The 71,341-nt window shown below is 37.3% G+C and overlaps 2 protein-coding genes across 2 annotated transcripts; both read left to right on the top strand.

Annotated features, from left to right (window-relative positions):
* Positions 1-55,070: 55,070 nt before the first annotated feature.
* LOC139722146 (NLR family CARD domain-containing protein 4-like) lies at positions 55,071-58,914 on the top strand. The gene is made up of 4 exons (XM_071633460.1): positions 55,071-55,386; positions 55,785-56,132; positions 56,675-58,293; positions 58,909-58,914. The coding sequence occupies exons 1-4, from the start codon at positions 55,071-55,073 to the stop codon at positions 58,912-58,914; spliced, it is 2,289 nt and encodes a 762-aa protein (XP_071489561.1).
* A 518-nt stretch (positions 58,915-59,432) lies between these two features.
* LOC139723022 (uncharacterized) lies at positions 59,433-62,467 on the top strand. Its single transcript, XM_071634302.1, has 4 exons — positions 59,433-59,598; positions 59,765-59,867; positions 61,616-61,645; positions 62,373-62,467. Exons 1-4 carry the CDS (start codon positions 59,441-59,443, stop codon positions 62,415-62,417), a joined length of 336 nt encoding a protein of 111 aa, XP_071490403.1. The 5' UTR covers positions 59,433-59,440; the 3' UTR covers positions 62,418-62,467.
* Positions 62,468-71,341: the final 8,874 nt, after the last annotated feature.

Raw genomic sequence — 71,341 nt, 5'->3', positions numbered from 1 at the left:
TCAGAGTAAAACTGGCATTGAATCCAGACGACGTGATGAACTTTGATAACATTGGCCTCGAAAATTCAGCTCATTATAATGCGGCTCACCTGACCTGTATGAGATGATTATCTAATCCAATGGCTTAATGCTTATACACAGGCGGTGTTGCCGAAAGCAGACTGTGATGTCACCATGATGGGGGGGGGGGGGAGGGGGAGTTGAATCCTCAATGTACCTAAACAATGGGGTTTTATCTTTCTAACAAAAAAAAGATTAGAGCTGAGTGGGGGCTGTGAAGACATTGATGACTGAAGTCTCATGTTTGATTATGGAGGATACCGGGGTGCCCTGTTCTTTGTGAGGTGGGGGTTAGGGGCAAAACGTTCGTACTTTCAGCTGCTTTTTGAAAACCGTATTACAGATTTTCACCGAAAGCGGCATGTATTGCATCCCTTTGGTAGTTGAATCCCGTTTTGTTCGAAGGGGCAACAAGTCCATGAAGAGGGAGGTGGGAAGAGAGGGGAGGGGGTGTGGCTGAGGCAAAGGCCGAAATCTAAGAAATTTCTGCCCCTATAGAGAAGCAGAAGTAAACAATGTCTTGTTGGAAAGTGTATTAACGACTGCAGTATCAAGTTGGCAGTAGAATGGTTAATGAGAGGCCGAATTATCACATCTTCACCATCTTTCCTAAGATCTATGACAGCGTTTCAATACAACTTTCCAGATATCCTAAGGGTAATAGGATCTCAGTTTACACGAGCATCCCCTCCCGGAGCCTTAAAGTTCCTTTGTCTCCTTCAGAATACCCGTCCCCCGAAAAGAGAGAGAGAAAAGAAACATAGAGCTATTAAACAACATTAATGACTGAAGTGTTATTGTTGATAAAATTAAGGCGAATCAATGGATACACTGTTCGTTCCTGGGGAGACTTTCATCTTTGCTGAGAATTTTTTCTTCTTCTATAATTCTTAAAATTGATTGATTGGTGAGTTTGAATTTATTTCCACTTTAAGTTCAAATTAAAATACATGTCTTTCGGTGAGAGTAAGTCAAATGTAACGTATATTCCATATTGCAGCATATGAATGCACGAATCCCGGGCGTCCACTTGGTATGCAGGGAGGCACGATTGCCGCAAGCCAACTAACTTCTTCAACGGCGCAATACTCGGCTTCATATGCCAGACTCCATGGCGGGAGCGTAGGGTGGTCACCGACTACTTATGACCGTAGCCAGTGGATCCAAATTGACCTTCTACTCCCGCACCTTGTTACTGGGATAACGGTTCAAGGTCGCAGCAACGCCGCCAACTACTACGTATCATCGTTCAAGCTGACTTACACGTTATCTGAGTCCATGTGGATAACATACAAGGATGAACTAGGTGACGTTAAGGTGCATTTTCCTGTTCGATTTCAGAAAACTTGTCGTAATTCATATCTTTTTATTCACGACAGACACATTCCGCAGCAGAGGAATGTTCATCTGCTATTTTTTGTGATAATCTCAAGTTAATACAATGTCCAGGAATTTGAAATATAGACTCAATAACCACGACAGAAAATAACAAAATTTATTTCTTTCCATATATTTTCCATCCTTTAAAGCGTGACACAAAATGATGCATTCCACCATCATAATCATTTCATCAATTTGAAAAAAAAACCAAAACAAAACAAAAACAAGAAGAAACACATCAGAATGACTGTTTTGGTTGCCAAGGTTACTAATGGGATATATCAACCGTGAGTAAACTAGAACAACCACTCCTACACACGCGCTGAGCCAGAAGCCATTAGCTGATTATGAAACGCTCTGAATCACTTACACATACAATATCAATTCCCCTTCTCCCTTCGCAGAACCCACCCCGCCAAGCCGCCACAATGTCCGGTGTTTTTATTACCATCTAACTCTCCTCTCTCCCTCTCTCTCTCTCTCTCTCTGCATGTATATGTATAATATGAAGAGTTTGTTTGCAAAAACCGATAAGTCCATATTTGCCATATGGAGATATTTGCGATTAAAGGTCAAGAAAAATAAAGAGGATAATAAGAAAATTTTTGCTTCTTCTGACCATTACTTCAAAAATATCCCTTTTTATGGAGTGACCAATATATCATCTAAAAGGTATTATTTTGTACTCTATGACAGAGACCGTACTTCAAAATCTTCGAAAATGGACTTATCGGTTTTTGCGAACAAACTCTTCATTATGTGACCCTGCACCACAAAACAAACAAAAAGTCGCCAGACATGAAATTCTAGTTAGGAGCATATTCTGAAAGAGCAGACTTTAAGATTTGAAATGATGTATAACTCAAATCAAATGGACTCTCCTAACCTATCTAAATATTGGAAAGAAAACACACACTCAGGAAAAGTGTGAACTGAGAAAAGAGGCTTTGAAGTACAGTGTCTATTCAAGCGCTTAATCTTAACCAAGCCGTGCTGGCTGTGCGATGAATGGGACAAAAAATACGACGTATACCACCGGAGTAACAACAATGAAGAGATCATCAGATTAAACTGAAATTGAATTTGCCTTATAAACACATTCTGTCCTTAATTAATGCCAACTTTCAAAGTAGTAGCGTCATCCTTTTAAAAGTTATAGGAGGTGAAACTGAAGAGCGTTTACAAGGTTTTTAGGAAATGGAAAGGGGACTCCAAAGACACAATTAGTCACACTTTGTCACTACAAAATGTTCAAAATAAACTGCTAGAAAACACACTTTCCTGCCTGTTTCATGATCCCAAATTTTAGCATAATCTACAGGAAGACTTGCTCTTTCAGAAAATATGAAAAAGTCAAAATCGGGTGGGTTGACCAATTTCACCTATTTTCAGTCCTCATACAAAATCAGTGTGTGCGACTTTTTGTTTGTTTGTGGTGCATGGTCACATGATACATGTATATATAATCATAGTTCGTTCTTTGCCTCTAACACAGGGGAAAAAAAATCAACCTTTACAAAAGGCCGGTCAGGTCTTTCCGTCTCCTACATAACTGTAATCATTTCCTTGAAGGCAAATAATTTATCTATAAAAAAGTTAGGCAAATGATCTCAGCAAATTCAAAATGAGTCAAAGTGATTATCTGCATTATTTTCAACAAGATATAGCACAGAAAAACATGTACTTAACCGACGATGTGATCGTAGTTTCATAACAAGTACAAACGATCTGTAGTCAACAACTTACACAATCCTTTAATTACATTTATTTCTGTTTCATTTTGGGAGCATATTGTTTAATGTTTTTTGTTTCCGGTCGCATTTTCATTTCTGAGAGGAAATCTTCATCAACTTGGATACGATGGGCTGTTTTTAGCATTCCAATGAATTTGATAGAAATGGTTATTTCCTACTGTTCTCAAAGAGGAGAAGATGAATGCAGATAATGACATTCAGATCGTGTGTTTTAGGGTGTTTTTTTTTTTTTTTGAATACGCTATATTTTCTTTCATGGATGGTTGCAAACCAACTTGTCGCGTCATCCAAGGATATTTTCAACAGTAGTCATTCTGACAGCTGAAATTTGTATCTTTTATTTATTCTTTGCTGTGCAAAGTATTTCCCAGGATCCCATGATCACAGCACAGCGACCACGCAAACCTTCAACCCTTCACCGGTGGCGCGATTCATCCGAGTCCACCCCAACACTTGGATGAATGGCATCTTTCTTCGCTTAGAACTACTTGGCCAGGGTCCGCTGTCTATCTGGGATGGTTCGTATTAAGGGGTCTTCTTGAAAACTTGTTCGACATTATGTGTAGTAATGATACTAGTGTGATTCTATGTTTGTTGCTTGTCCCTTGTGTAACCACCAGTGTAGGACCGTGGTACGGTTACCATTAGGAGCAGTGATTAAAAAAAAATAAATAGATATTCGAGTTTTCATATTTGATGCATTTATGCAGGTCAGCTGTATCACAAAATATCCTAACATGTACAATTTTGAAATATTACCTGAAATATAAGGATATGTCTTTCTCACTAAAACATAACTGAAGGCGGTTTAGGCTGGAAACAATTCTGTTGTAACTACTGTTCACATTTTGTATATTTGAGAACAATCTAACATTGGTTATACTGATCAACATGGCTGAAAATAGAGAAAACATGTAAATAGTTAAAACAAAAAGTGGTGATTGAAAAGATCTGCTAAACTATATGAATATGATTAGATATAATTTCCAATTATATAGTCTTACCAGCTTATTGTTTACCGTGGGGATATAAACTTGTGCAAGCAATGTAGCGTAGGGTGGTGTCAATTAAAGTATTATAAACTAAAAATCTTCAGGTTAAAAATGTCATAATGAGCATGAGAAAAGTCGCACAACTGCCAAAGCCGGTATAACAAGGAAAGCATGCAGGGATCAATGTTCATGTATCAGCCTGCCAACAGTAATGTGTATGTGTGTGTGGGAGGGGGAGTGTTTGTGTTTGTTTGCGTGTGTTTTCGTATTAAGTTTGTTTTGTTTGGTTGGTTGGTTTATTTCTGCATTTTCTTTCTCCGAATACAATTGCAAATGAAAACAAAATGATACAGATACATACAAATCAATACAAAGAAAAATCATTTGCGTAACAACATTCAGTCTGAAGTGGCATAATTATGAATCAAAATAACATATTAAGGCACACTGTATCTATTAACAACTGAGAAATCAATACAGGGGACCGTCATCATAAGCAGAGCTTGACGTGGATGAGACCCTATCTGAATATGTGATACCAATGTAATACAACACCAATTATATATGTACTCATAAAACTCTTAATCTTAATACACGAAACACATTTTGCTACAGAAAAAAAAAAAACAGAAAAGAAAAATAGTGACTGGGCGCTTTAAAACAAACAAACAGAAAAAAACCAGCACGCAGCACCATTGACCATATACTGCATGGTATAGTACACAATAAAAGTGTAGGTGTGTGCGAGTGACAGTGCGTCGTGTGTGCAGGTGACAGTGCAAGAGAGAATAAAGGCTGTAGCATGCCTATTTTGGGGGTAAGGTATACGCTTTACTGAATGCATGCAATATCATTATCGAAGAAAGGAACGGGAGGGAATGAAAAAAAAAAATCAAAAAAAAAAACCCCCACTTTGCATGGATCAGGGCTTACTGGGACTTCAGGAAAAAAATACATTGATCAAAGACTACTAACTGGAAACATATTTCAATAATAAATTCTTTTTTAAATGAGCTTTAAAGGTAAAAGGTGAAGTACAGTGCTTTAATTGATTGGGTAGGTTATTCCAGACATCGGGACTGTAATGTCTAATTGATTTCTGAGCTAAAACAGTTTTGGGGTTTACAAGGTTAAAATCTGTTGAACGGCGAGTTGGATATGTGTGTATATTCGAATTTAAGTGAAAAATATTATGAAATAAAGAGGGAAGTTGATTTGTTGCATACTTGTACATAAATATACCTGTTTGTAAAATGTGGATGTCCTGAAGCTTGTAGTATACAAACGATGAAATAAAGGATCTGTATGAGATAAATATGTGGAATAAATAATAATTCGAATAGCACGCTTTTGGAGTAAATACAATGAATTCAGTTTAGTAATACTACAATTTCCCCATACAATGTTTGAATACAATATATGAGGAAAAATTAGAGAATTATATTAAATAATCAGGGATCGTTCTGATAAAAAGATCTTTCAACTTCAAGAGTACGCCAATATTTCTTGATAGGGTCCTTTTAGTACAGTCTGCTATGTCGAAATATTGGGTCCCGTGAGATTTTCGTGCCAAAATTGATTTCTTTAGCTAACTTTGTCAATTTGGGGGTGCTGAATCCAAAAAACTTTGGTTCCATTTTTTCCGACCACGTCTTCAGCCGCCATTTTGAATTTCAAAATGGCCGCCATAGCAAACTGTATTTTGACCCAATTCTCATAATGTGAGCTTCATAGAAGGTTCAAATTTGATGCAAAAAGCATGTTTATGATGTCAGACATTCTGATGCACCATTTTCTGATACCGTAGATAGTTTTGATACAGTTTTTAGGCAGCCATCTTGAAATTCAAAATGGCCGCCATTGCTATTATATTTTACCCATATCTAAGGTTGAAAGCATTATGGAAAGTATAAATTTGGGGCAAAAAGCATGCTTGTGATGTGAGACATGCTAATATATACATTTTTTTAAAATGATGGATCATTTTCATTGGCGGCCATCTTAAAATTCAAAATGGCCACAATAACAAATGTAATTGGGCCTGTATCTCATCTCGTTTACATTGTGTAAGGTTCTAATTTGGGGCAAAGAGCATGCGTATGCTATCAGACATTCTGAAACATCTTTTTCTGAAACGATGGTTCATTTTGATATTGAAGGTGGCTATCTTGAAATTCAAAATGGCCCCATACCAGAACGTATATTTTGACCCATATCTCATGTTGTAAGCAATAAAGAAAGTTCACATTTCGGGCATAAACCGGGCTCATGATGTTGAACATTCAGATGCATTTTTTCCCTCCCTTAAATTGCAGATCACTTTCGAGGCGGCCATCTTAACATTCAAAATGGCTGCTTTTCAGCTAATATCTCTGGTTACAAGCAACTTTTAGACATATGAATGTTTATGGTGGTGTACAGTATACATTCTTTTAAAAATCACACATAGGGCCTATACATTCTGTAATAATGGATTATTCGCATTGGCCGCCACTCTTGAAATTCAAGATGGATTTCGACCATATTTGGTGCTGTAAGATCTTTAAACTGCAAACCCAAGCATGCTGGAACACTCATGTGTAAGTCAATCACTTCAGTGAATTGCGTAGGCGGGACTGTTTCCTCTCCTGTAGGTACACTGCGATGTTGACATGCAAAATGGCTGCCATGGGAAACATTCATTTAAAAGCATTAATTGGGTAAAAATTGTAAATGGGAAATCATGTGATTCTGACGTCAAAACAAATGAATTTCAAAAGAACCTCTTCATAACTGTCTGAGTGACTAAATGCCCTATTTAAACGATTTGGTTGTAAAGTTTACAACATTAGCCCTACATTCTAAAAATTCATGGGATAGTCTCTTTAATAGATAATGTCTTCTAGGCTCATTCCCTGCATATGTTTTTGAAGTCACAGCACTTTAAGGCTGTACACAAGGAAGATTGGTTCTTATAAAATTCTTCCAGAAACAGTGACTTTTGCATTTCTTGCTATGAGCATGATAATGAATTCTGTGGCCACCGTTGGTGTAGGAAGCTCAAAGTATTTAATTGAACATTTTATGCATACCCTCTGGAAATAACTACAATGTAATATATCATATTTCCCTGTAGTAGAGGCACAAATTAGGTTGTGAGAGCTCAGTTTACGAGCTTTGCTCTCTGGATTTGTTGTATCAAGACTCTACGAGGGTAAAGCGGGAGATTGTCCTGGTTGAAGTCATCCACGCCAAACTTCTGGGAGGCATGGACTGTGTCATTGCACATTCTGCATGATTCCAGGTTTACAATGGATACTTCTTGGTCCATCTGCTCTTTGAGACATCCTCAAATTTTCAACTTCAGCCAGCACCATAAAAGGCATGAAAAGGTAGACCTTTGTTTCTTCGCAACGAACTGCAGAAGCTAATCTCTCAATAATGTCAATTGTATTTTTATCATTTCCTTTTCCAGTGATGGTGCAGATATCATGCAATGCAGTAAGTAAAGTAAACTTACAAGATCCATGAGGAGAATTGAAATGTCAGTGTAATAATCATCAATATCTCAGATTTTCCCGTTGCTCTTGAAGTAGCATCTCCATACAATGGAATGAGGCTATCTGTTTCCTCGTTGTGAGTAACGGGTGACAGCTCCCATGGCATCTTTGATGAACCCTTTGTTTCTTTTCTTTCCGTGATGTGGTCTCTGTGTCAGATGGAAATGACTGCTCAGTATTTCAACTTTCAGGCTGATTATATGGCTCAGTTTTGTGGGTTTATAAGACATGGGTATGAAAAATGAACCTTTGTTAGTGAGAATTAAGGGAAGGCCATGACATTATGAGATGAAGAGTGATTGTGGAATTATACCTTCCGATAATTGTATCGTTCAGCAATGACTGGATAATGACAGGTCTATCAGACTGTGGAGCCAGTAGAAATGTTATGAGAAGTTGGTGATCCTCTTAAGCTTAATGACTTTGGATCCAATCTTACATGGTGTATTTTAATTGCACGAGTTGAATGTCTGCCCTTATTCATACTATCCCAGAGATTAATATATTTTAATTCTCCTAGATACAAATTCTTAGTACATAACATGAAAACTTCCCTTTTCATCTCTTTCTAGAAATATCCCCCTTGAATGTTTCCGATAGCTGATTGCCAAACACCACATTCATCAGCTTAAAGACAGTGACAATTTTTTAGATTGCCCTCATAATTTGTGATGGTCTTCTAAATTGTGGAGGAATTCTGATGCATGCAAAGCGCCACAGAACTGAGCTGTTATTGCTCCTTTGTTGTTTTAGAATCATTGGCTGTACAGCAGTAAGCATTTTGGAAGTCTTAATAACTGAAGATGACCCAAAAAGGGCAATCAGGAAAAAGCCTACTCATTCCTTATTAATTTTGTATCATTCCTGAAAAATATCTAGTGTCTAGCCAATCTTGTTTCTGTTTGTGGCCAACAAACAAGCTTGTGAATGGGATGCCTTGTAGGGTGACCATGGCCTTTCTTGCCATTGGCCATTGCGAGACTTTTCCTTGTTTGTCTTCATTCTCTCGAAGCAGCATCAAGTTTTGAAGATCACATTCAGTTGTATCAATGCTTGCTTTTGTACAAATATTTTACTGCTATGACTGGGCTTAAATATAATCGTTAACGAGGTTCCACGATGCAAAATAATGTGTTCCCTGAGAGGCAAAAACAAACCGCTTTTATAGCGTGCAGTTCGCGAACCCCATATACCCGCCTGGCTATATGGGACGTAACGCTTACACGCTTGCCCACATGTATGGGACAGTGGTATGCCCCCTCCCCCTCCTCCATACGCAGTTTTTGCCCCTCAGCATGGCTTGATGACGTCATTGGAACCTCGTCCTTATATTTTGAATTTACGGCGACCATTTTGAATTGAGAGATGGCTGTCATTCTGCTTGACCTAGAAATGAATTTGGTCTATCTAGAACAATTTTGGCAAATTCATCTCAGGCGCTTTCAACAGTATAATATGTTTTCTATGGCAGCCATCTTGAATTTCAACATGGTGGCCTGTCTATGGAGATCCACAATTAGGAAACAGCTGTACTGGAATGTTGGACACCACAACCATGTGCATTCTTGAAAATTTGATACTTCTACAATAATTGCAACCTGAGATATGGGTAAAAACTTTATGGCGGCCATTTTGAATTTCAAGATGGCAACCTACAAACTGTACAAAACAATCCACAATATCAGAAAAAAGATATGATTATCAGTGTCTGATATGACAACGATGCATTTTGCACCAAATTTGAAGCTTCTACAATGCTCACTTTATGAGATATGGGTCAAATTACAGTTTGCTATTGCGGCCATTTTGAAATTCAAGATGACAGCCTAAAATTGTATCAAAACAATCCACAATATTAGAAAAAAAGATATATCAGAGTGTCTGACATCACACTCATGCATTTTGCACCAAATTTGAAGCTTCTACAATGCTCACTTTATGAAATATGGGTCAAACTACAGTTTGCTGTGGCGGCCATTTTGAAATTCAAAATGGCGGCTGAAGACGTAGTTGGAAAAAATGGAACCAAAGTTTTTTGGATTCAGCACCCCCAAATTGACAAAGTTAGCTAATAAAATCAATTTTGGCACAAAAATCTCACGGGATTACATAGTAGCCTCTACTATTTGTAGACAGGATATATGTTCGTTCCATGTCAAATGAGAATCGATTGTAATGCCTAAAAATCTAATAACCTGTTTCTCGCAAAGAGAAAACCCATCAATTGATATGTTGACATTAAGATCCTGTGAGTAGGGTTTTCTAAAATGAACAAAATTTGTCTTATTAACATTCAAAGATAACTTATTTGATTTAAACCAATTCAATATATTCAATAATTCAGTGTTCAAACGATTAACAATGGTCCCTATATCATAATCTGATGTAATAATGGATGTATCATCAGCAAAAAGTATAAAATTCAAAAATGATGAAGAACCTATAATATCAATGCTTAACAACAGAGGCCCTAAAATGGATCCTTGAGGTACCCCACATTTAATATCAAGTTTCTGTGATTCATAAGACCTGAAACTAACATACTGTTGACGGTTTTGCAAATAATTTATAAACCAGAGCAGAGCGTGACCTCGTACTCCATACGTATTAACCTTATGTATCAATACTTCATGGTCGATGGTGTCGAATGCTTTTGACAAATCCATGTATATACCTATAACATGCTTCTTATCAGCAAAAGCTTCAATTATTTTATCATATATTATATTTTAAGTGACCACTGCCTCCATGCGTGTAGTACTGTGAGTCTCAATTACACTGGATCTTTGTTTCCATGCACTTTGGAGATAAGAAAAGTTCGTTGCCCATTCCTTACCTTAACTATGAAATAAATTGGAAAGGGCAAAAAGGAGCATGTGGTGTTTTTTTTTTTTTTTTTTTTTTTTTTTTTTTTGTAAGGGGGGTTCTCAGAGCTAAGTATAATGACATAATGCTTATGAAGAGAATACAAACAGCTCATGTATAACTTCCAGCTCTTACAGATACTAATTGCACATTTGACGTGGACTTCTGCGGGTGGGTCCAAAGCACCATCGATGATTTTGATTGGTCGATTCGAGCTGGAAATCCTTCAACGTCAGGAGCATGTCCCTCAGTTGACCACACTTCTGAATGTGAGTAGTCATCATCAATTAATTAAAATGACCTGGAACACTTTAAAAAACATCCGGGTCAGAACTGACCCGGAAAGGGGTCCGTTAGGGTCACACTCCGTTCCTGGTCAAAAATGACTTGGAATTTGGACATGAAGACCCGGAATGGGGTCACCCTGACCCTATTCCTTGTCATTACTGACTCGGAACGGAGTGTGGCCCCAATAGACCCTTTTCCGTGTCAGAGTGACCCGGATGATTTTAGAGTGAAGATTATAGTAAATTGGATACTGTATTATGATTACAACAATAGTGAAATCATACTAAACAAGACAATCTGTTGTCAGCAAGATACATGTCAGTCGTCGCCATAGTGCAACAAAATATTGAAATTCGCTTCTATTGACTGGATTTTTTTTTCAGTTTCTCTACACTCCGAGCATACCAATGGATATGATACATATTATCACATCATATCATATCATAATGTAAGCGAAAGGAGTGAGATAAAGATGATAAGTATGACTGCTCTACATAACTGAAATCCATTGAATGTTGCATGTGTAAATCAAAACAAGGAAAGTGAGAAAATTCAAAAACAGCAAACTGAAAAATATATTCGACTATTCAAATTCCCAACGACATTGAAATACCACGTGAGTCTATGTTATCATGTATAACGATATTTTTTTAGTGAAAAATGATATATCTCTCGAAGACAAAGAAAAAAATGCGTGCACTCATTTCTAAAGTTTCTCTAATGACTAACCTACTGGTTTGATAGCCAATTAGATATGGTATATGACACAAATATTTCTACAAAAATCTTCTAAGAAAATATTTAATAAGAGAAGTGCATACCCTCTTTTCTTTTTCGTTTTTTTTTTTTGCATACGTTTGTCTGTAAGTATGTGTGTGTGTGTGTGTAATACGAACACATGGAAAATGAAAGCAAAAGCGAACCGCAGAGAGGTTAGAATTTGTTTTATGCGTTTCATATTCATACTGCATATAGATGATGATGTACTATAGTAGCGATGTATTGTGGTAACAATCTAATAAACAATAGACAATGAAGTACATAGCAACAGCTGTTGTGCTCCGATAATATAACGTTTATAGGTCATCATATAAATTGAAGCTCTGGTTTAAAAGCATCCCTCTATGATTGGCAGTGAGAAAAATATCTCCACCCCCGCCAAAAAGGAAAAAAAAATGAAAGTGACGTTACTGCAATACCATTACCGGCTCATTGTCGGTGTGTTGTACAGGACCTATTTACTTTCAAGCTAATTGATGATACTTCGCTTTTACACCAGATAATTTTTATTCTATAATTGCAAGCTTGTCAGGCTTAGAATATGATTGATGGCCTTCTATCTATCTCTCTCTCTCTCTCTCTCTCTCCCTCTCTATCTCCATTTTGTTCTTTTTACGCTCCATTCGCTAAATTGCATTATTAATATACATTACGCCTCGTACATGTGGCATGAACGATATAAGATCCGAGTGCGAAAATGAATTAATGCTGGTTCGATGTTTGTCTCTCTCTACAGCAGTGATAAACGACCAGAACTTGGTAGCTACTACAAAAGAGAGATCATGTTTCATCTCTGTGAGAGAGAAGCGATTAGTATGGAGGGGATACGCGTTAGGGGGCATTCCAGTTTGCCTTGATACCAATAACTGCAATGAAAAAATACAATGGAAGTACCGTTATGATAATGTTAATTTGGCAGATCATCATCATATCAGAATCGCTTCCTAATGCCGAAGGGTCTGTAAGTTACCGAACCATCTCCCAAATTTCATTTGAAGCCAAAAAAAAAAAAAAAAATGCCTCTGTGCCGGTAGTGTTTCAAATGATGTATGAAGGTCAAATACTTAATACCTCCCTCCACTTGTATTCACGACAAGTGTCCTTGATCTATTATGTATGACTTGTAAATAACGCCATCACAGATTCCTTCCACTTTTTTTCAATATTAAGCGTTGCTCACGGACGATTTGAAGCTGTTGTCCGTAGTCATTCAGTGGAGATGAGAAAGGAAAACGGGTGTTATGGAGCAAGTCACGCTTAAAATGAGTGAAATAAACAGAAATTCAGCTTCAGTTGATAGTTCAATGTAGTGGAACGGGAGTTTGCAAATATCTGCGCTTAATTCTGATTTGTAACCTTTATAACGCATATATATATATATATATATATATATATATGTGTGTGTGTCTGTGTGTGTCACCCGCAACAACAAAAGGATCCTAAAGTCACTGACGGGTGAGCCGAGAAAATTGAGTTTGAAGTGAGATCACCAAAATTTTGTCAAAACGTTCGGATTTCTGTTTTTACATAATTTCGTAGGCTAATGTATCTTCTATCATTTGCCGAAATTTCGAAGCTAAATGATCAAAGGAAAGGCCTGAAAATAACATTTTTCTTGGCCATGCTTGGCTCGCCCGTCAGCGAGTTCAAGAACCTTTAGTTGTAGCGGGTCACATATTATATATGATATATATATATACTATATAACATATATAAGTATATATGTATAACATATATGTATAAGTATATATACATATTAAAGTATAAATAATTATGTGAAGAGTCTCATAGCAAAATGAGCTAATTGCCCTTTCTAACATTTCAAAGTAAGACCATCATCAGATAGAGCAAAAATGATCCCTTGCAGTAATACCTCTTGTGAAATGACAAAGAATATTCTAGAAATAATGATAAAAAATCTTGTATTTTTCCTATTATTTTCTTTGATTTTAGCACTTTTAATCACAAATATTTCAACTTAACAAGAATAGAGCTATCTCGTTTATCGACGAAACTCTTCATATATATATTAATGTCTATACATTACATGATGTCTGTGTATGTTTGTTTGTATGTGAGTCTGAGTGTATGTGCGTATTTGAACATACGTTTATGTTTTCATCAGAATGGGTCATGCCTGTTTATTCGCTTTTTCACATTATCGTCCGTCAGACGGTGGCTACGTCTTCGTCGAGTCACAAGGCACATCTGGCCAGACAGCCAGGATCACCGGACCCACATTACTCGTACCGAGCGGTCACAACACCACTTGCCTCAGATTTTGGTCACACATGACCGGCGGTGACGTTGGGACGTTACGTGTTATAACTGTAGAGGAAAATACAACCTATACTTCGCCTCCAGAGGTCGCTTTTGAACAGAGAGGCAATCAAGGGGATGCCTGGCTTGTTTCTATGGTAATCTACGTCAGGGGTCTAATTCGATTTGAATGCCACGTCAAATTTAATTATCTTTGCTGTATACAGCATAGCTGGTTCTTTGTTATCAGTGGATTCACATTGTTAGCTTTTCATTGGAGTTCTGTCTGATACACAGTCAAAAGCTGGAAGTATCCGTTTCACGGGAATCACTGGTGAATAATGTAAAGACCTATACTGCCATACTTTGGCAAAAGGAAGCAAGTGACAAAAGTGACATTTCTCGTAAAAGAGCAAAATGTGTCTGTCATTTACACTGACGTCAACGGACTATCATGATGTCTTATCTAACATATCTCTTAGTAGGATGAGTGCACATGTTTCTGCATGAAATTTGGCCTGAAAGAAGATATTATTATGTGAATTATGAAAACATCAATAACTCAAATTCGGATGGTATGTCACTTGCTTCCTTTTGCCAAAGTAGGACAGTATATACCGTGAAAGGTGTAGCGAAAAATCTGCTGAAAACTGCATATCTAGTAGTGGCGAGCCAATGGAGTAAAATGGAGTCAAAAGGGGCCTGAGCATTTGATCTATAGTAGAAATTTCGTTATAGGCAATAGATATGATAAGAAATACAAACAAAAGAACGATTCATTGGCACGGAAAAGAAATGCAGACTAGATTCGAGAATTTGTCAAGCCTGACAAATTAGGTGACCCGATATGATTCTGAAGTGAATGATTTCTGAGATTGTTATTGAAGAAAAGAGAATCAAACCTGTCAGGCCTACAGATTTAAAATGGAAAGTGCATATTATGCTAACAAAGAGAGAAAAAGAAATTTTTATATCTTTGAACCTCTTTTTGACATGCAATGTGGCGTATGAGAAAAAACCATCTATCTTATGAAAAAAATTGTTTGATCCCTTAACCTACTTTCGACAGCCAAGATGGTGTCTCATTAGAAAGTTGTTATTTCATGAACGATCCATATACCATGGGCTAAATGTGTGCAAAATATAGGAGTGATAGGGCATGCATTTGCCAAGATACAGGACAAAGTAGTCTTGACCCTTGACCCTATATACCTCTCACAGCCAAGATTGCATCTGAGTCAAAAGTCGTTGTTTTATGAAATGAGACATGTACTCAGTAACACGGTCCGTATATGCACAAAATCTGGCCCCGATTGAGCATTTAGTAAGCAAGATACAAAATAAAGAATATTAATTGACCTTTGAACCTCATTTGCACAGCCAAAATGGCGTCCGACCAAAGCGTCGTTATCTTACAAAATGATCCATCTATCAAGGTTCATGTGTGTGCAAAATATGGCGATGATACCATAATACACTTATTAGATTACAGAATGAAGTATATTAATTGACCTTTGAACCGCTTTACACAGCAAAGATGGCATCTGAGCATGAGTTGTTATTTTGTGAAATGATTTTTGCAACATGGTCCTTACGTGTACAAAATGTGGGAAAGATAGGACATGCATTCACCAAGATACAGGATTAAACACTTGACCTTTGACCTTACTTTACCTACCCAAGCTGGTGTCGGAGGAAGTAGTTGTTATCGCATGAAATGATGTTCGTGACATGAACTTAACATGAGCAAAATATGGGGTTGATAGGACGATGAATATTCTTTGCTTGTGTTTCCCCGAGTGCTATGTTTGCACAAAATAGGTAAAGGAAAAAAGAAAAAGCCATAAAGTAAGAGTGGTAGAAACGTCTTGGTTCCCCTACACAGACACAGACCTTAAGTACATACATACAGACAGTCATACACACACACACGCGCGCGCGCGCGCGCACACACACATACGCATTCACACGCTCACACGCCCACACACACACAGTCACACACAGGGCAGTGAGTTAGCTCAGCTGTAGCGCGTCTGCCTCACCGTCCAAAGAACCCCGGTTAGATTCCCGTCCCACGAAGCAATGTTGTGTATGATAAAACTGTCCTCTTTAAGTAAGATGCACAACACTTTGTTTCTTGGATATGACATAAAATTGAGGTCCCGTTTGTGAGAGAGTGACAGCCCATGCGCTGGAAAGATCACCCTTCATTATTTTATTCATCGCAAAGAGCAGGGTGTTTAACCCGGTGAAGTAGTTCTTCCGTACATCCTACTGGACTACATGGAAGACCAGCTTTTGCAGCTGAATACGGACTATCCAGCCATCTTCTCAGATGGAAATGGAACAAAGAAACAATTTTAAGCAAACACCTAAACACATCCATCGTTTGACAACAGGTGTGTGTAAGCTAAACCATGTGTACGTGTGCACATTCCTTACGGAGGCATGTTCACTTCTGTTCATGTCAAGTTTGTCAAACAATGTGGAATATAAAGCATGTAATCATACCCTATTTCTCGAGGAATGGATACAATCTAACATCACCTCGGTGATCACTGAGGTGAACTGTGATTCATCTCGGCGATGCTAGATTTTACCACTTTTATCATTATGATTATTTGCTTACTATCCGGCACCAGGTCGATATCGACGTGCCAGCATCACAACTCTTCCGTGTGATCTTCGAAGTCGTCATCGGTTCTGGTAATGTCGGCTGTATTGCCATTGATGACGTCGAGCTGCTCAACGGAGCCTGTCTTAGAGGTTATTTCTTACTCTGTTTTCTGTCTTTATCTTTAAGAAAACATCAACGATGATTTTACGGTTTACTTCATGAATTCATAAATACATGGCATGAATGTGTTTGTATTATGATTTCATATTCCCTTTCGGATAAGACGCGAGCCTCTTTGATTCAATATAACAATGTACTTTGAAATGTCATGCTGTAATTATACTTTTTTCCTAGGAAATGAAACAAGAGAAATAAGCAAAAACACAAAATTGAAGTCAATTGGATAACATATGTATTTCGTATGCAGTTCTTGTTTAAATACTTTTTGAAAGGATTGTCCTTCTTCCTGTATAGATTAACCTTGGTCAAAACAGTTTTTGTAAGAAGTTAGTTCAAAAATGTGTACTGTTCAATTTCTGCATATTTTATTTACATAAAAGCATTCAGGTCGACCATGTCAATTCATTCTTAGAATTATGTCAACAGCAGGAAGGAGTAATACTCATGAGTCTGGAGTGTAAATTCCGTATAATCTAGATATGCTCATAATGCACTGTTTCTGTAAAGTATAACAACTTATTGGTGTTTCTTTTCCTACAGCCCAGTAACAAAGCATTTCATTCACCTGCGCCTTCCCATTAAGTTCCTTAGGATAGAATTCACTTCGTTGTTGCCAGGGAGGGTAAGTCTCCGGCGAGCTTTGAGGTTGTTACGGGCAACTTTGGTGAACGAAATCACGTACAAAATCTGAATACATCACATGGCAGTTTTATGGACTTTACATGCTGTCTTTTTGTAATTAACATGATGTTATACAGACTTTCACAATCAAAAACGTAACTCTTGCCTAACAAAAAAAAAAAGATATATATATATATAAACATAATATGTGATCCAATTGATTTCCCCTTTTCCAGCAGACAGTGAATCGAGAGTGGACTGTGATTTTGACAGGAACGTCTGTGGCTGGCGTCAAGAAAGAAACGACGATTTCGATTGGTTCCTGGTGTCCCAAAATGTCACAACGTCAGACTTAGGTCCCTCACGCGACAGATCCATAGATGGAAGTATGTTAGCATCACTGATATGCTTCTTTATTCATCCAAAGACAGAATACGTTAAGTTTACCAGTTTATGTGCTTTGTCAAATAAATTCGACTTCAAAGACAATGACAGAAGGAATCAGTTTCTGGTTTAAAATTGTGAGATCAAAGATGCGGGGACGCATTGAAGACAATTTGTGTTTTTAAACGTACCTTAAACTTTATAATAAAACATATTTGTAACGAGCATCCCAACAGACAATAATGTCACAATGACAATGCGTTCTGTGCTTTTGGGATTACATACAGGAAGTTTGTGAGATAAGATATATACAATATGTATATCCCCACCTGACGACCCCCTTCCCCCTTAGAGGATGTTTTAAGAAAACATTTTGAAAAAACATGATATTTTACGAGGAACATTCTTCTCTGTCGAAAGGGGGGGGGGGGCAAGGATGGATAGGGCTTCAAAAATATAAAATCAGTCTCTATAAAAGCAATAAAGTTATGTAAGTGATATACATGTTATACTACATCGAAATTTTGGTAGTTGCAATATGAAAAAAAGTGCTTCAAATAGGCCTATCATATCCTGTCCAAGTCTGGCAGTTTTGGTGAGTGCAGCTACTTCAAATGCATCTGCTGCTCGATTACTTTTCTTTGTTCCCCATGAGAAGAAGAGATGTATGTATATTAGAAAGAGATCACAGTTCTTCCGATCTTATTCTTTTTAACCTATATGTGATTTTTTTCTCCCCCAACTATTTTCCAAAACTTAGCTTTTTCTGTCTCTATTTCGGTGTTTACAGTTTTTCTGATAATGAAATTACATTCTTGATTTTGAATTCAAGAAATCTCATTGCGCGACAGATTCTGGCATCTCGAGAATTTCAAATGTTCAGGAGTGCGGGGAAAAACACACAGAAAAAAACATGACAGCATCAAAACGAAATATGGGATCTCTTTCCATTGGACATGGTGTAGTTACTTTGGGGAAAGACAGCTTAGATTTTTGATAACTGATTCTCTGACAATTTATTTCAAAAAAAAAAGGGGGGGGGGGTCTTACCAAAAATTTAGATACAAGGTTTTATCACCCCAACAACAATAAGTTGGGGTTATTTGCTTGGCGATGTCGGTTGCAAAGATGTCCGTTCGTGTATTGACTTCTTCAACCGATCAAAATGATCAATTTCCCTTTAAATGTTTTCGAATGCTTAATATAGCCGGTGAACAGGAAAATTTGGGCAATAACAGTTATCTATAAATACAGTTCCTGTTTAAAAAGGGAAAAAAAACACTAAACAAAAAACAAGATTCACATAAGAAACAAAGGTAATTTTTAAATGTATTACCATGTTCACAGCCGGAAGATATTTCTACATGGAGCCGAACAAGCATCCAGTAAATCACGAATCACGATTGGTCAGCCCGGCGAATCACGTGGGCGATACCGAGAGTGACCTGTGCTTCACCTTCTCGTATTTCGCACCGCCAGGAGGCGCCAATCTTCTTAGCGTTTATGTTTCTAATAGTCAACAAATTTCCCTGACTGGAGATGGGTCATTCTACTCACTGAACACAACATGGAACGGCTGGAAAGAAGGACAGGTAACAATATTTCCCTCCTAAATGTTAATCCTTCGTTAGTAGCTCTGCATCGCAACACTAACCAAACGTCGCCAGACAATGAAGGAATTATCACATTAAGCTGAAATTGATTAAGATATAGTAACCATTACACCCATGACTCATACCAACTCTCAAAGCAATAGCATCATCTTTACAAAAGTTATTGGGGTTGAAAGTAAAGACTGTTCACATAGTTCTTTTTAAAAGAAACCTGTACTGACATTTTCTACTTGTCTGATAATTCTAATCTACATTTTTTGATGCCTACAACTGGAAAGAGAGGATTCTAAAACCCAGGATAAGCCTGTAATGATTTTTTGAAAAAGATGAAAACGAGCAAGCCAAGGAACGATCCACACAATTTGGCATACGTCACAGGTGCCAACCTCCGAATTTAGCAAAACGAACTAGAAAGGTTCTACACATATCAATTTACTGATGAAATCTCACACGAAGTACTGCAAAAACTGATATTTAGTAAAATTGCAATATGGAGCTGAAATAAACATGTTAAACAATATTTATTAATTTTTTAAAGGAATTTCTTCAAAAGCTTTTTATTTAGACCAAATTTGTGGGGAATATTCCAGATATGCAAAATGAAATTGGCATTATTGTCCGAACGTGCTGCCCATAGAAAACTATGTGTAAAAAAAGTAACGTTGCACTATGCATTGATGATGAGCGATAATGGTTCGACATCACAGTTCAAACTATCTAACGAAGATGAGGACTGAGTGATTCTTAAAATCTAAATCCAAAAAATAGTCAACGGCAATCACGGTTTACGCCTAGTTAGAAGAAAACGGCACTCAGTACATATAGACTCTAGACTAGAACTAGGACTAGGACTAGTGAGCAGTCAAGGACCGAGAAGATTCTACTCGCCGCTCCGTCGACAGCTGTACGTGCACAGCGCTAATAATAGGCACATCGTAAACGTCTCGTATGCAATACATACCCCGAATGGCCCTGCTGCCAGAACTTGAAGAAAGTCCAGACGAAAGTCCAGACTCCAAGGTCTAGCGTTGCCGCTAGAGGCCCTTGTGCTACAGGCCCTGTTGTTTCTGTGCTGAATTTTGCAGGTAAGGTATCTGCTTTATGGATTTTCAGTGTTTTTGTGGTCGAGATAAATCTCATGGTGGTCGTATTAACACCAAGGACTAACTTAGATCTAGTTTTAGTAGGACCCATACCTCGGAAGAGTGGCCCGACCACGTAGATACAAACAGTGCCCCTGCTTCGCGATCCAAGCGCTGGTGTAGACATAGTGCTAGAGTACTTCCGTATCCATGTAGATATCTCAAAATTCACCCAACCAAATTGCACCAAAATCACAAGAAGTATTTCATGACTCATGTCCACTTGCTCACGCTAATTGGAACCAAATCGCAAGTTGAGAAGCGTAAGTGAAGTTGTCGACTTTCCTGTCGTCGCTAAAAACAATCTGCTCTGTACGACTAAACAAGAGTGATCGCGGCGTAGTAGCCCTACTTGCCTGCGCACGCACAGACTGAAGTTAGCCATCTAATATCATGAGACAAATCTTTCAAGTAATCGGGAGCAAGAAATCAATTTATAAATTATTTGAGCTAAGTTGAATGAAAAATAAAGTTCGTAAATCACACAAATCGCTAAAATCATGACATTTTTAAATTTAGTTCCCGCGTAAATTCCCCGTTCGCACAGCACTAGTCGGCTAACTTCAGTTCTAGATTGTGCATATCGCGTTTACCAAGATCTCTCGCGAGGTGTGACGTTTTTTTTAGTGACAACTTAAAATTCGGCGTCAATATTGATACTTCTCGATTACCGATTTCGTTCAAATATAATACGGTATTTTGAAATATGCTTAGAAGTATATCCTGTAATTTTGGTGCGATTTGGTTCAGCGAAATTTGAGACAGCTGCATGGATAGGACAGTACACAAGTGCCGCCTGCTAGCTAAATTGGGCCTAAGCGTCGTCTGCTACTCGGCACGATTTAACGCACGCGTATGCGAGGGCTTGTAATCAGTGAAACATTTGGCACCTGTGACATCACGACATCCGGGCTCGTCAGCTCATTAGCATAATTCTCGCCAAAAAATTTCCATTTTCAACATGAAATTACGGACTAAATCGTTATGAAATTTTGATTCTGTTTGCACCGCTGGGTCTTTTAGAATTAAAAGAATAACATATAAAAAAATAAAAAACCGGTACAATGCCCTTTTAAGAAATGACAAGGGGACACTGAGACACACTTATATAACTGTAATTACACAATTCTTCAAGAGATGGCTTAAAAACGGCTAAAAGCTCCATTTTCCATTCGCTTTATAATCCCAAACTTTAGAGTAATGTAAGAAGAATTTAAGAAAATATGAAGTCTTTAAGAAAATATGAAGAACTTACGATTTCATGTATTTGGAGTTTAAAACTAACACAAACTAAATAAGTGTCTACGAAATTTTGTTGGTTTTGTGATGCAGGGTCACATTATATATGCCGTATATAATATGCATCTCGCAGTTTTTGCCTTTGGCAATTTTAGCCAAACTAGTGCATTATAGATGATAATAAGAAGAAAGAGAAATTCGTCTTTTAATAGATGAACATTACATGGGATCTTCCGGATCCGTTTGTGATTGTTTTCAACGGGGTTGGAGCTGGCAGTACTTTCCAAGGTGTTATTGCCATAGACAACACGAGATTACAGAGAGGCCATTGTAATTCAGGTGAGATATTTCTTCGTTCAGTTGAGAAAGTGTTTTTGTTTGTTTGTTTGTTTGTTTGTTGTTAGTGTCAAATTATGATTGACAAATTATAATCGAATATTGTTGAGTTACAGTTGCGGAAAATATTTTAGAAAGTTTGGACACAATGAACGGTTCAGTACACCATTTACATTTTTATTGTTTGTTTTTTTCTACATATCTGTTTTATTCCTAATTCCATAATTCTTCCTCCAATTCGTTTGTTTTTTTAGACTTTGTTTACACATGATGTTCGAGAAATTGTGTGGTTTTAGAGCGCTTAAAATCGTACAATGATAATAAAGTTTGACGGAATCTAGAAGGATCTTAACTGCAATAATATCGAAATCATGCTGGACAAAAAAAAAAAAACAATGTATGTGCATAATTCAACAACGGTGTGCTTTGTACATTGTACTCCAATTGTACATATTCACAGTGAGCTACAGCGTTGATTGCGATTATGAAGTTGATTTGTGCGGATGGACGCAAGACTTGTCGAACAACGCAGACTGGCAAAGAGGACAAGGGTCACTTGGGACGCCGGACACAGGTCCAAGCAGTGACCACACCAGTGGAGGTCAGTGTGACTCGCACAGTTTCTTATCCAATATATGTGACCCTGCACCTAAAAATACACAAAAAGTTCTCGGCATAGGTTTTTATTTGAGGACAGATTCTGAAAGAGCAGACTCTAAGCTTTAAAATGATGTATAACTCAATTCAAATGGATTCTCCTAGCCTATATAAATATTGGAAAGAAAGCGCACACTCTGGAAAAGTTTGAACTCAGAAAAGAGGCTGTGAAGTACAGGGTCTATTCAAATGCCTAATCTTTACTAAGCCGTGCTACCCGTGCCATGAATGGGACAAAATACTCGATGTCCACCATTGTAGCACCAACAATGAAGGGATTATCAGATTAAGCTGAAATTAAATATGATTGATTATTATAAAAACACATTCTGTTCATAATAATTTTCAACTTTCAAAGCAGTAGCATCATCTTTCCAAAAGTTATTAGAGTTGAAAGTGAAGAGTGTGCAAAGGATTTTCAAAAAATTAAAAGGAGCGTCTAAAAAAAAAAAACCTGATCACACCACTTTACCAAATAGGGGTTGTAGAAAAACTGCCTTTAACTCACTTTCCTATTCAATTTATATGATCTCAAACTTAGGGATAATGTAGAAAAAGAACAGCTTTTTCAGAAAATATGGAAAACTCAAAACTGACTCGGTTGACCTGTTTCACCTTTCTTGAGTCCTTACATAAAATCAAGGGGTGCGACTTTTTGTTTGTTTTGTGATGCACGGTCACATGTACAGGGGCGGATCCAGGAATTCTGTAAGGGGGGGGGAACTATTATTTTTGGTGCCACTTCCGGGTTTCATTTCATTTTTTGTCTTTTTATTTCTTTTGTTTTTAACGATAAATAAAGGGGGCGTGCGCCTCTTGCACCCCCCCCCCCCCTCTGGATCCGCCACTGCATGTATTAAAATCGCTGAAACACGCGGTGTCTTAATAGCGAAAACCCCTCCCTCACACACTTTCTACTTTCTACAATGTATGCCTGTTTCAGGCAGCTATCTTGCTATATTAATACTAGCAGATATGAAATGAGAAGAAGTAATAAGGACTGGTAGACACAACAGTATTCACAGAAATAGATGCTTGACTTAGGTGTTTGTTCTATGAATATATTGTTACAGATACTATTAGCTCTATGTTCTCTTGAAAACGCCAAAAAACTACAGACATGTTCGTAGGGGTAGAAATCTGTGGCTACAGTGCGATATTGACTGTAATATCAAGGCTGACATCTACGATGTCATAATATGACATTATTATATGTTCGTATCTCAATATTACCATCTTCAGATGGCCACTACCTCTATGCTGCCACGTCGTCGGGTCAAAGTTCGAAGGTCGTAAGTCCACGTGTACCAATGCTCCTTAGCTCTTCCGCGTGGTGTTTCAGCTTCTGGTACTACATGCAGGGCGTGTCTAGCCATGAACTCGTGGTGAAAGTGACATCCATAGATGCTATAAGCAATACTGAGCATGTCGAGGAGGTCTTTCGTCTTGCCGGAACACAGGGGGACTACTGGATCAGGGAACAGGTGAGAAATAGGGTTGGGGCACTGTATGTTTCTTTGCACCGGGCACGGAGTGAGTTGAGGATGATGTTAAGATCTATAGACCGATTAGATCTACCAGAACAACTGCCATTTCACGACGGTGTCAAGGTGGCGCACGCGTATGCTAAAAAATGTATGGCTTAGATATTGCGTCGGGCGCGAAGCGGGGTCCATGTATTATCATGCCTTCGCATACGCGAGCGCACATGGGGCAGCGCAGGCCGAATCGGCCTATAAGATGGGAAAATTTGGACACCGATTTAATCGTCCGGCTTTATGAAATTTGACCAATTGTAACCCTGCACCACAAAAAACCCCAAAACAAAACAAAGCAAAACAAAAAGTCGCCAGACATGGATTTTTAGGTAGGGCCAGATGCTGAAAGAGTAGTCTCTAAACTATCAAATGGTGTATAACTCAATTCAGATGGACTCCCCTAACCTGTCTAGGTACTGGAAAGAAAGCACAAACTCTGGGAAAGTGTGAACCGAGAGAAGAGGTTCTGAAGTTCAGAGTCTATTCAAGTGCTTAATCTTTACCAAGCCGTGCTAGCTGTGCAATGAAAGGGACAAATCACACAATGCAAACCACCTGAGCAACAACAATGAATGAATTATCAGATTAAGCTGAAATTGAGCATGTTCCCTTTAATATCTTCTGTCCATGATTAATATCAACTTTGAAAGCAGTAGCGTTATCCTTTCAAAAGTTATTAGACTTGAAATTGAAGAGAGTGATAGGGATTTTAAGAAATAAAAAGGGACCTCCAAAACATACCTGATCATTCTACTCTCACCAAAAAAGGGTTGTATAAAAACTGCCTTAAAACACACTTTCTCACTCATGTTATGATCCCAAATTACAGTATAATAATAGGAAGAGGATAGCTTTTTCAGAAAATATATGAAAAACTCAAGATTGACTCAATTGAATTATTTCACCTTTTTTTCTTGAGCTCTCACGTAAAATCGAGAGGTGCGACTTTTCGTTTGTTTTGTGATGCACGGTCACAATATTTCGAGACGAAGAAAGGCAATAGGAAACCTACACACAAGTAACCTCCGGACCTATAGGATTCCAAGCTCCCTGTATTCACTACAGGATGAGAATAGAGTGCCATGCACCCATAACGGCACCCGCTCTTTTGCCCACACTGCTTTGATAGACTTTAAACAATACAAAGTTGCATACACAACGATGTATAGGAGTGTAGGAAACCAGCCATTTGAGTTTTAACACCCGCAAAGGAAATTATCTTAATTACTCAGACTTTACAACGTTCATGAAAGCGAGAAAGAAAAATGGCATACAATAAAACAAGAAAGAAAGCACAAACGATTAGCAAAGTAAAACACTTAAAGTAGCCATTTATATTCCTAGAAACATGAAAAATTACCCTGCATGGGCACAATGCTTTACGAATGTTTCAGATTTGGCTTCGCAGAGCAGGAAAAGGTATCTAGATTTGGCAGAGATGGGCACCCTGTATTTTTGTTTGTTGTTGATGATGATTACAATGCTCTCAGTGTCTCAGTTGTTGTAAACGTGATTATTGCTGATGTCTAATGTTTCTTGCTTTTATCCTTATCACCATTATCATCTGCAGTTTTCAATTACAAACATCAGCACAACCTTTTTCTCCATCAGTATCGAGGTATCAACATCACCTTCAGCAGCTAGTATTAATTTCGGAGAGGTAGCTATTGACGACGCTACTCTAACCGCCGGTCTGTGTGATACTGGTATGATATGTCTCTCACATTTTCACGACGTAACTCTCAGATGAAAAGTGCTTAGATCGTTTCATTTTATGTGTCCACAGATATCACCACGGTCAAGGCTTGGAAAATATCCTGTGTAAACTGATATGGAGGCAAACCTGCCGTTAGCGGTCACCTACCTATCATGCCTATACCAGCCACCTGCTGTATAGGCCCACTTAAATATACCAGGGCCGGCGCAGCGTTTTCAAAAGTGTGGGGGCCCACTTCTGGGTTTCATGAGCTAATAAGCAAAAAAAAAACAACAACAACAACAACACGTCGGCTCATCTCTTCTTCCCGTCCACTTCCGGGTTTCTTCAGCTGACAAGCAAAAAAAAAAAAAAAAAAGGGTCCTCAGTTCATCTCTCCCCGTCCACTTCCGTGTTTCTTCAGCTGACCAGCAAAAAAAAAAAGAAAGAAAGAAAGAAGGTCTTCAGCTCATTCTCTCCTCTCCCATTTCCGTGTGTTTTCACCTGGCAAGCAAAAAAAAAAAAAAAAAGGTCTTCATTCATCTCTATCTATTTCTATTTTAGTGCCACTTACGTACTTCCGGGTTGAAAAAAGTGTGGGGGCCCAAAGTGATGACACCTTATGTATTCCCTTGTATGGTGCATAAAAAATGTGGGGCCCGAGCCCCCACGGCCCCCACGGTTGCACCGGCCATGCATACCACACAGTACCATGTACTTGTGAACACCTTGCTTGGCTGTTTGTACGTTCGTAATCTTGTGTTTTATTATTTCTCTGCACACGACGTATTCTCTCCAGCATTTGTAGTCTTTTAAGGACGTTCCTCAGTTAAAGTGAAGTCCATGTCATTTTCTTCAAATTTTCTATGCCATAACTTTGAACTATCCGAAGCCCAAATATGTAAATAAAACCCAAGTTTCATGTGCTTGTATTTCTTCTACGGGACTTTGAAGAATATGACAAATCTGTCATCCTGTACCAAAATGATAGCGTTACAGGATCACGACCATGATTGGCAAGAAAATCTGCAATGACAAACTTAAATCCCCATAATTCTGTCAAAATCCATGTAATTTTCTCCAAATTTGCAAGAATTGCAGAAAAAGGTACGTAAAACGAGGAAAATATTTCAGTTAGGGTTTACACTCTCATTCTTGAGCAAGCAACGCCCTCACGCGGACGAAAAAACCGAAATCTTTCAAATCCTTCCCATCGACGTTTTCTGTTAGAGGTGAGCTAAAGGATAAGGTTTATAAAACTTATGGTGTACATTAAAAACCCATGTCAATTTCACGAAACTTGACCAAATTGTAGAAGTAGGCTTACTATTTCCAGAAAAGCAAACAAGTGGGGGTTCATGTGCTCATTTTTGTGCTAGCAGCGCCCCCATTCGACATAATATCATTGTAAGTCCCCAAATCTGGTCAGGAACCTATGCAGGGATGCCCTGGCAGGGTAGGTTCATAAAACTTATGCTGTACATTCAAGACCCATGACATTTTCCCGAAACTTGACTAAAGTCTAGAAGAAGGCTTACTAATTCCAGAGAAAGAATAAAACGTAGAGGTTCATGAGCTAGTTTTTGTGCTGGCAGTATCCCCACGATAGAAATCATCCTACGACCCCAAATCTGGTTATAAACCTATCATGGGTGTCCTGATTAGGTGGGGTTCATGAATGTCATGCTGTACATTCAAAACCATTGCCATTTTAACGAAACTTTATCAAATTGTAGAAGAATGGTTACTTAATGCGGAACAATTGTAAAAATGGGGGGGGGGGGGTGGTTTCATGTGCTCGCTTTTGCGCCAGCAGAGCCTGATCCTTGCGACAGAAATCATTGTAAGCCCCCCAAATCTGGCCAGGAACCAATGCAGAGTATACCTTGCTATGGATGCATGAAGCTCAAGCGGGGCACCCTAAACCTCTTTTTTTTTTTCAAAAAAGAAACAAAAAACAATTTAAGAGATATGGTGACAAAATATTCACAAAGGAAAGTCCATGTGCGTTTTTGTCATTATTTCCCTTATACCGTCAGCCTTAATGATACAATGTTGACGCAAGCGTGGAAAACTCCACGTTGACATGCTTGTTTGTTTGTTTGTTTGTTTTATCCACTTGCTGTAACGATGTGCAGAAAGAGATAATGGAGGAAGAAGAATAAATATAATGATAATAATGATAATAATAATAATTGACAGTGCTTATATAAAGCATAACACAAGGTGACAATGTCCCTATGCGCTCAAAAAAAAGGGAAAAGATTATACAAAAACATATAATTCCAATTCCAAATACAATAAATATAAGGAAATGGGAGTTTTGGCATGAGTCTGACGGTCCTCCAAAGGAAAAACAAATACACGATGTAATGACGTTGCTTGTAGATTGCTTGTGTTGGTTGTTGCAGTTGTTGGTAAAGTGCGTGTTGTAAACTATGGAGATGTACCTTGAGTACCTTCCCCCCTCGACCCCCCCCCCCCCCCCCCAAAAAAAAGAAAGAAAAAAAGATCTTCGATTCTCCTATTGTTATACCGGATTCGGTAATCAAAAATTAATATCTAAATGGTGACAGTGATAAAAACTTGTTTGATAAAATACTTTCGTGACCTTGTATTTTGTAACCAAAACAAAACAAACAATATTTGTATTAGTAATGCCAAGTTTAGATCTAATTTAGATTTAAACAGAGATACTCAGATTGTTTTAGTTGTTAGACCTAAGGATAAAATGTTTGTCATATGTTTGTTTTGTTGTTGTTGTTGTTGTTGCTGTTGTTGTTTTTAACACCCAGTCTTGTATAGCAGACTAGTAATCCCCGACTGTGGAATGTAGGCCCTAGGTACCTTAGCACTCGACTTGACCATGTTGAATGAACTGCATGTCACAAAACAGATCTATGTATTTGAAAATGGAAACAGCTCAGTTCCACCTCCAAGCTTCCCGATTCCGTCGATCAGTGTTGTGCTACCATGACCATGTATGAGGCTTGGACAGCTGAACTTTGCGTGGTACGTACAAATTGTAACGCTTACAGTCGGCACGCGAGCCGAGAGAGGCCGCCCAGCAGCGCGGCCGCGGTGAGGAGCTGTCGGGTATCCGTAGGTAGGACCTACCACACTCGATCTACTAGCAGCTGCTCAGCTCAGCTAGCTCAGCTCATCACTCGTGCGTGCGCTTCTACGCTCTTTTTTACGTCACTGCAAACCTGCGCAGCTAGGATGCGCGCAAACCTGCGCAGCTAGGATGCACACAAACTCAACTGAGGAATGTCCTTAACAGACCGTCCACCTTCTCGTCACAAATGTGAAATGAATCCTATCGGAAGAATCCCTCAGCGGTCAATATTGATACATGTTTCCCTTGTATGTAGAATGTAAATTTAAACAGATAAAAAGAGATTAAGATTCTCTTGAAATAAATTGGCATCAAAGTTAGAGCTCTCCTGTGGATGGCTTAAACATTTTTTTTAAACTATTAATCATTATCATTTATCTTTATCGTCAGTTCCATAAACGTAAGAATAAGCATTCACTCTATCCGAAGGCCGAAGGCAACTGTATGTGTTTGCATTGGTTAGTACTCATTCCATGCACATTATGATGTCATTAGTTTTATTTTTTTCTCCCTGTCACACTGATTTAACGGTTTAACGGGATGGTATAGTAGCGGTTGAGATGGGTCCATACAAGTTTTCAGCTTTTTCGAATACATATACATCATGAAAAATCTCTCATGAATTCAGAAAGAGCATAACTAATTGTAAGAGGAATTCAACATTTTTAAAATGAAAATTATTAGTTTTGGAATGGCTGAGATATCCAAAACAATGCAATCCTAATAAAAGATGGGACCCACGTTATATTAGGATCGCTATGCTTTGCTTCTTGTTTTTATCTCAGCCATTATAAACAAATAAATGAATAATTTCAAATTTAATTTAAAAAAATCAAACAAATCCAATTCTTGTTTGAAAAAAAAAATAATACAATGTAATGAAACTGAAATAAGGGACTTATAATACATAATCGTAATTCATAAAAGATATCTGATATCTGGGAACCATGCAGAGATGTACTGAACTGTGACTGTGGGAGAAATCGAACTTACTGATTCTCATCAACTGAACTTTAAACTCCTTTTCCTCCTTCCAAGTATCTTGTAGAGGGACAGAGGCTGAATCGTCACCTCAACGGATTCTATACCATCCCTTTAACCGTCACTCTATAAGTGGATTCAATAGACACACAAACATTTTGGGATGGATTGATGAACACATATATCTTATATTTTTCATATATATTAATTATACCCTTCATCTGAGAATAACTTTATCTATTTAAGACCTAATGTCAACAACAAAAACAATAACAACAAAATGCAACAGTTTTTGTTTTGCTTGGCTTCTTATATTTTTTGTCTCCCTGTTTTGATACGAATGGCATTTGTCGCGGAATAGATGCAGTAGGATGTACTTTCGAGACGACCATGTATTGCGATTTTAGATATTCTACTGGAGGCAACTTCATCAACTGGAATAGAGCAACAGGTCCGAACTCATACTACGTCCGTGGGCCGCTCCATGACCACACATATGGCGATACACGTGGTGAGAGACCTCTAAACGTTCCTGTTTATGGTGAATGTTTCACTGCAAGATGAATCTGGTTCCCGTTTTACGAGGTTAAGTGCGTCTTCTTGTGAGCCGTTTGTAAATGAGCAGATCTGAGAGACGAAGAATTCTTGAAGATATACTGATCTCTGATTCGATCCCTTTAGATCGTATCATATTATTGTCAGCAAGTTACTTGCATAGTTTCTGAACCCTATCTATGCCAATGAGTCAAATTTGCACTTAACTTCACACACAAACCAGTCCTATCGACAGGAAAGTAATGTGGCAAACATAAAGTTAGTAGAGTTCATCCATCCGAGTCGTGAGAGGGCAATGCAGCCCTGCTGGGAAGAACTGTTGTCCCACAGTGTGAAACACAATGAGAAACACAGTGTGAACCCACTGTTAAATACAAGAACACATAAAGACTCATAAATTCACAGTGTGAAACAGAACATTCATTTTATTTATCAATTGTCAGATTTTGTCAGAGTTTCTCAACTGACGTTCCCAGGGCACGCAGTTAACGTTATGTACTTAATCGTCCTATAATTACGTATGGGCATATTTGTTCAGATCTGACAGTCTCGGGAGCATATTGATCCATTGTATAGGGTTGTCTGCATTAATTAAGCTATGTAAATGCTCAACTTTCTCAAACAAGTAAAAATCATCTATCATGTGATATCTATCAATCTATACCTAAGTATATCGGATATATATACAGCAGTATATATATATATATATATATATATATATATATAATATGATTATATAGGAACCAATTGAAAAGTACGTATCTAGTACTGTAAGTGTTCATTTCATAAGATACGTATTCTTTGAATATCTTTGTTTGTTTGTTTATTGCATTGCGAAAGGTCACTTTGTGTACACGGACTATGCAGGCCAACCGGCTGGGTCAGTTGCCCGGTTGATGACGCCAAAATACTCATCTCCAGGCGACTATTGCCTGAGATTCTGGTATCACATGCTGGGAACGGGTATCGGCACGCTTAGCGTGACGGTGTGGCCGGCAGGGACCGTTTATAGTTCTCTGGCACCCTTGTGGACAAAGTCCGGGCACCAGGGGTCCGAGTGGCGGTTCCACTCTTTAACCGCTTCATCCGATACACTCTTCATAGTGAGTCTCTTTCTTTCTTTTTTTTCTTTTTTGCAAGAGATCCTGAGTTCGAATCCTACCCTGTTCTTATGTCTTCAAAAAAAAAAACCAAGCAAAACAAAATAATCAAACAAGAAACACAAAACAATGAAAGAAAAAAGCGACACTAGAGCAAAGCAAATCGCCTCCTCCTTTAGAATGCAATTTGTGTACTCCTTAAACCAAAATATCAAATTGGTCAACAAGGGATTGTTGTGTTATGATAATGGCAGGGCCGTCCATCGGAAGATGCCACCCATTGGCGAACTAGTCTATTCTTTAACGCACACACAGACACACGCAGACACACACACAAACACGCACACACACACACACACACACACGAGTAGTACTCCCGTTATTCAAAGACGACAGCAGTAATTTCATAGTAAATACTGTTATTTGCATTAATTCAAGCAACACCACTGCTTTACTAGTTTTCCTCTCTTTCTGTCTTCTGTTCGTCATAAGCATTAAAAGCAAAATCAGCATTACAGGCAAAAATACAGTACTAAATGTACCTGTGTATTGCATATTCATATGATTTTAACATCCACACACCTGTTTGAAATGCTGTGGTTTGTCTCAATTCTGTTTGGATGCTATAAAAATTTTCCTTTTATTGAATGTTAAAGTTTATTATTGATCACATAAATGAAAGGAGAATGTTATATTCGGCTAGGTATATGAATACATAAACATTTTTTTTTTTGACGTTGAAGGTTGCTTTTGATGCCACGATGGGGTCCAACAGCGCTCACAAAATTGCCTTAGATGACATCACATTGATACCAGGTGCTTGCCCACCAAAACAACAAGAACTGAAAGGTTTGTAATTTCTTAATGCGTGTCTATTCAAATATTTAAATCTTTTCCGCAGCTCTACCACGTTAAATGAACCTGAATGGAATCGCAGTAAAATTAAACAGATTTCAATGAACTCCTTCAGGAAATTGAACGTTTCGGAATGTAGAAGTTTCACTTGTAATCAAAATAATATGCTTATATTTGCTACAGTATCCTAACCAGAACGTGTTGATGGAGAGCTATAATCAACCTAGAACTTTTCAGTATGAACGGAAATCAAAGACGCTATTAAAGCATGGTATCTATAAGAGTTGTAATAGAACAATTGAATAGGATAGAGGAAGAAATATCTTTTTCTTCCAACAGGAGTTGAGAAAAAATATAATTAAAATATAATTAAAATCACTATGCATTTAAAGCTGATATCATTTTGTATGAAAACGTGTGAAACTAAAATTATCATCCATTTTCTATTGCCATAATTTTGTCATCCTCAACTGAATATTAGTTTAGCATTTATAAACTTGCATTTCACTGGTATTCCCTCCGTGGTTTTGTCAACGAAAGAAACTAATATCTATACCAAATAATTCTTGGGAGGAATGAATATCTGTCTTAGGGTGCGTTTACCAACTCTTTTCGGGTGCGTTTATCAACTCTTTTTCTCGGCAGAAAGCTTAAGCTTAAGGTCAGTTGTTTAGAATCTGCCCTTTAACTGAAATACATTGTATCTATCACTTGCGACTTTTCTTCTTTCTTTTTTTTTGAATCTCCCCTTAACTGAAATACATTGTATCTATCTCTCCCGACTTTTTGGTTGTTTGTTGTTGTTGTTGTTGTTTTTTTTTTTGGTAATATATCATGTTCCTGTTTTCTATCTGATGATTTGCTTGGGATGTGGGTATATAGCTGTAACTTTGCAAGCATATTTTTTATTGTTACGTTTTGTTTTGACAGGAAATATTTTGCCACGTTTTAGTCATATTGCCCTTCTCTTCTCGCTTTTACTTATCGTTCTGGAAAGAAGACTCTAATGTGATAGGCTGCCAGAGAGAGCCGGGTTTTCGCCTCGGGGTAGAGGATGGTCGGATTCCGAATAGCGGACTATCCGTCTCTTCTGTGAGAGCTGGCAACCATGCACACTACGGCGTCCTTAACGGTCGCTTGAACGGCGTGAGGCCCATCGGGGGTTGGCTTTCGAATTATTTTCCTACGGACTGGTACCAGGTTTGGCTGTGTTGAAACGAAATGCCTTGTTAATTTTGATGATGGAAATTTGGCTGGCATTTACTTACTTTATGATATTAATACAATACAGTGTCATTCACACAAATTGAGGGCATGCATGAATAGTAAGCACACATAGGACTAACAGAGTAAAACATGCAATTTTTCAATTACGCAAAATAAGAGTAGTAGTAATAATAATAATTATTATTATTATTAATATCATTATTATTATATTATTATTAGTAGTAGTAGTATAGTATCATTATTATTATCATATATATATATATATATATATATAGATGTATATATAGATATATATGCCTGCTAATTGTTTTAGTGGGTAATGGACTATACGAACAATGATGGTCAAGTAATAAAGTGATGTAAGGGTACCTTCATGAACGAGTCATTCGTAAGACCACCTGAACAAGAAATCAGGTGAAAGACGTTATAAGTATGGACGTAAGATTCGAATTTCACGCTAATATGTCGGTTACAGCTCGTTATTCCGAAGGTTCGTTATTCCGAAGGCTCTTTATTTCTAATATTCGTTATTCCGAAGGTTCATTGTTCCGAATTTCATTTTCGGATTAACCGATCTTCGGAATAACATACCTTCGGAATAACGCCACAAATTTTCGGATTAACGAACCCTTTTTCATTTTCGGATTAACGAAGCTCTAGGTATAGGAAATTTGCGTGTTTCGGATTAACGACCCTTCGGGACAACGAACCTTCGGAATAGCGAACCTTCGGAATAACGAACAGCACCCAATATTTCACTATCCTAGACAATCGAATGTACGCAGAGCATTAACCCGTGGGTTTTCCAGCACTTTGCAGGGAAGGGGAACAACAAGACTTGACTTCACTTGGTAATTGATGTAAATACACACAACTTAAAAATTATTCGATCAAAACCTGCTGGATAAGAAAATTTAGGCCATTTTATTTTTCATACAGATGGAATGACATTTTTTTTTGTGGTTGCATAAAGTAGTATCGAAATTAAACGAAAGATTTATTAATTGACAAAGGTGGACCTAGGTCTCCAGCGCTGGATTACGGGGGTTTTGGTACAGGGACGCTTCACCGCCTCCGAATTTGGAACGACAATAAAGGCATCACTTTCAAATGACGGCACAACGTGGGAGGACGTCGGGCAAACACATTGTGGAAGTTACAAGGTAGTACAGACAACAAGAGTGATAAGAAGTAAAGAACGATATATTTATCCCCTCCGTAGGTCAGAAGTAGCTACGCCATGGAACCGCGTGTCGAAATTTGACAGCTCAAGATTGTTAAATACAAGGGTATTTTTCTTTTTCTAAAACTGGACAGGTTTCTTCAATGAATATTCCCTATTCAAATTAAAGAATAATTCAGCATTCCTTAATGATGTTTACGAGAGATTGTTCACAGATTAAAATGAGATTCATTCTTTTACTTTAATGGAAATCGATTTGCATTTTGTCAGTCTAAAAATAGGTTAAGTTTGTAGTACACCGCATTGTAACATGTTTGTTCTATATTAGTCTGAAATCAGTGTTTTGTGGCAGAGACTGACAAACGTCATCTTTTTTTTGTAATATGCCATTCCTCCCCTTTATCCAATCAACGCGTCGTAAATTTGTCAGGTGATGTCAAGATAATCAGGTGATTTTAAGATGTCTGCCTCCATGTAACGCTGTGTTATGTATGTTATGTATGTACATAAACGAACGACGCGCACTTGGCGATAGCATTCAGGCTGGCGCGCCGACGTCGCGACTGTGCTGATCTAAGTAATAAGGAGACTAATCACGCGACAGAAGAGTCATTACCTTTTCAAAAGTTATTAATGTTGAAAGAGGAGAGTGTGTAAAGGGTTTAAGAAATGAAAGGGGGCCTCTACGACATACGTGATCACGTATTTCTTCATTTAAAAAGTAAAGAGCTTTCGAAAAAAAAAATCGATTTCCTATTTCATTTATGAACCCAAAATTTGGACTTACATGTAAGTGGAGTCCTTATTCCGCATAATTTCTAAGGTAATTATTAGGAAATTTGGTATGACGATTTATAATTTTGTTTTACTTCTTTAAATCATGTACATTGTAATCTGCTTACTGACTTTCTATGTGATATTACTGAAAAGAATCTTGATTTATGTATGAAATTGTGTTGGAAGAAAAATAAATAAATCAAACAAACAAACAAACAAATTGATCTTTCAGACAATGTATACAACTTTTAAAACTTGAATGGGTTGACTCAATTCATCTGGTATATATGTTATCACGTAAAATCTTGATTTGCGACTTTTCGTTGGCTTTTTGATGCATAGTCACATATAACTCAACCCAAATAGACTATCCTAACTTATCTAAATAATAGAAGGAAAGTAGACCCCGTTTAAAAGTGCTTACTGAGAAAGGCAACTTTTCTTCTTTAAGTTTAGGGTCTTACATCTCACCCGGTGGTGCTCTGTAGAATAAATAGGACAACAGGATAAACATATCTCTATTTTAGCAATCACTTGGAAGGTATTATCTGATTAACTCATGAGAATTTTTGGCCCCTATTTGTGTGTGTGTGCGTGTGTGCGTGCGTGTCTATATGTATAAAGGGGGTTATTCGAAAATATATTTCTGGCGTTTATATCACGATACATACCATTTTGAAGAGAACAAATAGAAAATTGTCACGATCCAACAAAATTCTCCCTCTGATAAATTTCAAAGATAACAATATTCGATGCCAAACGTAAAATTTCATTCAAAAAACCAACAACATAATTATATCATCAAATATAAACTAAGGGAATCTGATAAAATTATATATGTATATTTAAATTCCATTGTTGTGTTGTCCAAATTTTCACCCTAGTTTTGTAGATCACTATCTTAGGAACCAATACACACATTTCTAGCTATCTATCATTTTCCATTGCTGAGACAGCTGCATAGTTTTAAATCACGTCTACAATGTCTGTACAGACCAGCCTAATGATTTTTCTAAGGCCCTTTACGCAAAAACGGGTATTTTGACATCATTTGTAGCTGTGAAATCTCTTTTTTTTTATGATGAAACGTTTTTCTTCTGCGTTAGTTGTGATAAAATTAAATATGTTTGAATGACATTTACACTTATTATTTATTTGCATAATTATGTTAATTTTGCAGGTGTATGCCACGAACTACGACTTTGAAAGTGTGGTTATGGTGCTTTTTCCCGATCCTGCTGCTTCCAGATTTGTAAGGATCTATCAACTCACGACCATCAATAATGCATATCTCCGAACTGAAGTCCTCGGTATGACATCCTTGCACCTCTACATTACAACACGAAAAAAAAAAGGCCCATTACATTAAAAACAAAAATTCTCGATTGACAATTTTTCAGCGCGGTATACGAAAATGAATGCTGTCGTTGCATCCATTCACAGCATAATCATCCCCTTGTTTGATTTAATGCTTGGTGTTAACACTAAGTTCAAGGTAGCTGTCCTTACTCCTTCCCAGTTGATAGCATCATCTTCCCGAACCTTTCTCATCCTAGCTGCCTCTCAGAGGATTTTGCGTATAATTATGCCTCTGCAAAATTCGAGCGCTATCAGTGTTTACATAATGATAGGTACAGTGTAAAAAAAAAAGATAAAGACATACATACATACAAACATCCATCCATAAATACATACACACGTGTACGTAACATACATTAGGTGAGTGCATGAATATGTAGGACCTATCATGAAACTTGATTGAATTTGAGACATCCATCTTCTTTTCTTATTTGATTATGGCAGATAGTTTAAGATGACTTGTTTAGTGAACCCTTTTTACTGCTGTAGGCTGGTCAGATGTACAAGGTTTATATTGTTTGTTTTGTTTGTTTGTTTTGGTTGCATTAAAGAATAGAAAAGAAAACAAAATTGATTGAATTTGTGCAGGAGCTTTCTGTAAGCGTATGTTGTCTTTACAAGACGACTACCTCTTAAAAAGACATTTTGATTAAATCATATTTCCAAACCGGGCATAGGCATAGAAAAAGGTAGTGATATCCTCGCTAAACTTTAAATTGAACTTTTCTTTTTTTCTCTCTCTCTTCTTGTGTTAATTGCAATACTGTAGAATTCCATTCGAGTCCTGTTTTCAATAATTATCACTGTATTGTTGTAACGGACCTCCGCACGCACTCTTACACAAATATATGAACCATATAATATTACATGTGCGTGTATGTGTGTGCTTGTGCGTGTGTTTCCCTACTTTAAAGGGTGTGTACAGTTCTGGTCGAGGTGAAGATTTAGCTTTTAACGTTTTGTGAGATATTCAGAAACCACTCTACGAGATGTCAAAGAGCATGCGGTTCTAAGGGGGTATCAAAAGTTTATTCGATGAAAATCAGTTTTGAAATGGCTGAGATATCCAAAAACAAGGTGAAACAAAGAGATACTAATAAAGTTGGGGCATGTCGCCTTTTATTATTAGCTCTTTTTTGGATATCTCAGCCATTTGAATACCAATTTTCATCAAATAAACGTTGAATCCTTTTTAAAATGACTTGCTCTTTCATATTTCATAAGAGGCTTTTCATTATCTCACTTAGGAATGCTCAAAACATGAGTCCCTACCTAAACCAGTACTGTACAGTCCCTTTAATTTCAAGCCATCTTTGCTCCGGTTTTTTTTTTTCGGTTTAATTCATGCCGTTCCCTTCAGGTTTCTTGGACCTCGACTGTTCTGATTTGCATAACAACGGACTGCATTCGAGTGGCATCTACTCATTGAGACCTGTTGATTCTGATAACCAGTCGCCTATTCGTGTTTACTGTGATATGGACACTGACGGAGGTGGATGGACGGTTAGTAAATGAACACATCCCCCCCCCCCACCCACACACACACATATTATATATATATATATATGTATTATATATATATATATAAATTATATATATATATATTTATTTATATATGTATACATTATATATATACATTATATATATATAAATATTATATATATATTATATATGTATATGTATACATATATATATATATGAAGAGTATGTTTGCAAAAACCGATAAGTCCATTTTTGAAGATTTTGAAGTAAGGTCTCTGTCATAAAGTACAAAATAACACCTTTGAAATGATATGTTGGTCACTACATATAGGTACATTTCTGAAGTAATGGTCAAAATAAATTTTTCTTGACCTTTAATTGCAAATATCTCCATTTGACAAATATGGACTTATCGGTTTTTGCAAACAAACTCTTCATATATATATATATATATATATATATATATATAATTATATATAAAATTATTATATAGGTGAACAATGCTCGCGTGCAAGTAATCAGTTTCAAACAACTAGTCAATAAATCTTTGAATTGCCTTGTATATTCCGAAAAGTAGAACATGTTGAAAGCATTTTCATCTCAAGCTCAATTACATTTTACGTGTATTCAGTCGTTTCTAGCAGTTTCTTTCTACAAATCAGGATGTTTATGATATCAAGCTCCTAGGCCTCATTTAAGAACGAAGGAATCCGCGTAAGTCGTGTTATTAATTTGTGTGAGCATTTACGCCGAAGATATTTTCATCTGAAGGTCTTTGCACATATATATTTTTCTTCATCCAAAATGTGTAGGTTTTCCAGCGTCGTGTAGACAGCGAAGGCAATTTTTCTCGAAGCTGGGAGGACTATACATCTGGTTTCGGCGATCTAGACCGAAACCTCTGGTTGGGCAACGAGCCCCTTCGTCGGATACTGGGTCAAAGGTCATTTCAACTTCGGATCGATATCGAGGACGATGGCGGAAACAGACGACACGCCAAATACAGCAGCTTTGCTTTAGATAATGCCGAGAATTATTATCGACTCTCAGTTTCCCAGTATGAGGGAAATGGAGGTAAAGACAAGCATGTATGAACACGAACAATATGAAATAGATTTCTTTTCTTTTTGTCTCTGTCATTCCTACTGATATACATCATTATTTCATTATTCGAAAGCACTGGAAAGTATGTGTTATTGACATGCCCTTTCTTTAAAATCACACTTGTTGTTGTAGTTTTTCTTGAAAATAATTTGAATGAACTTACGCATGTTTCAGTAAAGAAACTACAATTACAACAGATGACAATGATAACGTGTAACCATAATTGTATGCTACGAATATAAAGATGAAGAACAGGGGTGTATGACATCCTTCACCAATAAATATCTATGGCAAAAAAAAACCAGTAATGTTTATGGGGAAAATGCAATAAAGGTAAAACTGGCCTAGATTATGGATAGAGAGAATCAAGGGAGGAGGAGGGTGGGAGATAAGTTGCCTATGCCATATCTCGATTTCTTTACTTGGTTATTATTGTCTGCCAATTATTTGCCACTTTTGCTTCCACTGCTGTGCTTACCTGTGTTTACCAGGGGATGCTCTGACCGCGCACAGCGGATCCCCCTTCAGCACAGGGGATCGATTCAACGACCCCAACGTAAACGTCTCTTGCACCTCTGCGACAGGTGGATGGTGGTATAATGGGTGTGGCCAGTCCAATCTCAATGGTGTCTACCAAGGAGGATCTCAGAATGCAGGGGACCTGTTTTGGAGAACATGGCCCACAGGCAGCCAGCCACTCACGTTTGTGGAGATGAAAGTCAAGCCGGTATAAAACCTCTGAGTTGAGTAGAAATGCTTTTGTGAGGTAAAGCTACTGGAGACCAGAATGAATTTATCCAATTGCTATGACACAACCTAGTCTGCATGACATCGATGATGAGTGTAGATAAGATTTACTCTCTGGTAATTATCCTTCTTTGTGCAAAAACTTAATGATTTTTGTTACTTTGAAATGATTTTGTATGATGATAGATAGAGAAAATAAATGAAAGGAAAGACAAATTAAAGGTGATGAAAACAATTCAATCTAAAGCTTTCTCCCCTGCTGAAAAAAAAAACACGATGTCACACAGTATGAAACAAAATGTGAAATATTTTCACACTGTTAATTTCGAGCGTTTTAACATTGTGCACACTTTGTTCACATCAATCCACAGAGTGAAACGGAAGATTACTCTGTGAACTCTCCACGAGAAACCACACGAAAGTGTGATGTCATCCTCACACCCTTCAATTCCACTCTGTGAGCACATTATGAAAACACTATGGAATATCGTGTGTGTTTTTTTCCTGCAGGCTTCTTACAATCTTGACATTTTTGTCCAAAATTTGTCTGGATAGTTCCCATCAAAGACAAACATGACGGAAAATGATCAACGGACTTACCAAGAATCAGTTGGACAGAGGTACTGATATCTTAAACAGTGCATTTTAAGGATTAGTATTACATTGTAATCAGTTTGCTATCAAAGTATCATGGAAGGAAAAAATCGCAATGTTCTCGAACACAAATGTCATTTCTATATGTGTGTTGAATCTATTCACAGTTAGACTATTGGAAAAAGACAACATATCTTACACATTTGTGTCTTACAATGATGTGTAGTACTGGTGTTGTATTCTTCAGGTGAAAATAATATGTAAACTTTCACGTAAAAATCATTGGGTAAAATGTCGTACGACTCGACTTTGCTTGAGAAATCAAAATAGTTCAAAAAAGTCAACCCAGTCTATCGTTTTTGTGTCTGTATGTTTTCTGAAAGAGCCGTTCTTCTGGATATTAGTTTTGATATTAGGTATGTCATACCCCATAACAGAGGGTGAAAATAGAAGAAAAAATGAAAATAGACCCTATTACTTCTTCAAGGCCTTTTTTTCTCAGTGAACACTTTCCACAATTTGTACTTCCTTCCAGTCACTTGAACAGGTTAGAAAGGTCCATTTGAATTGAGTTATGAATTATTTCAATTAAAGCGTATAAAGTGTGTTCTTTCAGAGTGCCCTTAACTATGACAATCCTTGTCTGGCCATTTTTTTTGCTGGTTCTGTGATGCATTGTCACATAATTTTCATCTTCTGGATAGACTGACTAGAGGTTGTTATTCACGTCATTAGCAAAAAAGAAAAAACCCAAAACAAAACAAAACCAAAAAATATATATCATCAAGCAAAATGTATGTAATCAGTAGACAGTGCAATAGACACGTCACCAAGCATGTGATACCTATGACATTATCACTTTTTTCCCGTATTTTTCGGTGATATTTGGATTTGCCTTGCTTCTTTTACGCAACTCATCTGCGCCTTTCTGTATGAAATTTGTGCTTGTTGTAACTCATATTTCAAGAGGAAAAAAGGGATAGATTGTCTTCTTGGATGGTGATCATTGCAGCTTCTCACTGGACAAAGTTTTTGCAGTCAAAGACCACTTTAAAAAGGATTGAATTTTGCTATTTTTGAATGCATCGGAACGGTATGCTGATATATAACATATTATAATGTTTATGTTAGTGTAACATACAAAACATGTAAAACTGCGACTATTGAATTGGGAGGGATTAACGAAAACATCAGTTCTGCTTTCAATTCATCGTGACCGTGCTGTTGTTACTCTTATTCTTGTTGTTGTCGTTGTTATTGAGTTTACTCTGATCTAAGTTATTGACAGTTACTTCAAATTATGCTATATTTCTGACAAGAAATGGTAATTGATGAAGTAATGAAAACGCTTTATTATTTTAGACTTCTGTAGTTTGTTTTATGAATTTATTACAGCTAAGGAATTGTCTGAAATAGATTTCGTTACAATAGCATTCTTTTTTTTTAATGTGCCTTGTAATTTAAACAGTGAAAATTTTGGAATGCTGTTAGCATTCGAGACGATCATGCCCGATATGAAAACTAGAATTTCGTGTTGGGAACTAATGTAGTTCTTTATGAATTTTCGATAAACTTGCAGTTTGGGATCTGTACACTCGCATCTGTTCATGCACTGCACTGTGCATGAGGTCATGTAGCCCTCTGGCATCGTTGTACATACATCTTGCGTGGCAATGGGCCGTGTATGCAAACTGTGTTGGTGTTTTTTTTTTTTGAATTAGTTACGATATCATTTGGCAGAGTTTCTTTTTGGACACAGAGAATTGTGTTCTTCATAAATACATTCTGTATTAGGTAGTACAGTATGAGAAAGACATTTATTTCTTTGGCATTTTGAACATTTGTTACAAGTTCACTGAATTTGATGTAATGACAGACGTCAGGTGAAATTTATTTGGACTAAGCTCGTGACAGCTAGTTAAAATTTAACTGTAAGAAGCAATGGAAGAAATTTTGAAAAGGTAAGGTTATATTCACAAAAATTATGGAAATAGTGAAATTTAGATAAGTATTTGAAGTGTGATTTCTTTTTTTACTTTTCGATGATTCATTATAAATACAGGTGGAGGGCGTTTTGGTATGAGTATGGAATTGAAGATGGCGGTGCTTGTGTGAGGAAAATAATTCAAAATGGCGGCGTCCATGAATTGATGTGTATTATAGTTGTTGTCCGAGGATGAGGGACCGTACCATACTTTAAAAGAGCAGAATGCTACCGCGACTTAGGGTAGACATGAATTTGCCATTAGTTACTTTTAGTCATGATTGTTTAATTAGCACATTTTAACTAATTTTAGGAAAATTCGTGGTGGTTGATAGGTGAGCTTTAATAGTTTCTTGTATTAAATGAACAAAAAATTAGATAGATATGCATTAAAGTAACTATTGGTGTGCATGGTTCACGATAGTCGCTATGAGGAAATGATTGAATTGTTCATTCTAGCGCATGTTTAGAATAACGATACATGCGACCACAGATTATAGCTGAGGAAAGTTTTACTGATACCATACTAGTTCATGTATCGGATGATGATGAGTCGTATGGATATCCCTACCAATGCCTACAAAGTATAGGTATTCAAGGACATGTGTGAATACTGAGTCCATGAGTTTAGTGACAGTTTATTGTACATGTTGTTTTTGCATTGCACTATCTAATAAGTATGAATAATTTTATTGTGAAACAGCACTTTAGATTTGTCCATATTATTGAGCTAAGAAATGAAGCACTGTTGATGAGATGTAGAGCATAATCTTAATGCTATGCAATGAAAATACTAAATGTACCACGATGATTTTTCAATGTTTTCTTTAGTTTTTTTGTCAGTGTTTCTTGATTTTGTGACCATGTTTATCAATAAATTTTGTGAACATCACAATATTGCGTCTAGTCATTTATTTGACTTCTGGGGTCAATCACTATATCTTCACAACCCCTTCCCACTCTTCTACGATATTTCCTCGTCCTGTATAAGGATATGCAAATTCAAATTCAAATTCAAGTTTATTCCGTTTTTCGACAATAAAAAAATAACATAACATACATCACTCTTTCTTCAGTGATAAAAATCGTATCAAAAAACAAACAAACAAAGTGAGTTTAACAGAGTAAAACAGTTTTTGTATACTTGTAGTAAAGATACATTACAATGCCTGAAGTAAATTGAAATAAAGTGGAATATCAACGTACATCCACAAGGCGAAAAACCGAGGGACCCACTGAAAAGACGAAGCTTGTAGAGTGTGGGCCCCTCGGGAGAGAAAGAATCAGTGAAAATATTTGTAACAATTATCGGCATCAGAACAGCAACGAAAATATCTGAAGCAACAACAGCGAAAATAGTTGCAACAGCAGAAAAAGAAAAAAAATAGAGAGAAAAAAATGTTTAAAAACATTGACAAAATAGAAACAGAAATGGAGGCCCATAAAGAGTCAGACAGAAAAGGAAAAAACACATAATGACAACATTAATTATAAACGGACATAAAGCGACAATGGGACATCGACGAGGCTAAACGCAAAAGACAGGCTACAACAGGAAGCAAGACTAGCACAACGGAGATAACGATACACGAGGGTTGGACGGTGGAAAACAAAAACAAGACAGAAACAAGACCAGACGGAAAAAAAAAATCCCTCATTATATAAGCATATAGAGTGCAGATCCCGAAGAAAAATCCATCAACTGCATGACTAACTTAACCCAAAACTTTATTCACGAACTTGGCGGTGGTCAGCCAGTACGAGTGACAATGTGTAAACAACTATGCGGATTTTATAAAAAGGGTATCAAAATGAATAACGTGTAAAACTAATCCGATTCATGGCAAATGTTATTGTAAAGTTGCAAAAGAAAAGCTTTTAATTTCCGTTTAAATGAATACAAAGAGGGAGCTGTTTTTATATCGTGGTTCAGATAATAATTCCAATAGTTTGGACCAGTGTAGATAAATGATTTTTTCTTTAAAATTGTTCGGAAAAAAGGTAAATGAAATTCATTTGAACGTCGGGTGGGGTATATCGTTTATCGTTTACACGGGAATCAGAAAAATTCTTGATTTTGGTATTCATAATCCTCTGTGACCAGACACCAAATAGTCAAATTTATTGAATATGTGCCCTTCGGGTTCAAAGTTGAGCCATACTGTCATAAAGATGACTTGAACTTGAACCCCCCTCCCCCCCCCCCCCACACACACACAAACAAACAAAGACAACAACAAAAGTTTTACGAAATGGGCTTTAGCAAGGATCCAACTATAGACCTGCTAAAGTAAAATATCAAGTTCTAAAATATTCTCAGTTTACACTATGGTTAACCTTATTAAATTCTAAAATTTGTAGAATTTTCAGTGATTCTCTTTTGCAACACTGATCTGCCTTGCCCGTAGTATGTTTGCATTATTTTCTATGGGATTGGCATGTACCCCTTAATACAGGGTCATAAGACATGATCTCTTCTGTCACACTGTGTGTTTACTGTGTGTCTATAGATTTAGTACTACATGTACCAAGTGTAACAGTTACACTGTAGACACACTGTGGGGCACTACGTTTGCACTGTCAACATGTTCCAAATTGAAATTCAAACTATATTATTTATGTGTGTGTGTGTGTGTGTGTGTATTTCAAGATGGGTTGTTGGCAACTCATCAACCATAGGCACTCTATTTATAAATCATGAGTCTTAGCCATATGCACAAAAGTGCGAAACAAGACCAAGAAAGAAAACGCATAAATGGATAATGTGGGTTAGGTAATAAACCAACCTGCTCGGCATTTGCTTGTTTTGTTTTTAGTTTCATTTTGATGGGGTCCAACACGTTCTCAAGTATCAGAAACGTTAAACACGCTCACAGAAATTCAAACATCGTCTGTAACTTACATAAACAATCAACATGAACCTTCCATGAAAGATAAATACCTAAACATTTTGTTGAATCTATTTGGTATAACTGTCATCCATTCACTGATACTAAACGTGGAAGAGATTTTATTGTGTTAATGAAAACCATGTAATTAGTCTTATTTATATTGAGCGATACTTTATTCGCCTGAATCCGTTCAAATTCCAGTTGCAGTTCATTATTCACTGAATCGAGCAATACATAAGGATTTGAGTGAGAATAAAAAAAAAGAAGAATTGTGTCATCTGCTAAGTGCGAGCAGAAGCAAAGACAGCAGAAAGGATGAGTTCCGGAAGTCATTGATATATAGAATAAATAAAAGAGAACCTAAGAGGGAGCCCTGTGGAGCACCACAGCAAATCGAGTTTATTTCAGAGTCATGATTATTCACTGTAACTTATGAACCACTACAAGGACTTTCCATGAATACCGATGAACACAGACATTTCACGGAGTGAGTGTATGACCGTATACGAATTGCCTGATCAACATAAAGCAATATTAATAAACAAATCCTGTCACTGTTGCGATTAAAATTTGACCAACACTGTCAGCATCACACATAAGTTATAGGGCTTTTGTTACAAATAAAATCTGTGTATGAAAGAAAAATAATGCATTTGGTATGTAGAGTGGTGACAGTGAAAACAGACTTAGTGAATGAATGGACAACCTTTCATGTCTGAATTTATCTATATGCGTGTGTGTTTTAGGCAAATATACATGAAATGTATCAAGACACTGTTTTTTTTTCTTTTTCCGTAAGAGCGTACATTGTATGTGGCTATACTTGGGATTATCTTTGTCAAAAATCTAGCATCCATTTTGTCTGGACATGATAGTCGGATGATTTCCCGAGACAGTTTACATTTCTAATAAATATAAATTGGCTATACCCCCTCCCTCCCCCCCCCCCCCCCCCCAGGTCCCCAGTCCTCTCGTTGTACTGGGTAGAGAGTTTCAGGATGTATAATGATTAGGGTAAGGAATAAGGATGTTTGTGATTTGTTTGGTGACAGATGGTTCATTTAAGTAAGGCCCCAAATATTACTGTTTGATTTTGGATTGTTTTGCTTGTCAGATCCAGGGAACCCGCTTACTGGATAATCAAATTCATCCGACATTACAATTATAGTCCTACTTATAGTCCTACTTGCAAACTTCAAATTCAGGTATGATTCAGAACAATTTAGATTTTGTAGATCAAGACAAAAACAAAATAGATTTCACTCTCTCATTTAATTTAGTATCTTTGATTTCTGTTCAATACACAAAGTATCAAAAGGTCTGTAGCAACAATGAAGTGAGATGGGGCCTTTTGCTTGTGAGATATGTTTAAACACGTCTTTATATCATAACCTTTTCAATATCATAAGCCACCTCTACGTGGTCCTATTCTCCACAGGCAATGATGTACCTAATTCATATTAATTTGTGTTTGAAATTGAATTTCATACTTTGACTTTGATCTTTTACATTCTTGCTTTTTTAGCCATTTCACTTTTATATTTATGAATAAATAAAAGAGCCTGTCAACGAGACTAGTTCGAAAGGAGATGGACGGGTATTTCCCTCTACTGGAATTTTTCTCAAATTGATTCGGCGCATACGTCTTGAGGAAAAACGCTGTACGTCAATTCACAATAAAAGCTGGTGACCCACATGCAGCATAGGCGCAAGCACAAACCTACTATCAGACAGTGAACTTGCTCGGTTGTAGTGTAGAAACAGACGCATTTTAAATCGTATCGTTTCGTGCCGAAGTTGTTTGATGACTGACTGTGAGGCAAAGCGAAGATCAGGCAAGGATATTTTGTCCGGTTTCATGGATGGCCGGAAGGATATAATAGTACACCAGGTCCTGTAAATGTGTCACAAACAACTGAGTTTATTACGTACAACGCACGGGAAGGAACAGCAGTGAACTGGACTGTGTACTGCGCATGCAAAGGACGCGGTGCAGTGCGTTGGCATAGAAAGATGTGATGTGTATAACAATGAGCAGGCATTCAACTGACTTAGGCCTACCTGAAAATCAATGGCAACATTGGATCAGTTGTATGCAGAACTAGTACTAATAACGTTGGTTTTGAGAAAGTGTTGGGAGTAGATGTCGAAAGCTGCCTCATTAGAAAGAGAGCCTGTTTTTCCTGCATGTCTGGCCGTCCTAGCGGTCCCACACATGTGCGATGATATTAACTGGTTAACCGGAGGTATACTGTACAGAGGCATACAGTCATGGCCGAGTTGAGGATGACGACGGCTCGTGTGGAAGCTGCGCTGTGTGACGTACAGGCCTAATCACAGCTAATCATTCAGGATAAAAACTGGTAGCGTTATCTGAGAAGGTAAATGCAAGCCATGAAGGAAGAGAGAAAAGAGCCTGGGCTTATCACGTCTGATACGTAAGTGGTTTAAAATTATGTTTGTTTGTTGATTTGCTTGTTTGTCGACCTATATTTTTCTTTTCTTTTCTATGATTGGGACCGTTGGGACCTATATTACAGGGAGAAGAACATAAACATTGAAAGGTACTTCCCCTGAACCTCTAGCACCCTATAATATAATTAGCACATACGGCTCGAGTGTGGTATATATATTATATAACCAAGGGTTACCGGGTATGAGGTCATATTCAAATGCTGACGTAGAGAGGGGCATGGTTCCCCGCTTCACCAATTCCCATCCCACTCCAGAATACTTTCGAATATGGAATAAAGACCAACACATTTTTTTTTTTGCCCTTTGTTTTAACCGATCGAGAATGTTCCTTGTGACTGCACGCGCAAGGAAGTTGATGTCATCACCGCAACAAGTATCACAAAGAAAAATTATTCGAAATCTACCATTTTATTTTTTTCATGTCATACCTAGTCTGACTTCCATATAATCTGCCTCTGCTGCTTTTTACTTTGCCGTCCAATGTATTTTATACACGGCGAGAGAAGTCTAGCTGAGCTGAGAAATGGTCCTGCTCGGCAAATGGGTCTGGAAATGAGACTATATCATACCATGTGATTGCGCATGATATCATAGTTCCTCTTTATGAACATAAGTGAAACTTTTGGTGTTTGAACTGTCTAAATTTAGGTCTGACTGTAAGGAAAGATGTTCGTACCCTGCTGCGTATCTTTCAAAGTAGCTCTTTTCCCTTAAAGAGATTAAAAACATGGTGTATTTTGACCTCACCTTATTACTGCAGTGTCTATACGATTTCATACATCCATACATTTATAACAATCGAACTGTTGTCAATGAAACATTAAAGGTACTATTTACCATTGGGAACAGTGATTAAAAATATTAGACTTATAACATTTCATGCATATGACTATTGTGTAGATCAGCTGTATCACAAAATATCCTACCATATAATTTCTTTTTCAATACAATGTATATCCAAAACAAATATATGAGGAGATATCACTATGTACTCACTGAACCATAACTGTAGACTGTAAGACCGATGCATGATGACCGGACGTGATGACAACGTATAGCATAATGGCACAAGGCACTGTCTTTTCTAGTATTACATAGCATATTAGGAAACATCAAGACTTAGAAATACGTCTTCATTATTTTTCTGGATCATCTAGTTCATTAGAACTTTTTTCTAGATAAATCTACATCATGTTTTCTAGTTTGTGTATAACTACATTGGCGTTTCTTGGACAAGTGACCATAATAAAAAGGTGACAAATATGATTTACAAACTATAAAGTATGTCCTCAATAACTCATAAATACGATGTGGTCCTATCGTGAGGAGGTTTGGTTGTATCGTTTAAAATGCTGAAATTTTAATAGCTGAGTGTATAGTTCAGGATTATGTACGTCTTGAGTCTCTCATGTTCATAACTTTTAGACACCAATAGATGTATTAGCATGGCACATGTACATTGAGCAAGCCTACGTCATAGACTACACTTTCCGTTATTGATAAACACTCACTTTCATATCCAAATCCGTCTTTCCGTGATGGGTCAGTGTCAGATTTCATTGAAATAATGGATGTGACCAAATTGCTTCCTGTCAATCGGGGAAATGAGCAAAGAAAAAAAAATATCGTTGTGACTAGAATACAGGCTTATATCTTCTGTGTAACGTGTTTTTGAATAATATTATTGATTATTCTAATGTACAAAACATTGCCTTAAATATATGCTGAAACTTACCCAAAAAAAGTTACCCAAAAGTTATTAGAGTTGAAAGTGAAGAGTGTGTACAAGGTTTTTCAAAAGTGAAAAAGGGACTCTAAAGACACACCTAATCATACTATTTTATTTTAAAAAAATCGAGATAAACTGCTAAAAAAACACACTTCCCGCCCATTTTATAACCCTAAATTTTGGCATAATGTAAAAGAAGACTTGCTCTTTCAGAAGATATGAAAAAAGTCAAGATCGGCTAGGTTGACCCATACTTTTACTTATTTTCAGTCTTCACACAATATCAGTGTGTGCGACTTTTTGTTTGTTTTGTGATGCACGGATATAATGCAAAGCACAATGCATCTCGTACCTTAAAAATCAATATGGCGATTCTGACATCATGAATAAACTTGTAGCATGTGATAATACTACATCATTTTGCGATGATGTAACATAAGATTTAAAAAGAAAAAGGAATTACTCAGCGCCGTCAGAGGAAAAAACATGTTATTTATCAGCTGGCTCCTCCATGTTACTTTATCGTGCAATTTCATTTTTTTCTCTCTCTCTCTCAAAGTGTCATATCTATTTTTCTGGGGGCTTTTTTGTATAAAGTGATGCAATGTAATGCTATGATTTCATCTTTGTTCTTTGCATTTCAATGTGAATTTTGAAAAAAAAGATGAAATGAAAAATAAAATGAATGCCCATCAGCGTTGATATAAATTGCTATCAAAAAGCACAATCATACAGACCTACATGCTAGGGTTCAAGGGTTTAACCCTATTAAGCCCAAGCTATTTTGACCTCTCGCAGGCCCAAGGGGGGGGGGGGCACATTGTGCCCCCCCCCCCCACATAACTTTTTTATTATTTGCTGTATCATCGTCATATTTGGCACGTGGGTAGAGTAACTCATACTCTACATGAATTTGAATTTTCACAAGGTCACCCATGGAGGGCGCTATTTACAAAAATATAAAGAAATACATAGGAAATATGCTAAAAACATGATATTTCGGTATAATTTCTTTATCCCCATTATATATGTCTTATTATAGACCAATTATTTTCATATTTGCCACAAATGATAAGCAAGTGGAATTCTATTATTTGTTATGTTTCAAATTTCTCAAGGTCACCACATGGGGGCGCTATTCATATCAACATAGCGATACATTATGAGACCTGAGATGAAATGTTTGGGATGGGTACATGTATAGTTATGACATTTCATATTTGCATAATAGTGGAATTTTGAGATTGCAAATTGAAAATATGATAAAATAATGATATCAGAGGCATAACTTGGGTGAAGGAATCAAAATAACTCAAAATATAAGGGCAATCTGTAGAAAATATTATTGCTTTCAATTATCTCTATTATATCTATTGTTTTATGCCTTTGTCACATAAAATCAAAGAAATAATAAGAAAAACTTTTCAGGACCACGATTACTTCAAATTTTGCTTCTTCAACAAATTTCAGCCAAGAAACACCTATTTCATACACTATAATGCTGTAAAATGAAATGGGAACAGAAAAAAAGATGCAAAATCTGACTGACATGGTTGTCAGTTTATGGTTGCCATGGCAACCAGCAACATCAAATATAGCTAAATTATATATCAAAATGTTCGCAATAAGATTTTAGGAAAAGTCACCAAATTTGGTTGAAATCGGATTAAGGACGAAGGAGTGGCAAATGAAAATCTGGTAGGGGGGCACAATGTACCCCCCCCCCCCCTTGGGCTTTATAGGGTTAAGACGACTTTTATTTTGATTAACATTTAGGGAATTGAGATGTCTTGTGTTTATAATAAGGCACTTAATAGTAGTCAGAATATGCATGTATAAGTATCCTGAATTAAAGCTTGTTTGTGCAAATGAACGAACACAATTGAGTACCGGTATATGAATATAAGAACGACCCAAGTCCATGGAAGATCATTTCGAGTAAACTAAAAAAAAAACTTCATATCTTTTTTTATTTGTCCAATAATATTCTATTTAACTGTGATGGGAAGGCAACATTGTATTTACAAATTAGAACATATATCATTATGACAATTAACATTTACATTAATTGTGGAGAGGCCATTTTGTGTGGTGGACTTGGGTCGTTCTTTGATTCATATACATGATATTCTGCTATAGAGATGGGAGAAGGATGAGAGAGGGCGCTATTATATGAATGTAAGAATGACCCAAGTCCTTCATTCTTACATTAATATAAGATTTAACTCATTCATTTCAGGCACTTCCGGGGGTAATTAGGATTTATCATTTACACACAAGATGAGTCCATGCATAAGCTACAATTTCCCATGTCAAACTAAATTTGGCCAAAAATTGGACTTGGGTCGTTCTTATATTCATATACTCAGTTGTTATGAGGGCACCTGATCATATATACACAACGGAATGTATTTTTGAAATGTTACTTGATAATACCTTTATCAGTTAAATTGAGATGAGGTACGTCGTTTGACACAAGACCATGTTATTGTTGCATTGTAATCAATCTATATAATTAAAGTACAAACAAGTCTTGAAAAGAAAAGAAAAAATAAATAGATTTCTATTTTTCGTAACCCACACCAGTTATCCCCTGTTTGTGTTTGTAGACATCTACCTTTTGGCTCGAATCAATTTGGTGTTTTATCCTCACCGGAACTGAAATAATAGTGAAAATAAATCTGAGCGAAAAGTAGAGCCTAATATCTAATAATATAAGTTTTCATACGAGTTTACGGGTTCTTTTCTTGATTGGAATTAATGTCTTACAGACAAGAGAATGTGCCGGGATGATTTCCTTCTGATGGGACTGAAAGGTATGTCTGCAAGAGCATTGGTACAGACTGTTCACCCTGTCATGACAGGCAAATATGGCGACAGAGGAAACACGTGACCATCAGGGAAAGGGTAACAATTTCTATTTGCAGATATCAGTTGGATTGTTTGGTTGTTGCTTTCATAACTGCTTCATTTCGTTTGTCCGATGTATTTATTCATCAGAAAAGCATTTACATTTTTTTGAAGTTGCTTTGTAAAAGATTAAGTACTCGTTTCATTGTCCTTGGTTCTTGTGAAAGCATGATTCCTTCAGATTCATGAAATGTGCTTAACACACAAAGTAGCTTACAAAGATGTCAGTTTCTTACTCTAGAACATCTTGGAGGGGGGGGGGGGGTGATGGAGGAGCAGCACTGTTGCATAATGATTAGGACTCCCGACTACCGATCTGAGGACTCGAGTTCAAATCCAGCCCAGTGTTTTTTTTTTTTGTGTGTGTGTGTGTTTTGTTGTTGTTGTTGTTGTTGTTTTGTTGTTGTTGTTGTTGTTGATTTTTTTTGTTACGTATACGATATCCCTTTTAGCCCAGTATAAAATGCACTGCATGGGTAGCTGCATAGCAACGCTGGGGTAATAAAAATGACAGGGCCCTCTGATACACGCAGTATCAACAATGAAGAAGATCTCCTGGCTAAAAATAATTTCAAAACATATGTATGATGTATTATACTCATGATAATAGTTTTCAATATTATGATTCAATTCAGGGCGCTCTGTATATCCAGATTTGTGCAATATCTAGACGAGATAATTGAATATGATTCAATTTAGTGCGGCCTGTCTCGAGATTTGTGCATTTCTATTGTTCCTTGGGAGGATGATAATTGTATATCATATACCAAATATGTTTATCACTATACTCCCTCATATGCTCTTTGGCGTGTATCTATTTACATGTTTCATATCAATGTTGATACCGCTGATTGGACAATCTGCTGTGAGCAAATCGTCAGTAACTTCGCTTAGGACTCAAATGTCACACTTCATAAAATGTGAACAGTTCCTAGCAACTATACCTGCACATACTTTGGAAAACACTAGTTAAAACAAAATATATTTTTACCCATATGTTTTACATTCTCATTTAAAGTAAAAACAGGGGGAATGTTTTAAGTTTAACGCTGAGCTTCCTCAAAAGGTCTTTATTTTATTCAGGATTAAAAAAAAATACTAATTGACTAAAGTATACGTAGAGTAATAGCGCACAAATAGAACTACACGAAAAATTCCATTAAATCATGTGTTATAACTGACTCTTTCCTTTTTTTCATAGGGAAATATTTGTTGTAATGATTGTAAAATTCGAGTGTTTGGTGCATTAAAGTAAAAACAGGGGGAATGTTTTAAGTTTAATGCTGAGCTTCCTCAAAAGGTCTTTATTTTATTCAGGATTAAAAAAAAAGTACTAATTGACTAAATTATACGTAGAGTAATAGCGCACAAATAGAACTACACGAAAAATGCCATTAAATCATGTGTTATAACTCACTCTTTCCTTTTTTTCATAGGGAAATATTTGTTGTAATGATTGTAAAATTCGAGTGTTTGGTGCATTAAAGTAAAAACAGGGGGAATGTTTTAAGTTTAATGCTGAGCTTCCTCAAAAGGTCTTTATTTTATTCAGGATTAAAAAAAATACTAATTGACTAAAGTATACGTAGAGTAATAGCGCACAAATAGAACTACACGAAAAATGCCATTAAATCATGTGTTATAACTGACTCTTTTCTTTTTTTCATAGGGAAATATTTGTTGTAATGATTGTAAAATTCGAGTGTTTGGTGCATTACCGTTATATTGTAATCATATTACGGTAATCTTCCACGTAGAATAGGTCACATAGAAACAAAGATAAAATCGTCAAGAGGACAGTAAAAGACACTGGGCCTCCAGTATGTCTGTAATCATGCGCAAATGTTAATACATGAGAAAGAAAATAATAATCATTATTTAAACGCTGAGGGAGCAAATCTTGTATGATAGAGAGGATGGTTCTCAATTTGAACATTTTGTCTGGACATAGCCTCTGTATTTGTGTTAGTTTTTAAGAAGATAACTTTCCATTTGCAACGTCTTAACTTTAATGAAAGGAATGATGGCCTGATATAAAATTGGAGAACTAAACCCTAGAATGTTTCTATTATTGGCAGCAAGCGAAGATGAAGTCATCAGCGACAAAGACATCGCGGATGTCGCCGAGAGTATGGGCGTCGGAGACCTCGACCAAGTGGGACTGGCGCTGGGAATTCCCCGAGCCGAGATTGTACGACACGAAGCTACGAACTTCATGAGCGGCAGGGTGACCTGCAAGGGTACACGAGATATGCTACGTGAGTGGAGAAGTCGGACCGGTGGACCTGTCATCGGGCTTCAAAGAGCCCTGCGAACGGCTGGAGTCAAATTTGATTTTGGGCGCCCCGAGCTTGCAAGGATCCCCTCGCCCCAAGGTGTGTGTGTATATGATGTTGTTCTTTTTTTATTTTTATTTTTATTTTTGTCACAGTACATTCATTGTCTTGCACGTGCTTGCGTTTAAGATTTCTCATGAAATTATGTGTAGTTGTGCGTTCCTTTTTGTAACAGGATAATCTGTTCTCCCGATGCCAGCAACGAAAAAAATTAATGCATAGGAAAAACAAAATCTTCCCAAAGGTATATATGCTTTTATTTGTTATCATTATCACTCTGTAATCTTCTTCTTTTTTGTGATTACAATTTTGGTTTTGTATTGTCCTGATGTTATTTTGTCTTTTAGAGTCTTTGTGCTCTCAGAAACACAAAGCGCGTATGAATGCAATTACTGTTATTATTATCACTGTGTTCTGCAAAAATCCATTTTTAATAGGAAAAGAATCAGTGACGCTCTCGGAGTCTTGCCATGAAATCACCGATGTCCTCCTGGACAACCTGTCGAAGGACATCTCGGTTGGTGACGACTTCGACGCCCTTGGGCGTGCCCTGGGCTGTACTCAGGCCGAAATCTCACGCCATCTGGCCACGAACTCGAGCTTTGGAAGGATGACAAACAGGGGAACGAAAGACATGCTGTATGCGTGGAGGAGCAGGACCAATGCGGATGCTTCCGAACTCAAGAGGGCGTTTCTAGACGCCCGGCTCGTTTCCTTGGTCGACAAATATTTCCAAGATGAAGCTCCGCCATATAACAACAACTCCTCATCAGCTCCTAGTCTTGGTAAGAAAGCAATTGTTCCTCATATTCGGGTCTTGCGATTAACCCTGTCTTGAATAACAAATTTCTAAAAAAAAAAAAAAAAAAAAAAAAAACATTTCGAAGAATCTTTTAATTACGTTATCATCTACAAGAGAAAAATCAAATATTTTAAAAGATGCTACATTCTTGCACAATGAATGCGTTGTAAGGTAGTACTGAAATCCATACATTTCATTTAACAATTTTCTTTGCCTTACAGAAACTTTAATCTCCACTTTCTCCCATCAGTAAGAATCGTTTGTACATGATACACTTACTTACACAATAGAAGTCTGCAATTGTGTGAGGAGAATAGGCTTTCCTTTTAAGGAATTTCGTGCGATCAGACGTAAGTATTTTAATCATACAAAAATATGAACGTCCTCAACAAGTTTGCTTTTTATATTTAATCTGAAGCAGCCGAGACACGTTCATTTCTTTTTCAAAAATTTTTGCAAAACATCAACAGAAATAAACTGATTAAGTTATCACGATATTATACCCCATGTCTCTTCTTTGGAAAGGCTTCCTGGATACGAAGGTCACAGATACTTTGACTGTGAACGACCTGAGGCAAAGACTGGAAGACACGTACGAACATGAACATTGTCACGTCCAGTTAGTTCCCTGGAGCGAGGAAGCCTACGTTAAGCTTAACGATCTGTACATAAACATTGCCGTTTTCAAAGAGGGAAATAAGTTCGTCCCTGGTAGAAGCAGGGAAAGGTTAAAGTTGAATTCTGTCGATGACGTTTTCCGGAAAAAGTTTGATGGTATTCTGCCAATGCGCATCGTCGTTCTTGCGAAGGCTGGAACAGGAAAGACTACAATGGTAGCGAAAATTGCCTACGACTGGAAGCACGCCGTGGAGGGCTCCCCACTTAAAGATATTCCACTTTTGTTTGTGATAACTATGAGGCGACTGAAGAAGGATACCTCGCTCGGCGACGCTATTCTTTTTCAGCTCCTTCAGAGCATGGATGGCATCTCAGGTGAAGAGTTGGAAAAGTTCATCGCTGCCCATGAGGACAAATGCATGCTTGTGTTGGATGGATACGATGAGTATGTTGGCAAGATATGCACTAAGTCCTCACAAGATCCACACCTATGCAGTTCTGTTATTGATGTCATGTGCAATAGGAAGTTGAGAAAATGTCGGACGCTTGTCACATCGAGATTCTACAGGGAAACGGATTTCAACAAGCCAAAGTTTGCATTCGTGAAAATGACCGTTGAAGGTTTTTCGGATGCGAACATTGCAGAATACGTCACACAATTCTTCAAGGAAGAACCTCAGATGGGTAAAGGGTTGCACGAATTCCTACAGATTAACCCGTTGATAACTGAGTTAATCCATGTTCCCTTATTCTGTGTCATGTTGTGCGATCTATGGCAACAGAAGTCCTTGGAAGATGTTAACACCAAGACGGGTCTCTTTGATCAGGTCAATCTGTTCCTCTGGCACCATTCTCGGCGATCTGATGATGGTGATGATGGTGACGTGGATGACGACGACGCTTTGGATGATGACGACAGTGACTCAAGATTAGATGAACTTGTTATACATCTGGGCAGAATTGCATTTGAATCTCTCCTAGAGGACAGGAAAAAGATCGTCTTTTCAGAATCTGATTTTAAAGACGTGAAAGACGAGCTTGAAATGGGACGAAAGATGGGGCTGGTATCGAAGAGGACTGTCACTGCTCGGCAGATCAAGCGAGGTGCACCGCCCTCAACGACAGAGATTCAATTCTATCACAAGCTAGCACAGGAGCACTGTGCGAGTAAGTATCTGGCGCAGCTTACATCGGAACCAAGCGCCCTGGAAGACGCGCTGAAAAGAATGGGTGGGAAAGAGGGCGTCCTCGTCTATGAGAATCTATTAAGATTCACCTGTGGAGAGAGCGCGGCCGCCTGTGCCAAGGTCCTCCAGCACATTCATGGTCAAGAGTGGCTTCTACCCCCTGACGTTAACTTCCTGTTTCGAGTGACCCTTGACCTGCTTCATGAGTGCCAAGAAGTCACCTCTGAAGTAACATCAGAGCTGGAGACAATATTCAACCGCGGTTACCTGTGTCTCCACGGGCTGCCCTCCCGAGTCATTAGGGCGCTGCACAAACTACCAGTGACTGTCAGAAACAAGGTAACTTGCACAATAAGGGAGTTCACAGTTGTGATTAGCGCATGTGCAAAACAAAGGTCAAATGAAAATGCCTGTGTATTTACCAGTGACTTTAAAATGAAAAGAATTATGTCAGTATGTGTTTCAGAATGAATTGATAACGTACAGGTGTAAGTCATTCATCAACACTTTTTAATAACATCTGTCCATGCACTTTATTGTTAAAATACAACGATTGTATTTAGATGCAAATGCTTCAGCAAGGAATTCTTCATCACAACACATGTCCATTTCATAGGAATGTTTCTGGTGTAGGGGTCAAATGGGACATGCGCTAGCCATAAGCCCCCTTATACTTGTTGTGAAATCAACAAGAAACATTCTTTAGTATCTTTCATTGATAAGGACTTGCTATATTCTGCTGCCCTGATGAAATTTAAATTGTTCCTATTGGCATAAACGTAGAGTGCTTGTTTTATGAACAAAAACTACAAAATAATGTATGTCCGCTTGAAATAATTGCGTTGCCGTGCCATTCGGAATATGATTTCATTGAAATAGATGTTTGTAATGGATTTAAATGGTGACAGGTGATATTTAGTGTAAGCAGAATGTCAGCATGTCTTATGACAAAAGACTTAGCGGGTTTGTTTTGCGAAAATTCATGAGCCCTTGCAGACACACACATACACGTACAAACACACACATTCGCACATAGGCACACACACACACACACGCACACACACAAACACACACGATGAGCATTCACCTTGATGTTTACATTTCTTTCAAAGCATCAATTTATTGCAATGAGATTGTCCAATGGATTTAAATGAGGTCAGATGATACAGAGAGCAGCAACATTGACAATGACAATGCAGAGAAAAGGCTCCAGTATGAAACATACTCAGCAGGTGTGGTTTCACCAAAGTTTAAGGGGATTACATACGCCACCCCCTCCCCACACACACACACACACTCGCACATGCATGGTATACGTGCATGAAGTACTATATAACTATGCATGATATAATACTACATGATATGTAACGTTAGAAAAGACAAGAAGTCATAAGGATTTCATTATGAGTACTAGTTCGATTCATTTGATTGTTTTCCTATTCTTTTGCATTTTTTTTTTCAGATAAGATTAGCACGCATACAGTCCATGGAACTTCCTGATGAAGTTGTTAAGGACTTTGCTGAAATCGTCAAACAATTTGGAGGACTCGTTCACTTTGGCTTTCGTGGAGTTCAAATGACAGAATTGTCCATGGAGAAGATGGTCACTGCAACACGACATATAAAATCCTCAAAAGGCATCATGTGAGTCTTTCCCTTTTTTCTGTCTCTCTCCCTTTATGTATGCTATTGTATTGAGCAAAATTAATATAAAGACCAAGAGCCTTGTTTAATTTGACACACAGTTGTTACTGGTTGTTGTTGGTTTTTTTTTTCTCGTTATCTATTTTTTACACTTTTTTGCCGATAGGTTCAAGTACTGCAAAACACGAATTAACGGTGATCTTGACAGCTTTGCCCGTGGCATTCACGTGAAGCAAAGGGAGAACAATTTGAGGATCCTCATCTTTCACGTGAGTATCGTGCAATGCCCACGTTTCATCAACTGTTCTTTAAAGATAATATAAAGTTTTGGTACCTCAAAAGTTTCCCTGAGTTTCCTTGTCTTAGTTTGTGTTTCAGGTTAAAGTACCTTTCATATAACTAACACTGTGAGACTTACTCGCCCCAAAGTGCTCTCATGTCTTAGTAATCATGCAATAATGGTTTCGTACAATACGTGTATATTGATTCTCGCGGTACCGCGTCGAGTCAAACTAACGGCTCGTTCGAATTTTTCAGAGTCCGCTCTGCTCTGGTACAAAACCATTATTGCATGATTACTAAGACATGAGAGCACTTTGGGGCGAGTAAGTCTCACAGTGTTAGTTATAAGAAAGGTACTTTAACCTGAAGCACAAACTAAGACAAGGAAACTCAGGGAAACTTTTGAGGTACCAAAACTTTATTTCATTATCTTAAGAATAAAGAATCACACGACACATATCAAACTAGAAGTGTTGACAAATTTAGTGAGCAAAGTAATCTGGGGAGACAGAGAAGCACATGTACAGTATAATTAGACACACATCCCAACATAGTAGTAACCCAATTTGTTATATTTTCCACGTGTGGCAGCTGTGCCCGTTTATATCGAAAGCAAGTGAATATTTATAATCATAAAGACATATCTTGAAAACTAAATACAGACGCACAAAAAAAAACCTGCAAAAATTCGCTTGTAATAAAACGTCCTTCCAGTTTATTTTCAAGTGAACCAAATTGTTTCAACTAAACCCTGTTTTTGTCTTTGTTTTGTTTGTATTGGATACTGAAATTCCCTTTCGATTATTGGTTTCTTCCTTTTCTTATTGTTGCTTTTGTTTCCTTAATTTTCCTAATGATTTATCAATGTCATGATCTCGGGATAGTCAACGGTAATGTTGTGAGACTTTTGTGGTCGTATGTTACAGTAGAAGCGGTGATCTGCATTTGGCACCCTGTTCTTTAATGTTTATTATCGATACACAATATTCTACACCTAGGGGAAAAAAAGACAAACAGGACATCCCGAGTGCTAATGACTACGAGTGCATTGAATATTTCAACTCCTACAACGAAATATTGAAGAAATCGATCCCAACGCGTGTACATATACTCCATTCTTCTTAAAATGAGATATTTGCGATTATGAGCGTTGAAGCCGCCAAAACATGACAGAGAAAGTGATAAGAAAATAAGAAATATTCTCAGTGACAACTTCAAGAATGATCCTTGTTTAGTAACAAGTAAAGTATCACTTTAAAGGTTTTATTTTGCTCTTTCAGGTGATGGACTCTTTTTTTTGGAAATGTTAAAAAAAGGCGCTCAACCCGCCTTTCCAACAAACTTTTCAAGTATTGATAAACATGCTATATTTTTAAAAGGTATACGCGATTTCAGGCAACTTTTCAAAGCACCATGATGCATTAAGAAACGAACTAAACATATCATTCTACCCAAATCTATGTCTGGACATTACTTCGGGAGTCATTGTACCTCTGTGTGGGAACATCCCTATCGTCTCTCCCATGAGGATCAAAGTTTTAGTTATAGAAATGTTGAAATTAGAAGTCAATTCACAGTGCCATATCAACGATTATAATTAAGTGAAGGCATCTCAGGTTATTTTTTTCCTATCTGCTGTTTTACTTCTGATTGGATTTCACATAAGAAAAAAAAGCTATCAAGAGGAATTTGAGTTTATACGTATCATTTCTGTTTTTGTTTGCTTTTTTCGCAGGCCAAAGAGGATCAAGATCCCATTATGCAGGTAACACGTGATTTTGAGACTTAAATGCAACCTGAATTTTTGCCTCTTTCAAACCGTGAATTATCATAATTGGTTCTTCACACTTGAAAAGATAACACGTTCAGTGCTGTAACCTTCAGCCATGGCTTCTGCTAAAACAATTTTTAACCGGGCAAGAATGGACAAAAGAACTTCTTTCCATTACAAGTCTGATTGTTATCGTGTTTTTTTTTTTCATTCGATGCATGAATATTTTCAAATTCTTAAGACATTTTACGATAATATGTCAATATATCTACAAATCAACAATTTTGGAGTAGCATGTTCTCTTCCTCTTTGCTTCATCTTCATTTGCAAAGTCTAATATTCAAAGATAGTTTGTGTATTAAACAAGGTCAAATTTCATAATTGGTGATGGAAATAATAAGGACAGGTTTGCTTATTTTTTGAATTATCTGCCAAGGTGAATTCAGCAGTCAGCGTGTCGTCTCTTCAGGTTTTATCAAATGGCCTGCTGTATTTCTTTTTAAAAAGATGAAATAAATACTGTTGGAGCATGATTGTTGCAGTGAATGTGTACTTGTGACGTCGTTTCAACGACCAAAAAAAAAAAAAAAAATCTACAAACTTGAACCGAAAACAAGACCGAAGTTCCTGCGTAGTAAGAACCGTCTATCGTTCTTTCCTTTTTTTCTTTTTCTTTTTAAATTCTGGTGTCCTATCTTTATTCTTCTCTAAATCATTACAGGATGACGTAAAACGGGATTTCTACTGTACGCACTTTGGACGATGACGTTTCTTGATTAGACCTCCGTCATCTTTCCAGAAGTGATTGTGATAAAGCAAGACTTGATAATTGCAGCTACGTCCTTTTCAATGTTGAAGTGGATAGCATCCCAGTGCTTAGTCTGACGTGACAGTAGTTTAGTGAATATAATTTCCAGACGTGTATAACATCCATGTATTCATGGGATGTGTGGATTTTCAAAGAATTAGTCTAGTAGCATGAAACCGTTCCTTCACACGCACACGCACACACACACACAACCACACACAAAACGGTGAGTTAGTATTTTCGTAAAAGCTACTCACATTTACACACACACAAACACATACTGAGCATGGAGTATAATTACTCTGGTGCTAAATATTCACTTTCAAAATCCAAGACTGCTGTCCTGGAGAGACATTGTTGGAACAACAAACAGGCGGACAAAAAGGTCCGAAAACTTGGGTCGTGTCATAAACAGCAATTGTTCGAGATTTTCCGAGTACAATATTTTTTACAATACTAATTCACAATTGAAGCTTGTCACATATCACACGTCTTCCTATATCGATGCCTGTTGTCTGTCTTCCTTGTTCTTGAAAACATTGTTTATAGATATAACATACAGGCAAAGGGAGAGAGAGAGAGAGAGATGTACCAAAGATAGAAGTGTTAACCCTATAAAGCCCGGGGGGGGGGGGCACATTGTGCCCCCCTACCATATTTTCGTTTGCCACTCCCACACCCTTGACTCGATTTTAACCAAATTTGGAGACTTTTCCTAGAATCTTATTGCAAACATTTTGATATATAATTTAGCCATGTTTGATTTTGCTGGTTGCCATGGCAACCGTAAACTGACAACCATGTTCGTCAGATTTTGCATGATTTTCTGTTCCAATTTCAGTTAACAGTATAATAATGGATGAAATGGGGGTTTCTTGGCTGTAATTTGCTGAAGGACCAAAATGTGAAGTAAAAATGGTTGTGAATTACCCTGGAATGCTCTTCTAATTATTTCCTTTATTTTTCCACGACATAGGCATCAAACAATAGATATAATAGAAATAATCGAAAATACAGCATTTTTCAAAGACTACCCTTTTATGTTGGGTTATTTTCACACAAGCTTTTCCTGTAATATCATTTGTTTATCATATTATCAATCTTCAAAATCAAAATTTCAATATTTTGGAAATATGAAATGTGATACCAATATATGTACCCATTCCAAGCAATACATCATAGGTTTCATATATTTCTTTATATTGTAATGAATAGCGCCCCCACATGTTGACCTTGAGCAATTTCAACCATTACAAATTGTGATGGTTGACTTGCTTTTCCTCTATGGTAAATATGAAAATGATTGATATAAAATAGAAACATATATACTGGGGATAAAGAAATACAAAGAAAAAAACATGATTTTAGCATATTTCCTATATATTTCTTTATATTTTGGTAAATAGCGCCCTCAGTGGATGACCTTGGGAAATTTCAAATGTCGGATCATGTAGTGTATGAGTTGCTCTACCCATGTGCCAAATATGACGGTCATACACCATATAATAAAGAAGTTATATAGGGGGGCACAATGTGCCCCCCCCCCCCCCCCTTGGGCCTGGAAGGGGTCAAAATAGTTTGGGCTTTATAGGGTTAAAGGAATTTTCTTTCCAAGAAAGGATTGTCCAAGGTGACGGTTTCAAACAGAGAAAACAGGGAACAAGGTGGTAAACTTCACGCACTAAAAAACAGTGGTGTGAGTAATGCATGCATGCTGACTAGATAATATAAGATTCTTAGAGCATTGGATGTATGAATAATGGATGAATAAGAAAAAAAGTCTATACCTATATCATCATGTTTATATTTATTGCAATATTCATTTGTTAATTTATTAGCTCACCTGAGCCAAAGGCTCAAGTGAGCTATTGCGATCGCCCTTCGTCCGGCGTCCGTCGTGCGTCGTGCGTCGTGCGTCGTCCGTCGTCCGTCGTGCGTCGTGCGTAAACTTTTTACATTTTCATCTTCTTCTTGAAAACCCCGAGACCGATTTTCATCAAACTTGGCAGGTAGCATCCCTAGGGGGTTAGGAACTCAATTTGTTAAAATGGGCACCATGCCCCACCCAGGGGGCCCCCAGGGGGCCCAAACCCCCCAAAAATTAAGGAATCTGTAAAAATCTTCTTCTCTAGAACCAGAAGTGATAGAGCTAAGTTAGTACTATGAGTTAGTACATTGATGACTGTAGTTTCAAGTTTGTTCATGGCAGAATCAAGGGTGCCCCCCTTGGGACCCAGGGGAGGGGGGTGGGGAGGGGTTCTAATGGGGCCTAAATTGTACATTTTCATCTTCTTCTTGAAAACCCCATGACCCATTTTCACCAAACTTGGCAGGTAGCATCCCTAGGGGGTTAGGAACTCAGTTTGGGAAAATGGGCGCCATGCCCCACCCAGGGGGGCCCCAAGGGGCTCAAATGCCCCAAAATTAAGGAATCTGTAAAAATCTTCTTCTCTAGAACCAGAAGTTATAGAGCTAAGTTAATACCATGAGTTTGTACATTGATGACTGCACTTTCAAGTTTGTTCATGGCAGAATCAGGGGTGCCCCCCTTGGGACCCAGGGGAGGGGGGTGAGGCGGGGTCCTAATGGGACCTGAATTGTACATTTTTATCTTCTTCTTGAGAACCCCATGACCCGTTTTCACCAAACTTGGCAGGTAGCATCCCTAGGGGGATAGGATCTCAATTTGTTAAAATGGGCACCATGCCCCACCCAGGGGGCCCCCAGGGGGGCCCAAACCCCCAAAATGAAGGAATCTTTCAAAATCTTCTCTAGAATCAGAAGTTATAGAGCTAAGATAATACTATGAGTGAGTACATTAATGACTGTAGTTTCAAGTTTGTTCATAGGAGATCCAGGGGTGCCCCTCTTGGGGGCAGGAGGGGGGGGGGGGATTGGTTGGGAAGGTCCAAATGGGGTGCCTGAATTGTACATTTTCATCTTCTTCCTGAAAACCTCATGATGTATTTTCGTCAAACTTGGCAGGTAGCATCCCTAGGGGGTATGGGATTTCAATTTATAAAAATGGGCACCATGCCCCACCCAGAGGGCCCCAGGGGGCCCCAATCCCCCCAAATTAAGGAATCTTAAAAAATTTGGGCCCTTATGGTACATTTTCATCTTCTACTTGAGAATGCCTGGTCAAATTTTGGTAGAGCTGTGAATAATTGAGATTAGTGATTGCGTGAAAGGTGAACTTGCGATACTCAGGTGAGCGCTAGACCCGCGGGTCTCTTGTTGATATACACTGTACATGTTGTACAGAGGGACATCGTTACAACAAGACAGTTACCTTGTTGATTCAGGTTTCTCGCTATCATCAGGGTACAAAAACAAGAAGTGGGAAGAGTTGGAACCTACAAAATTATCTTGTGGAAAGCGTATTTAGTGACATCCGTCCTCCTTACAGCAGTATGGTTTGCAGCAATACAGAAACAGGGAACAAATAGATACAAGTTTGCAACCAGCCGGTGGATTTAATGAACTGTACCTGTTCCCTTGTCGGAGCAGATATAGGGAAACCACCTAGAAATTATCACTAAAGATGGAGCAAGTGGCTTTCATTTCTCGCACCTTATAACAAACAATCAAGGGAGATTATCTAATGCTGCCAGGGATAAAGACAGCATCTTGGATAATATCTAAACAGAGGAGGATTAGCAAACAAGCAACGCATCTTCCACACAGCCGATCATTTGGACAATTCGGTGACCTATAGTATAGGACATCATTGAATAATGGACTTTCGGAGAGCGTGTTGTGCAATAGACATAAAAATGGGTGATTTCCTAGTTAGTTGATGTGCCTGGATGTCTCACTATTTCAGAGTCATTTTCACGTACAGCTGTTTGCTTGTTTGTTTTGTTTTTTTGTTGTTTTTTTACTGGTGTGGTCGAAAGTTATAAAATACTTGTAAGCAAATGACACATTGATGTATACAATGTCCTAAGCCTTTACACACGCTATTATTTTGAGGGTTTTTAGATACGTTGATTATTTGTATAGCAATACCACTTTTAGCAGTACTTGACAATCTGTGCGTTTCAGTTTGCGTGAGAACTCTCGTTAGATATACATGCATATTATACTTATTTATTTGAAGTTTTGAATTATGACTTTGGTATTCCCTATACTCTTGCCGTGCCTTGGTGTTGATGCGACTGAAATCTTTCCAATGCAAAATAATGGATTTTACTTCATGGTGCATGTACAATATCAATTTTTTGTGTTTTGTCTCGTTTCGTGTTTATTAACGTACATTGGTATGAGTTTCACTAAAGATGAATTCACGTGCAGATACGAACAAGTTGAATTACAAGATAAGTCATTCCAATGAAGGTATTATTTGTTTTGCTTATTTAAGTGCGCAAGTCATATAATTATCAGGCTGAATGTAGTGCTTTGTCGAGTACAACGACCTGATTACTACAAAATGTGTATATGTGTCATGGATAAAGCATCTGAATATTGTACTCAATTGAGGCACTGCCTTAACAGCTTTTCCGGGATGAAATACCTGAATGTCAGATTAGCTTGTATGTGTGCAAGATAGAACATACTACAAACGAAACAAATCTGTATTGCAGTGATGATCCATTTGATGGATTTTATTGACATAATGGAGTTGTTTATGAACACATCTATCCTTGGCCTCAGTCGTAACAGTTTGCAAACTTTAGCAACTACTCAGTCCTATGGATTATTTCTGGCATGGCAAGAGAAACAACGCAGTGAAAGAATGTTAAATACACAATACACAAAATATTGCAGAGTGTTGTTTAGGGTTTCTATCATTTCTTTTTTTTGGAGGGGGAGCACAGCTTCCGTTTTGCAATTTTAAAGTGGCGTTAAAATAGAAATAAAAACTAAAATAGTTTTTAACACTTTCGTTCACACCGATCGTTTTTTTCCTCCTCTGGTGGATCTTTCTTCACCGTTATCCACACAGGTATAGGCAGTTCCTACGAAAATTTAATAGAAAATATGTTAAAGTTTATGTTAGGTTTAATACTTTGAACATGGAATATGTTTTCACATAATCATGAGTTGAATGCCAATGGATATATCACCCGTCAGAGTTAATATGACAACTTCAGAGTCGAGGCCTTTAAATTGAGTCTAACGTTCCTGGTTTATTTTGCCATCAATAGAAGCTGTGTCAGTGAAATGAATGGGCATGTGATTTCAAAGCAGTTTTTGCATTTAAATGTTTCTTTTCTTAGGTATGTACGTGTGTGTGTGTGTGTGTGTGTGAGTGTGCTTTCATACTTCAAAACAGACAGATATAAGATAATGTTTGCCAGGTTCAGTTCCGGATAGCGTAAGACAGTGACATTTGAACAATATACGAATGACATAAGAACCTGAAGACACAGCTTCATAAACTACAATACTTAGGATATATAAACATTATTTCCCAATGCTGTGGGTAAATATGCATATATGTGCATTTACATTTTAGTTTTGGACATGCCATAGGATGTCATGTCAATGTCTGTAGCGATTCCATGCACGAGTATATAGATTAACACAGCACTGACAAAATATAAAAAGTAGTGACATAATATACAGGATAATGTGACAACATGCGTCATTAAACAAGAAATGTTAACTTACGGTTCTCAAACGCAGAAGTAACTTGTAACTGCTACTCCTTATCATAGATATTCTGTGATGGAAGGTGACAGTAGACATTTGTGAACAACATCACAGTTTCCGGAAGTGAATGTTTATATTTCGTTTGCTTTTTAACGCTGTTGTCTTTTTGCACTAATATTGGTATTTGAATGTAGTGTTCAACCTCAAGCACAGGAATCGTATCACATACCAAGTTTAGCCCAATGGAAAAGTCCACAATGAAAGACAGGTGTATGTGTATACAGGACCCCTATATCTTGTATTCATGATTACCCTGTTCTTAATGCCAGATTCAACTGGTAAACTATGTTTCCCGTTTGTTTGTTTGTTTGTTTATTTGTTGCTGCATTCTGATTCCTTTCCATTTGCCCACACATAAAATTTGATTATACGTTCAAATAAAAGATGGCAATCAATAACTTGGGAATGCCTGATAAAGTCATTATTTTGTTCTATACAATTACGTTAAATAGAGATATAATCAAGAAAGTATTAAAAAGTTGATACAGCTTTTGCCTTCTTGAAATTCGTCTACAAATGAAAATATCAATAAAAGATAAATAAACTAAATTTATTTTCTCCGAAAAGAGTAAGTTAAAGTATATACACAGTATAAGGAAGATATCGCATATCGGTTAAATTATACCTAATCATACACTATCATTGTATCCGTACACTTGCAACACACCCACAAAATGAACGCTATTTTTGAACACGTTCTGGCGTGATAATGTTGTACACATTTATACTCTGATATGACGCCATATTGCTGATCAAGAAAGCAGGCGAGAATTAAGAATTACTTGAAATCTACGGGATGTGTTTAAATTTAAGTTGAAATTGTATATTCAATCTCCAATAACATAATTACAATGAATCGCTTGAATACACGTGACACAAAATCAGGACAGCAACGTGATGAAGCGAGATATAATATGATTTTAAAAAATGTTATGACAAATGACAAATACCAAAAATACCAAGTTCATTAAATGGATGAGTTACCTATAGGCCTACATCTGTTATAAACAACTAAGCAAATACTACACCATAATCCCCCTGGGACAACGCAAGTTCTCAGAATATTGTCAGATTGTTTGTTATTCAAAAAGGGTACTGATTTAAAATAATATCCAAGATGAATATCAAAGTGCATTCAGTCGGAGACCTCGTGAACCTTAAAGAGAAAGTTTAGACAATATTACACAAGTATTACTCAAAAGATAAATAATTGTACAATCAACATGAAATATAACATTACCTAATATCATATCATTTATCATAAATGAAGTGTTAAAGATATCCATTATGTATTGATCAATGCGAGAAGAGTATAATCGATTACACGTTTCAAACAATTTAGATACAAATAAATCAAAATTGATTTTTAATGCTCTACCAATACATACAATTGTTTTATCATCAATTGCAACTAGTAAAGTAATGATAAATGGTTTTTGTTGCAGCAGTCTTCCTTTTCAGACACTCAAACAATCTTACGAAATTTAAGTTTATCTACATGAAAATAAAAGTTGTTTCATACTTTCACTTTTAAGAAGTAGTGGTATTTATCCTAAATTAATTTAAGTATGACGTACCCATCACTTTTAATTATTTCATCACAAGAACATGTGTTTCATAATCAAAAGTTGAAATTGGAAAGAAACCTGTATGCCACATCAGCATTTTTTGCTGGCTAGATTGTTGTTGTTTTTTTTTTCCTGCGTAGTGCTGGTAAAATTTGATTCATCATGCCGTAATACACGGAGAGCACCATTGATTTGTAATGAAGTGTAACATAATATTAGAGAAATATTAACTAGTCATGGCGATGTTACTTTTGAAGATCAAAAGTTGCGTTATAGTACGTTAAATAGACACAAACGCCACAGTGGATTTCTCCCATGCACACTCATGAAGATAATATCTTGTAATGATAAGTATAATTATGTTGTATTTCATGTGAAAGTTTGCCTAGTTCTTCTGCAGAGACACCTTTGGTACTTATACATGATTTTTCTGTATGTATCACACCAATCGTGATTTTCGGTTGGGCTTTCTTACAATTCCACAAATAAGCATTTACAAAATGAGATTGCTTCATCTTTCATCCCTCAGATGATATCAGACAAAATGAAATATTACTCTTGAAAAACGAAAAAGGCATAACCATTACCTCCTAAAAATCTATCAATACGTATTTACAAACTTAGAACCCTCTTAACAATAATTGCAGTTTCGATGCACCTTATATTATCCATGTCTTAAAAAAAAAGATAATGACAGTCAATTTTATAAAGACTGCGAGTATTACAATTAACCCAAGTTTACCCAATAATATTTTCATATTTGTATTCCAACGTATACCACTTATACATAGGAAGGCAAATCAGGGTCGAAGGTGTCTAAAACAGTTATTCATTGTAAAGATAGATACTTACAATGAACAGAAAAAGATATGACACTTGATTTTCCACTCTTTGATAACAAGGGAAGAGGTGTCACAAGGAAATCAGCCGCAATGTGAAAATAGACCAGCGTATTACTCGTTACCCATTCAAATTGTATTCGTCTCCTTGTTGGAAAAGAGATGAGGAAGTACTCTTCAAAACAACCGAGACTATAATAAGCACCATGCAAACTGGATTCTAAGCCATGTTTTATTGTCACGTGGTGAGTGGAGTAAAGAATTCTTGACTAGTCCCTGAAAGGCAGACTAATCATATCCTAACTTTGAAGTGCTTTAACAAATAGACCCAGAGAAATTCCTCCTCCGAATTCCATTCTCCGAAATGTACTTTTTCATAAATGAAATATATGGGTTAAGAACCGCATCGAATTGTCTTACAGGTTGTGAGTTTTCATGCTTAACCCTATAAAGCCCAAGGGGGGGGGGGCTTGTGCCCCGCCCCCCCCCCCCCTACCAGATTTTCATTTGCCACTCCTTTGCCCTTAATCCGATTTCAACAAAATTTGGCGACTTTTCCTAAAATCTTATTGCGAACATTTTGATATATAATTTAGCTATATTTGGTGTTGCTGGTTGCCATGGCAACCATAAACTGACAACCATGTCAGTCAGATTTTGCATCTTTTTTCTGTTCCTATTTCTTTTAACAGCATTACAGTGTATGAAATGGGTGTTTCTTGGCTGAAATTTGTTGAAGGAGCAAAATTTGAAGTAATTATGGTCCTGGAAAGTTTTTCTTATTATTTCCTTTGTTTTTATGTGACAAAGGCATACA

The sequence above is a fragment of the Diadema antillarum genome, unplaced genomic scaffold (assembly GCF_040938485.1).
Source record: "Diadema antillarum isolate AM-2024a unplaced genomic scaffold, OU_Dant_1.0 scf00000014, whole genome shotgun sequence".
NCBI classification, from domain to species: Eukaryota; Metazoa; Echinodermata; class Echinoidea; order Diadematoida; family Diadematidae; genus Diadema; species Diadema antillarum.
This window is presented reverse-complemented; position numbering and strand designations above follow the sequence as displayed.

Coding starts and splice junctions, on each gene's coding strand:
- LOC139722146 (XM_071633460.1), top strand. CDS start 55,071: ATGTTTCTATTATTGGCAGCAAGCGAAGATGAAGTCATCAGCGACAAA. Junction 55,387..55,784: donor AAGGATCCCCTCGCCCCAAG/GTGTGTGTGTAT, acceptor CATTTTTAATAG/GAAAAGAATCAGTGACGCTC. Junction 56,133..56,674: donor CTCATCAGCTCCTAGTCTTG/GTAAGAAAGCAA, acceptor TTCTTTGGAAAG/GCTTCCTGGATACGAAGGTC.
- LOC139723022 (XM_071634302.1), top strand. CDS start 59,441: ATGGAACTTCCTGATGAAGTTGTTAAGGACTTTGCTGAAATCGTCAAA. Junction 59,868..61,615: donor TGAGGATCCTCATCTTTCAC/GTGAGTATCGTG, acceptor CTTTTTTCGCAG/GCCAAAGAGGATCAAGATCC. Junction 61,646..62,372: donor ATCAAGATCCCATTATGCAG/GTAACACGTGAT, acceptor AAATCATTACAG/GATGACGTAAAACGGGATTT.